The sequence below is a fragment of the Ovis canadensis genome, chromosome 13 (genome assembly GCF_042477335.2).
Source record: "Ovis canadensis isolate MfBH-ARS-UI-01 breed Bighorn chromosome 13, ARS-UI_OviCan_v2, whole genome shotgun sequence".
NCBI classification, from domain to species: domain Eukaryota; kingdom Metazoa; phylum Chordata; class Mammalia; order Artiodactyla; family Bovidae; genus Ovis; species Ovis canadensis.
Genome location: NC_091257.1, coordinates 81,646,879 through 81,717,670, shown reverse-complemented (window position 1 = coordinate 81,717,670; position 70,792 = coordinate 81,646,879). Strand labels below are relative to the sequence as shown.

Sequence of the window (70,792 nt, the reverse complement as noted above, 5' to 3'; positions counted from 1 at the left end):
TCAGTCACTCAAGTGGGGGATGATGAGCTCTGAGCAGCGGGCACTGGGGTGGAGGGAGGACTCAGCCAAGGCCCTGGGACTTGGGGACCAGTTAGGCACAGGTGACAGCTGATGGGGTCCCCAAGGCTGGAGCTGGGGCTGCCTCCCTGGAACTGGATGAACAAGAAGAGGCACTTCCCTGCATCCCAGCCAGGCAGGACTTAGACATTAGGTTGTTCAATGAGTCAGAGAACATGTACTGAGGGCCTTCCCGGGCTGGGCAGTGTTCTTGAACCTGCAGACACATCAACGAACAGACAGTCCCTGCCCCTTCCGGGGGCCTACAGCACAGTGGCAGAGAGGATGGTGTGAGAGAAAGAAAATAAACCAAGTAATGCATGGATAAGATGATAGCTGCAGGACTTGGAGAATGAGCTTATGGTTGCCCAGAGGGGAAGGACAGTTGGGGTGTTGGGGATGAGCGTGTACACACTGCCGTGTTTAAAATGGATAACCAGCAAGGACCTACAGTATAGCACATGGAACTCTGCTCGATGTTATGTGGCAGCCTGGATGGGAGGGGGCTTTGGGGAGAAGGGATACATGTGTGTGCATGGCTGAGTCCCTTTCCTGTTCACCTGAAACTATCACAACATTGTTGGTTAATTGGCTATGTGTGTGTGTTAGTCATTCAGTCGTGTCCAACTCTGTGACCTCATGGACTGTAGCTCATCAGCGGCTTCTGTCCATGGAATTCTCTAGGCAAGTACACTGGAGTGGGTTGCCATGCCCTTCTCCAGGGGATCTTCCTGACCCAGGGATCGAATCTGGGTCTTCCACATTGCAGGCAGATTCTTTACCATCTGAGCCACCAGGGAAGCTCCTAATTAGCTATACCCCAATATATATAAGTTTAAAATAAATAAAAAAATTTTAAAAGATGACAGCTGCAGTGAAGAGTGCTCTGAAGACAAAGACAGCAAAATAAGGTGAAGAGTGAAAGTGAAGTCGCTCAGTCGTGTCCGACTCTTTGTGACCCCATGGACTGTAGCCTACGAGGCTCCTCCATCCATGGGATTTTCCAGGCAAGAGTGCTGGAGTGGATTGCCATTTCCTTCTCCAGGGGATCTTCCCGACCCAGAAATCGAACCCAGGTCTCCCGCATTGGAGGCAGATGCTTTACCTTCTGAGCCACCAGGGATGCCCCAAAAGTGAAAGTGAAAGTGAAATAAGGTAAGGAAAGCTAAACTGGAGGATTCTGTGTGAGGCTCAGTCATCAGGGAGGCCTCTCTGAAGAGGAGACAATGGAGCAACGGCCTGAGAGGTGAGCGAGCACACAAATCTCAGGAGAGAGCGCTCCGGGCATGTGGAACAGCATGTGCAAAGGCCCTGGGGTGGGGCAGCACGTCTCAGTCAAGGAAAGGCAAGGGCAGGGTGGCTGGAGCAGAGGGGCAGCGGGCAGGGGCTGGGGGAGTAGGGGGTAGCGGAGCCATGCCTGCAGCAAGGCCATTCCTGTAGGTGCCAGTTGGTGCCTGGGTTTTGAAGGGGAGTGTCCCCCAGGGAGACGGACCCTAATGAGAACAGGAGCAATAAGAAGGACAAGGAGGACCTGTCAGGCCCCAGCCCTGCTGGCTCTGCCCCCTGCAGGGTTGGTTGATTAAGACTTGATTAAATCCTTAAACTTTCCCCAACAGACTCCCTTAACAGAAAAGCAACAGGAGGGGCGAGAGCAAGGTGCTTTGGAGAGACTCACAGAGACGCAGGCAAGACGCAGAAAGAAAGGAGAAGAAAGCTCAAGAAAGGCTCCAAGGGAGAGCAGGGAGGCAGAGGGAAAGCGGAAGCAGCCAGGCGAGACCCCCATGCCGCCGGGGGCTCAGGATGACGCGTGCTGCCGGCCCACGCGGCGTGAGGTGTGACGCACAGCCCACGCTCAGGCCACCGGGCACACACCGTGACGTGATAGCTCATCAAAGCCCCCAGGAGCAGGGATGCAGAGAAGGGAGAGGAGGGTGAGGGAGACACGCGAGCTGGATAGCCCAGCACTGGGGGGATCTGGGGCCAGACAGACAGACAAGGAGCCCCCAGACAGAAAGGGAAGGACACATGGACAAAACCATCCAGACAGACCCCTCCACTCATAGAGACAGGCCAGAGACACAGTGATTCTCACAATACATGGCGACACAACCAGGAAGGACTGTCCCTGAGACACACAGATGGACATCTGGCACACACGCAACGTCGCACACAGACAGGAGACACACACACACACGGAGACCAGCACACACTCCCATTCTCGGGGCAGAGACATTCAGAATTCCAGGTCAGGACACACAGACCATCAGATAAACACACAAACCCAGAGAGACAGATGTACATATACACACAAATACAGACACCAGACAGTCAAATAAATACACACACAAACGCATCCACAGACACACAGATAGGACGAGCAGATAATCACACACTCCGGTGCACGGGGACAAACAGACAGACCTCACAGGGAGAGACACACAGACCTTCAACCTGAGTCAGACGGGAACACACACACACTGACATGTGGAGAGACGGGAGGGACACCCGCAAGGGCGAGACGGAAGGACAGGGAGGTTGGTGGAGACGAGAAGATGGAGATGAGGCCAGGTGCCTGAACCGCAGCCTAACCAGGCTCCGGGGCTCCCCTCTACACCAGGGAGCCCGGCCACGGATACCCTTTTGACTCTAAGGTCTACCCCACAGCAGGGGGACTGAGGGGTGGAGGGGTCCTTTGTTTCCCTCGAGCGCCCCCCACCAACACCCCATCATGGAGCAGCAGCCATGTTTGTTGACCACATTCTCCTGCAGTCAGATGCAGGCTGGAGCACGGCAACAGGTGACAGGTGACAGGACCAGACACGGAGAAGGAGTCAGCAGGGAGGGAGGGGTAAGGTCAAGCGACGCGGTGTCCTCGGGGTTCAGAGAATGGGCTTGTCTGCACAGTCAGACCCGAGTTGGCTGGAGAGTGGGAGAGGCCACAGCAAAGCCATTTCAGGGGGTCAGGAACACAATGCTGACAACCAGGGAATGAGAGGGAGGTGCACGGAGAGAGCTCTGGGACGGGTGCTCTGTAGGATGGGGGAGACGGATCAGTGGTGGGGGGACGGATCTGGGGCTCAGCTCGGCTAGAGACCCCAATGGCAGCTAGTTGCGGAGCAAACAGAGTTTGCAAAGAGGTCTGGGGAGCTTCGAGGGGCAGGAGGTGAGGGGGTTAGGCCAGGCACACACACACACACACACACAGCGCTGGCCAGTGCTCACCCACCCTCCGAGACAGCGAGGGAAGAAAGGAGAGAGAGAGGGAGAAACAGAGCCAGGCGCACCTGGAAAATTCTAGATGGAGCCCACAGGAGTGGGAGAGGAGGAGAGAGAGGCAGAGGTGGGGGAAGCAAGCAGGAGAGAGGGGGAGGTGGTGGGCAAGCGGGACACACACAAACACACTCTCACGCACACATACACTCCTGCAGTGACGCATGGAACAGAAGCAGAATTCAATAATGACTTAGAGCGAGCGAGCGGGGAGGGAGCAGCCAGGGGAGGGAGGGAGGGAGTGGGTTAGACACACACAGCCCGTCTCAGGAGGTATTCAATAACTGTTGATCGAATGAAGGAACAAAGATGAGGGACTCTCAGAAGGAAAGCTACGCCTGAGAAAGTTCCGAAGCAGATAGACAGAATGTCACATGTATACACAGTGAGGAAAAGAAAAAATTCCCAATCGCGTTTTGGATTTAAAATAATGAGAATAAACAGTAAGAGAGTCAGAATAACCGGTTCGCTTGGCAGTTGGCGGTGATCCTGAGCGAGAAGGGGGCTGCTGGGGGCTGAGATGATTTGTTTCTTGCTCTGGGATGTGGATCCACAGGTGTAGACCCATGTAAAATACATCGAGGTTTTTCATTTAAGATTTGTACATTTATGGTATGCAAGTTATACCTCAATTTTTTCTAATGAGAGAAAGAGTTTATGGGAGAGGGAAGGAAAGATGAATGTCAGACGACAACAGAGGAACAGATGCACGTGCGCACACACGCTCGCACGCACACACACACACACACACACACACACTGTAACAATGTCCAGGTAAGAACAAACCTGACAAAGTCTGACGAGAAACGGATTAAAAAGCTAATGTGATGGAGAGAGAAAGCCCAGTGCCTAAACCCTCACATGGAAGGAGAGAGAGACCCCAGAGAGACCCAAATGGGGAGCAGGGTCCCCAGGGCAGGAAAGAAATCGCCAACTTTGGCCCTTTGAGCTGGAGGCGCCAGGGGTGGGGGCTCCCAGAGCAGGTGTCCACCACTGGCTGTGAAACGGCCTGGCCAGGATGGGTCATCGGAGGTGGGGTTGAAGCAAGCAAGTGGGGGAGAAGGAGGCGAGGAAGGTGCTGAGTCTGGGGTGGACTTGAGGGGTGCAGGGGCCAGGCTAACTCAGAGGCCGAGAGCGAGGCGTGGGCACCGAGACAGCCCAGCAGGACAAGGACCACAGTAGAGCCAGGCACGGGGGTAGGTAGGAAAGGGCCCAGAAGTAACAATCAGACAGGCAGATGGATAGAGGGACGTGCTCAGGCACGGAGCGAAAGGAAACTCTGGACAGTCTCAGAGGCGGATGGAGAAGGAGAGAGAGAGCTATAGAGCGGAGTGGGGAGAGAGACAGGTCAGCATGTGTGCAAAAAGCAAAATGGAGCCGGAGAAAAGGAGGGGGAGCAGAGAGCAAGGGGTGCAAGGGAATCTGTCACATACACTCACTCACACACACACTCACACTCACGGGAGGTGTTCAGCGTGTGCTGACCGAAAGAAAATACAAAGGAACTACCCCTCAGCGTGGGAGCAGAGGATTCAGGTAAAGTGGCCGAGGGGACACAGGGACAGACGGCTTGTCACACACAGATACACACACACACACACACACACACACACACCCTCTCTCTGCGAATCCACAAGCAGGACCAGGGCGGCTTTCAGAACCGCCTTAGAGACTGGGCAGCTACACACTCACACCCAGCAGAGTGCTGGCTGAACAGAGGGGCAGATGCTAACCGCTCAGCGAATGAGCACAGAAGCAAGGACCCGAACGGGAGGGGCCCGGGCAGGGGCGACTGGGCCCCGGTCAGTCATTCCGTGTCTCACGCACACCTGCCAGGGAAGGAGTCATCTAGGAAGAGCCTAGATGTGAAAGGAAACAAAGCCCCCTCCGACGGCAGGGACCCCCAGAGTAGAGTGAGGGAGGCGGCCGCCCACACTGGGAATTCCGCAAGAGGTTCAGGGGTCAGACGAGTTAGAGCCTGACTCGGCCACACAGACACATGCACAAGCCTGAGGGCCCTGCACACGTGTTTGGGGAAGGGTGGTGGGTAAGCGAGTGGGGGGACACGTCTTGGGACCCAGACACACAGGCACACAGACAACCATGAAGTCACATCTTGGCAGAAAAAATGAATTAACGTGGGTAACACAGAGTTAACCTAAAACTCAGAGGATGCAGGGAACGTAGAGCATGTGTGCTCGGTCACTTCAGGCGTGTCTGACTCTGCAGCCCTGTGGACTGCAGCCCAGCAGGCTCCTCTGTCCATGGATCTCCAGGCAAGAATACTGGAGTGGGTTGCCATGCGCTCCTCCAGGGTATCTTCCTGACCCAGGGATCGAACCTGTGTCTCCTGCATTGGAGGCAGATTCTTTCTCCACTGAGCCACCGGAGAAGCCCGGGTAACACGTAGAGCTAACCTAAAACTGAGAGGCAGAGACAGAGAGAGACAAAGAAAGAAGAAAGCAAACAGAAAGCCAGAGACACAGAGGCAAAGAAAGGAAAATAGAGAAAAGGAGAAAGGCACCGAGGCGGGGTGTGGATGCAGAGGCGACCGACAGACACGGACGCAAGAGGGGCCCAGATGCCATAACCAGAGGAGCGGCCCAGAGCGGGGTTGGAAAGAGAAAACGGAGATGGGGGCCAAATGGAGGAGGAGAGGAAGGTCAGCAGGAGACGGAGAGGTGCCGGGCCACCAGGGCGGCAGAAGAAGCAAAGGAATGAGTGAGAGAAAGCCGCCTGAATGGACGGGAGGGACCCTCAGCACAGCCCTGGCTGGCTTCAGGGGGCAGCCAGGGGGTCAGCAAGGGAGGCATGTGCCACACCACACACACACACACACACACATCACACCATAAAACACATCACACACCATACACACACACACACCATAAAACACATCACACACCATACACACACATACACATCACACCATAAAACACATCACACACCATACACACACACACATCACACCATAAAACACATCACACATGACACACACCATACCACACACACACACACACCATACCATAAAACACATCACACACCATACACACACACACACATCACACCATAAAACACATCACACACCATACACACACACATCACACCATAAAACACATCACAGATGACACACACCATACCACACACACCACACCACACACACACATCACACCATAAAACACACATCACACCATAAAACACACACCACACCATAAAATATATCACACATGACACACACCACACTATACACACACACACATCACACCATAAAACACATCACACATGACACACACCATACCACACACACCACACCACACACACACATCACACCATAAAACACACATCACACCCTAAAACACACACCACACCATAAAATATATCACACATGACACACACCACACTATACACACACACACATCACACCATAAAACACATCACACATGACACACACCATACCACACACACCATACCACACACACACATTGCACCATAAAACATACATCACACCATAAAACATATATCACACATGACACACACCACACCACACCCCACACACACACACATCACACATCACACACACACACAGATATACCACACCCTACAACACACATCACACATACCAAACACCACACCCCACACACCTCACAAATACTACACCATATAACACATCACATGCTGAACTACATACACAACACACGCATAGCCCATACACACCACACAGGTGTGTGAACATATGAACAATCGCAGGAAGCCCAGAGAGAAGACGAGGTTTCGAGAAGTCCCAGAGAAGCGGGAAGGAGAGAGCAGGACAGAAGCGGGGAGGGCAGGGTTCCGGGCGCCTCTCTCCCCTTCCTGGGGTCGGTCTGTAAGTCTGTCCATCTCCCTCTCACTCACTCTCAGCCCCTCCCCAGCCGCCCCCCCCCCCAGCACACAATCACACTCTCCAGAAAAGGGGCAAACCAGGGGCAGAGAAAAGAGGGGCTTGGTGACTGTCCTGCCCCCGGGAGCGCTTCCCCTTCCTGCATCTCCTCCCTGGCTTCTGCACCTGCTGCCCTGGGACCTCACTCAGCCCCCTCCTGGGGACGCGGTGCACTCTGGGCCTCTGTTCAAGCTCCGGACTCCAGCTCTACTCTCCTGGGGGCGCGGTGCACTCCGGGCCTCTGTTCTAGCTTGGGCCCCCGGCTCTACTCTTCGCGGACAGTGGGCCTTCCTGCATCTGCTCTGCTCATCTGTCCTTCTGGACACTAAGTGCCTGGTCAACAGCTGCTCCACAGCAGATTTTTGTCACCCCTGAACCCCAACCCCCAACCAGGATCAGGCACACAGTAGGTGCAAAGTGGCCACGTGTACAATGAAAGCTTACACACCTGAGTGACAGCAGAGCTGGAAGGCGTTAGGATGAATGAGGAAGGGAAAAGCCAAGGGTAAAAGACGAGGGCAGAGGGAGCGAGAGCCCTGGGTGGGGGACAGAAAGATGTGGCAGGCACATCTGGAATAATCTAAAAGGAGGTACAGGGTATGGCGGAGCCCTGGAAGCTGGCGGGCAGTGGGTGAGGGGTGAAGCACTTGGTGGGTACAGGCTAACACACGCACGCACGCACACACACACCCAGGCAGGGCAGCTGCTTCATGACAAGTGCTTTATGAAGAGCCTAAAGAGCCCAGGGAATGAAATGAAACACCCACCCCCAGCACTCAGCAAGAGGTGGGCTGCGGGGAGAGAGCCCACGCTGGAAATTCAATAAGCCTGCAGATGTGGGAGGCAGTTGGCCTGGGGGACAGACAGGGAGCTAGACCCCTGCTCCCTGGCAGACACACAGATGCCAGGGCCACGCATGTTTGTTGGGGGAAATGAATAAATGAACAGGGGACCCCAGAGCAAAAGACAAACCTGTCAAGGTGAGAGAAATGGACAGGGAGGGACAGAGACTCAGGGGGCAGGGGTGCTACACGTACCACGGGGCTTTGATGCTCTCATATGGAAGTCAGGGGCAGACCTCAGGGGGCAGGGTGGAACCCATAAGATCCAGAGAGGGTAGAAGGTGCAGAGGACATAGAGCCTGCCAGCAACAGCTTTTGCCCAGGGTCAGCACAGAGAGGGCACTCAGTACATCTACAGCCCACAATACCTTTAGGAGCCCATGAAAAATGTTTTAATTTCTTTCAAAATCAGGAGAAAAAATGAACTTTAATACAAAGAAAATGTTTTCATAGATAATGTTAACATATTCCACTTTATATCAATGTTGTAAAATACTTTTTTTTTTTTGTATCATTATGGAGGAAAGGACCCACAAAGGCAAAACTGACCAGGGCCCATGAAGTCATCATGGAGCCCTGGTTGAGTGCCCAGCCTGGGATGGGGTAACACGAGGCAAAGGCTAGGACAGACCCTACAGAAGGGAGTGCTGGAGCCAAGGGAACCCAGGGAAGGGGCAATCAGGAAGGAAGGAAAGACATGTCAGGCAATCGTGAGGGAGCTGAGGCTTCCTCCACCAGAGACAGGATTCTTCTGAGCAGGGCCAGAAGTGGGAAGAGAAAATGAGAGACCACAGCAGAGGGAGGCTGAGTGATGGCTGAGTGGGGCGCAGGATCAGGGAGGGAGCAGACGGGAGTTGAGAGTTGAGTTGAGTTTGGAGTGGAGGGTGCAGTGTCCTGGGGATGGTTGCCTGGGAAACCGTCAGGGAGGGAGGCCGTGAGATGGAGGCTGGAGGAAGCGTGGGGTTGAGTCTGGGGCCAGGATGGGGAGCAAGCAGAAAGTGACCCTCGAAACCAAGTCCTAGGAGCCCCAGAAAGGGGAAAGGGGGCAGGGGGAGGTTCATTCATACACACACACACACACACACAGAGAATGACTAGAAAGGGAAGAAGAGAAAGATATTTAATAAATCTGCAAGGAGATGGAGGTGGGAGGTAGAGAAAGAGACCCACTGGCACAGAGACCCAGCCGCAGATACACGGACACACATACACACACACGGGGACAGGACAGTCAGAGAAAGAGACACGCATTTAATGACACCTCAGCAAGGGGGAGGCAGGGCAACAAAGGCAGACACACAGACGGATGGACAGATGGGCAGAAGGCAGAGCCCTGAGTCCCCCTGGACATGCTCTGAGGGAAGCACAGGTCTGGCAGTGGGCGGTAAGAGCCCCAGTGAGAGAGGGCTGGGGAGAGTGGGATGGACAGGTGGACAGAGCTTCATCTCCCCTCCAGATCCCCCCCCACCACAGCACCCTCCACCTCCATTGCTCCATCTCTGTGTTTCTCTCCCTGCAGGTCTCTCTGCCTTCCTCTCTGCAAACCAGAGCTTTCTGAAGACCCGGAGAGAAAAATGGGAAAAGAAGACAGAGATGGGAGAAAAAGATGAGGGACCTTGTGTGTGTCTGTATATGTGTGTGTCCAACACAAGGTCTGGTTGGACTTTTAGGAGCGAGGAGATGAAAGATGAGCAAAAGGACCAACAGCAGATTGGGGGGCAGGGCGCAGCCTGGAAGGATCAGGAACACACAAGCCTCATAACACACCACATACCGCACACACCACACACACACTGCACACACTGGAAGTGCAATACATGGGAAGAAGGTCAATGAAAACATGGAGAAAAAGAGGCAGCGTGTAGCGGGTGTGTGGAGCTGAGACAGATACACAGGGGAGTGCCTGCACTCCCAAGGCTGCCTGGCAGGACTGGGCCCAGGGTCCATCTTTAATGTAAGTCTGAAAGACTTACATCTTTCATCTTTAATATGAATGTCTGAAAGAATCAAGAATCAAGCCCAAGAGCCAGTAACAACAGGTCAAAGGATGAAGAGACAGAGAGAAAGAGACAAGGAGACACTGAAGCCAGAGGGTAGAGGGCAAGCAACAGTCCCAGATGGATACACACCCGGAAACATGTTCCACCCTCTCTAGGTGGTGAGAGTGGGTACATAGCACAAATTACCGTGTTGTTTTTTTTATTCCTGCTGCAGGGCGAGCAGGATCTCATGCCCTCTGCAGCGGAAGCGCAGAGTCAACCACTGGATCACCAGGAAGCCCCAAATACCACCTCTTATTGTTCATGCTTTTCTGTATCTTTGCTACCCTGCTGTAAGGAATCTTGTTGTTGTTGTTGTTTGCAAACATCTTATTTTTCTCAAAAAGAAAAAAAAAATTCATGCAGAACAAGAAAAACCACTGAAACCTGGATGGAAAGGCGGAGGGGTGAGGAGGTCCCAGGGTTTCCAATCCCCTGGCGAGAGCTGGACACTGACGAGGGCGGCATAGGAGGAGCCGGCAGTGGGGTGGAGAGACGGCAGCCAGCAGTGAGTGTCACGAGGCTTTTCACTGTCTCTCTCTCTCGAAGGGTCGAGAAAAAGCAAATTGAACAGAAGCCTAGGGAGTCAAAACCAGAGAAGGAACCAGAGACAATAGGTGGGAGAGACAGGCTGAGCCTCTGCCTCCCTTCCCTGAACAGATGGCACCTCTGTGGGCCACATTCGGGTGCCTCAGCCAGAATTTCCCCAGCCTGTGAACCACTGTGACAACCTCTGCAAGTTCCAGGGGCGTCAAAGAGAGCTTCCAGAGGTGACCTGTGGCCTCTGAGATATGTTTTGAAGGATGAAAAGGAGTTTGCCAGGTTGCAAAGAGGCAAGAAAGGGCATTCTCAGTGGTGGAAACAGCCTGGACAGACTCACCGAGTGGCCAGAGGGCTTGGGGAAGAACCAGAGGCTTTGAGAGACTGGTTAAAAAAAAAACAAATCTGAGACAGAAACACACAGAGACTAGAGGAATAGAGACAGCCGCAAGACACAGAGAAAAAGAGAAATTAGCAACAGGGAGAGACAGACACATACAGACACACAGACAATCAGTAGCGCACAGGAACACAAAGAAAAACACCAAGAAGAGAGCGTGGTGCTGTGGGGGGAGGGTGGGGGGTTAAGGAAGGAAAAGAAGCACAGAAAACTGTCAAGACAGCCAGAGAGAAAGCTGGAGAGACACAGATAAAGAAACACAGATCACTGAATCGCATGGAGAGAATAGGGGCTGGGGCTTCTCCCGGATTCGACCCTCTGCCCAGAGCCGCGCTGCGCAGGCGCACTCCCGACCCTCATCCCGCTGAGGATGCCAAGGACAGGCGCTTTGTCCCCGCCGGGGGCTGGGGCGCATCCCGGGCTGCTCACATGTGTCCTTGCACCCCACCTTCCTCACCATGTGTGTGGGCCCTGGCCAAGCAGCTGGCATTCTGTGCACGTCCTGAGCCCACAAGCATCCATGTGAACACACACGATGCACCGTGCAGACAAGAGGAGCCCTGTCATTCAATTCGGGGTCCTGGCCCCAGGAGCCCACAGATTGAAGCAGAACCTCCTGAAGTGGTATCCATGTAGTACTCACAAATCGCACCCACATGGCTGGAAAAAAGCAGGTTCACACATTTGGGCACACAACCCCAGGAGCCCGGACTCACAAGCCACCTGGACACACGCCCACACACCAGCACAGGTGTTCATGAGCAAACAGGCGCACAGGCGTACCCATGTGAGCACAAAGACACTCTCAGACCCATGCTCCTACCTCTGCTTCCAAGACACATGCACACCCATGGAGTCTCCAGATGTCCTTTCAGATCCGGACATTGTGGTGTTTGGCATGTGAACATAACAGCAAACAGAGAAACATCCCGATTTTGAAATCTGTTTTTAATTAAACAGATTAAACAGTGTCATTAGGCCAGAGGTTACTCACATGGATAGGTGTGTGATTTGATAAAAAATACATTTCTTCCTATAGGCTGTTGCAAATGAATTTCCCAGGCTGTGTGCCCTGGTGAAGGGGACAAGGGAACAGAGGAAACTTTGGAGTTTTCTCCAGAACACCCAGGGCTTTTGCTGACCCAGTCTCACCACCCCCACCCTCCCAGGCACTCCTGGGAAACACACAGCATACACACAGCCACAGCTCCCTGTGGGGATATCCACAACTCTACAAGGGCATGACGGCCCCCCATGGGGCCCCCAGAGTGTCAACTGCCATCATCCACCCAGGGCATCTGAGTCCTCAATTGCTCACACTTGGGAGAGTCCTGGGCTTCACCCAGACACAAGCAAGGTTGCTGCCAGGCATGGTCACTCCCCAAACACAGGAACAGATGTTCACACACAGCCGCACTCCAGAGGTCTCCAATCTGATTATGTCCCTCCCTGGCCTGAAGCTGTCCAGCCACTGGTGCTGCCTGCACAAAGGCTCCTCTGACACAGCCTGTCCTCCCATCCCACCCCCTGTCACGCTCCAGCACACAATAGATACTCAAGAAACCACTGGCCAAACTCTGAGGTCTGTTTGTGTTTAATCAGACAATATGCAAAGTATTTACAACCAATTCCAAATTCCCCCCTCCCCTACCCCAGGCCTGGGCCATGGAATGCGGGACCCCCTGGCCCTACCCAGAGCCGGGGTCCCCTAGGCCTCTGCATAGTCATCTGAAAACTACAAAACACTGTTTGCTTTAAAAAAAAAAAGGACAGTATTAGGATACCTTACACAAAGGGCGCTGGGCAGTTGGAAGGGGATTTGAGAGCACGCTGGAGTGAACCCAAATTTTGACTGGGACAGACAGGAGAAGACTTGGGTAATACACATGTATGAAAGGAAAAATTGAAATTTCATAGGCAGGCACCACTTGGCCTCCTTCCCCACTGGCAGGGCCTGGCTGGCTCAAGAACCCCTGGCAGCAGGAACGTTATTGCTATGATGAGGGGCTGGGGGTGAAATGTACATGGCTGGGGGACAGAGTAGGGGACATTTTTACATGTTAAATATGGACACACATGGAGGAACATACACGTGCACACACACACATACACACACACAGGGGCCCTTGGCAGAATGCCTACAAAACTGTCAGCTGCCCCATTTAAGAAGGGCATGATGAGGCCCAGGGAGAAGCCACCACATAGCCCAAGGGCCAAAACACGGTCTCTTGATGCCACGGGCTGGACTCACCACGTGATGCCAGGCCATAGGGTCTGGACAGGAGTGCAGAGGCCATGGCCACATATGGAGGCAGACACTGAAGCCCAGAGAAGCAGCAGGGGCTGCCTGAGGTCGCACAGCCAGTCCTGGTCTGTGGCAATAGACAGTCTGTCCTCTCTCACCCCAGCCCACGCACTCCTTCCCCTACTCGTGAGTTAAGGGTGCCAACTTGGAGAGGAGAGCAGGGGACAGGCATTGAAACAACACAGGACAAACTGGGGGAAGGAGGACCTGGGGTTCCGTCCTGAGGCCAGGGTCACAACCACTTGATCTTCTACTTCTGCTTGATTGCCTCCAGAGCCTGTGAGCTCCCTTTCATGATTGGCTAGTGCCAAAGATAAAAAATCACCCACATTCTGATTAAAACCTGCTTCCCTATCCTTATACCCTTCATTTCTGGCTCAGCCCCACATCCACCTCCACTCTCTCCCCCCACCACAGCCCCACTGAGCGAGCAGTGGCAACAGGACTCTGCCTGCTATCTCTGAGCCATTCTCAGGCCCCTTGTCCCCTGGGCTGCCCCAGTCGGTCCACAATGCCTCCAAGGACAACGGCATTGGTTCCTGAGGAAGACAGAGGGAGCACCGGGTTCCAATTCCACCTCAACCCTGAAGTGCTCCGCTGCCTCGGGCAAGTCACATCCTCTTTCTGGATTCAGCGTCCCCATAGGTAATACAGGGACAAAGAACTGATGATCTCTGAGGATTCCTCAAGCCTCAGAAGGGCAGGGTTTGAGGAGGGTGTCCACCCCCACCCACGATCATCAAGTCAAGCTAGGCCTCACCAGCCTGGGAGCCACAGCAGAGAGGGCTGGACCCAGGAGCCTTCCGCAAACAGGCGATTCAGAAACGGACGGCATGGGCCAGGGCGGCAGGCAGGCCGGGGACCAGAGGCCCATCACTCCTCTTTGGAAAGGCTCTTTGGCCAGCTCTGCAGACAGACCTGGGGTGGCGTGGAAGTGGCAAGGAGCCAGTGCGTTGGGTGGGCTGAGGCTAAGAAAAGGGCACCCTCAGCCCCAGCCTTTCTTCCTAGGGCCTCCCGCTGAGACATCCAGAGCTCCAGGAGAGAACGCAGGGAGGGGGCGTGTTGGTGGGCGGAGCCAGGACGGCAGCCTTAGGCCCCGCCCCCAGGGCGGCCCCAAGCCCCGCCCCACCACGGAAGAGGGCGGGGCCTCGTCACTGGCAATTCCACGGAACGCGGGCAGGCAGAGGCAGGCAAGACCCCGCATCAGGGGCCACCCCGCCCAGGATCCAAGCCGAGAAGGCAGTCTGGCCCGGTAGCCCCGCCCTATAGGTTCTCTCCGGGCTGGTACTGGGGCTCGGTGGACGTGAAATAGTCCTCCAGGAAGGCCTGCAGGTACTCGAAGGTGGGCCGTTCCTCCGGGTCCTTCCGCCAGCACTGGCACATCAGGTCATGCAATGACTCGGGACACTCAGGCGGGCAGGGCATCCGGTAGCCCCGCTCCACCTGGTCCAGCACCTCCCGGTTCACCATCCCTGCAGGCAGAGGGAGGCGTGAGGCGCTAGGGGAGGCAAGTAGAGCAGAGGGACGTTGATGGGGACAAGCAAGAGGGGTTCCTGCTTAGGGGCAGGGTGGCTGTGACCATAGGTAAGGCCCTCCCCAAGCCTGGGAGCCCTGAACAATGACAGAACCTAGGATCAGAGGGTCACCTCTTTGTTACACAGATGGGGAAACTGAAGCCCAGGAGGGGCTTTTACGTGCCCAAGATCTCCTGAGCAGGGGCGTCACCAGGGCAGGGGCAGAAGGACTAAAGATGGGCGGCGGGGAGTTCTCTTACCAGGGTAGGGCACCCGTCCCTTTGTCGTGAGCTCCGTCAGCAGGATCCCAAAGGACCACACATCTGATTTGATGGTGAACCGGCCATAGAGGGCAGCTTCCGGAGCCGTCCACTTGATGGGGAATTTGGCACCTATAGGAACAAGAACGGTCAGGGGAACTCAGAACATCATTACCTCTCTGTCGGGCACCATTCTGGTCCCCACTTGACAGAGGAAAAAACAGGCTCAGAGAAGGGGTATGACTCCTAACAGCCACATAGCATCTGCTGGGACCCTGCCCACCTTGCCGGGCTGTGTATTCGTTGTCTTCAATGAGTCGAGCCAGCCCGAAGTCAGCCACTTTGCACACGAGGCTCTCTCCAACCAGGATGTTGGCAGCCCGGAGGTCTCGGTGGACATAGTTCATCCGTTCCACATAAGCCATGCCTGAGGCAATCTGCAGGCAGAACCAGGGAGCCTGATTCAGAGGCCCTTCCCAGATCACAGGGCACATGCCCAGGAATGGGGTCATCCCCAGGAGTGGACAGCCAACCAAATGCCCTGCCCTTCCCAGTTTTTCAGGCAATGAAACCAGTTTACAGTAAACCCTGTTGGCACAAAAAGCGGAACCAGTGCCTGGCCTAAGGAGAGAGCACAGGGCAAAGGGGAGGCACAAGACAAGATGCAACCAGGGAAGTGGGGTGACCATGAAAAAGAGACCTCAGATGCTCCCAGAGACACAGATGAGTACCAGATCCTGCCAGTTGTCCCAAGTCCCCTTTCTGAGCCTCAGTTTTCTCATCTGTCAAATGGAATAATAGCCATCCTACCTCCTCTGACTGTGATAAGCATTAAAAAGTGGCTGTTGAGCACTGCCTACAACAAGCAAGTACTAATACACGTTTGATGAGTGTATTGACACTTGACAGAGAAGAAAACTGAGGTCTGAGGTCCCATAGCATGTCAGTGACTCCTGATGCCCAGGTAAGGGCTCTTTCTTCTGCCCAGAACCACCACTCACAGCATCTGTAAGTGGTCCCAGTAATACATAGGATGAGATCAGTGAGGGAGGGGGCAATCAAGGCAAGTTTCTTGGAGGCGGCACTCAAGAAGCCAGATGTGTCAGAGCCAGGTGGGTGGGAGAGCTCAAGGCCAGATGTAGGAGGTGGGAGGGGCTGACTCACCTGTGCAGCCATGTCCACCAGCTGAGGCAGCCGCAGGTACTTGCCTGTCTCCCCCTTGAGAAAGTCCAGCAAACTCCCTGGGCAGAGAGAAAGCAGCTCTAGCTCCTGCTCTGTCCTCCCTGAGCCAGGAAGCAGTGATTCCCCGATCTTGTCCACTGGGGCAGGCCAGTCTTGCTTTAACCATACAGCAGATTTTACGTAAACCCATCTCTGAATAAAGTCTGTTTGTCACTCAAAAGGCAAGCAGGATGGGAAACAACCAAACGTTCACCTCTAGGAGAACAGAACTGTGGTACAGCCGTACTATAATGGCACAGCCATACTATAATGGAATACTACTAAGCAATACAAAGGGAAGAAACTACTGATATACACAAGAAGATAGAAAACCCTTGGATGTAAAAGATTTCATATATGAAGTTCTAGAAGAAAGAAATCTATGAAGACAGAAAGCACATCAGTGGCTGTATGGGTTTGGGACTGTAGCGTATTATCTGCAAAGGAATACAAAGGTGTTTTCTGGGGTGATGGAAATGTTTATCTCGACTATGCTAAGAGATACACAGCATATCCATTCATTAAAGCTCACTGAACTGTACATTTTAAATGGGTGGTTTTTTTTCCAAAGATTTTTTTTAATGTGGACTATTTTTAAAATCTTTACTGAATTTATTACAATATTGCTTCTGTTTTATGTTTTGGTTTTTTGGCCATGAGGCATGTGGGATTTTAGCTTCCCAACAAGGGATCGAACCCACATCCTCTGCACTGGAAGGCAAAGTCTTAACCACTGAACCACCAGGGAAGTCCCCTAAAATGGGTGTATTTTATCATATGTCAGTTATACCTCCAAAAGTGGAATTTTGAAAAATAATTATTTTCAAAACTAAAAGTCAAGCCAGGAATTTGGCCCAGATGTGGCTCAGCTTGGAGGATTCAGGGAATTTTCCTTCCGGCCCTAGAAATGGCAAACAGCTTTACAAAAGCAGCAGACAGGGAGACACTGGTGCACTGTGGGACATCACTAAAAACAAAATGAACTGAGAAAGGCAACCTGCGGTTTAAGGTTCCATGGACATGGGAAGCTGATTCTTTTCATGCATTTCACCTTTAAAGGCATGCACTCTAATTCACTGGGGGAAAGGGACAGCTAGGGACTTTGGGAAGGACATGTACACACTGCAATATTTTAGATGGATAACCAACAAAGACCTATTGGATAGAACAGGGTACTCTGCTCAATGTTATGTGCAGGCCTGGAACCAGGTGGATGGGAGGCCTGGGGCAGAAGGGATGCATGCATATGTATGGCTGAATCTCTTTGCCTTTCACCTGAAACTGTCACAACACTGCTCATTGGCTATACCCCAACACAAAATGTTTTTGGTGTTAAAAATAAATAAATAAAACTTTTAAAAAATAAAGGCACACACTCATTCTAGATGTGGTGGGAAGTGAAGCGCATCCCACCTGCCCTGTTGCAAGGACCCCCACCAGGGCCCTCCTGGTTTCCCTCACCCTTGCTCATGTACTCCGTGACAATGTAGATGGGCTCTTCGGACACCACGGCGTACAGCTGCACGAGTTTCTCATGCCTCAGTTTCTTCATGACCTGGGCCTCCTGCAGGAAGGCCTCCGGAGACATCGTACCAGGCTTCAGGGTTTTGATGGCAACCCTGGTGGTGCCGTTCCAGGTACCTGTGTGGAGAGGTGTGCAGGTTGCCTCAGGGGAGGACCCCCATTCCCATCTCACAGGGATGCAGGATCTGCCTGTCTGGGTACCAATGTCAGCTCTGACCTCCCAGGCCAGGTGAGAAGCCCAGCCAAGGCCCAGCCTCTTTCGGAGCCTCAGTGTCACCATCTGCAAAATGGGCAGGATGCTCCTCACAGGGCACGCTCAAGAAACAGAAGCTGTTCTTAGGACGCTTATGATTAAAAATGTCCCCAAAAGCAGCACATTCGTCAATTCAACTGCCCTCCTTGGGGTGGTCATGTTCCTTCTAGGTAACACACCAAAAGGTGGCCTAGGTGTCCACAGATGGTGCGTGTGCACTGGTGGGGGCTGGGGGTGAGACAGAGCTGGCCTCAGAACAAGAAGCTGTCTCAAGCTACACTCGCCAAGAAGTAATTAAGGCCTCACACCAAATACAAAGACTCAGAGGTCAGACTGGCAGGAGTTTGGCTCCCACCTCTGCCCACTGTCAGCAGTGAGACCACAAGTGAGTCAGTGCCCCTCTAAACCTCAATTTTCTCATCTGGAAAATGGGGATGCTATAATATCCATCTATGGGGCTGCTAGGGCTGCTAAGCCCACTGTGAGCACACAGTTAACAGCTGCAGCTGTCATTTTATTATTATCTGGTTTTTCAAACTGCGATGCCTCAGGGAAAGCTATGTTTTAAACCAGTGTGTTTAACCCCAGTTTGGTCCCAGCCAGGCTTGAGGCTCCTTTGATGAGTGGCCTTGGCCCATGCCGCACCATCTCTGGGCCTCCATCTGTGGGTTGGGGCTCAGGCCCATGTCCGCGGTCCTCCAGCACAGGCCCTCTGGAGATATGTACCAGGCTCTTCTCTTCGTAAGTCTGCCTGGATCATCCAGGGAGGAGCAAGAGCCTCCTCCACTGATTTCACCACACAGGCAAGCCAGGAATGAGTTTTGCAGCCACCGGAATGGCTGATGCTGTCTCCGTTTTGCTCAGATTCTCTCTTTTTTAAATATTGATTTATGCATTTGGCTGCGCTAAATCTTAGTTGTGGCACATGGGATCTTTGTTGAAGCATGTGAACTCTTAGTTGTGGCTTGTGGGATCTAGTTCCCTGACTAAGGATTGAACCTGGGCCCCTGCATTGGGAGCATGGAATCACAGCCACTGGACTGCCAGGGAAGTCCCATCAGGTCCTCTGTGCCTGTGCGTTGCATCTCTATCCCCTCTCCCCAGCTCAAAGCCAGCAGCTCCCCTTTCCTGACCTGGCCTGACCTCCAGCCTGTAGGCCTCTGTCCCTGCAATGAGCCTCCCAGGAAGCCCCTCTGCTCTGCTCCATCATCTCTTCCTCTGAAGGGAAGGAAGTGGAGGCAGTGATACACCAGAGCTCAGATGGAACCACCTTGAAAACCGCACACGGTCATCTCCCCACTGGACACGCAGGCTCACAACGACCAGGCCTCCCTCACCATGACCTCTGCAACCCATGTCCGCAGAGACCAGTCAGCAGAAGGGGGCCTGGGTTTGGTCACGGCTGCACGGCGTTTGTTTTCAAAGACGGTTTGGCCATTTCTCCAGAGTGAAACAGGAGATCATTAACAGGCCAGGAGCGCTCTAGACTCTGCACCTCCCAGAGCTCCATCTAGGAGCTGAGGTTTCTCTTCCCACAGCTGAAGTTAACATGGGGACACATGTGGGGCCAGCATTCTCTCAATCCCCCAGGGGGTCCTATTACCCCCAGCCCCATTTTACAGGTGGGAAGATCAAGACTCAGAGGGAAGCCACCCGGCCCAGACCACAGGGCATGTCACTGGGGAATCACAATGCCCAGCCCCAAGCAGTTCTTGGAAAACGGGTACCACAGCAGCCGGAGGCATGGCTTGCTGGGGCCCTAGCTTGCTGCTGCCCACCACTGGAGGAGTTCCACGTTGAGAGTAGGACCCATAGTTCACAGAGGTGATGAGATTGTGGAAGCAAGTTTGGGGGATTCGTGGGGCCTGGAGCAGCCACATGGGACAGACATCTGCCTGGTTCTCAAGTGGGGACAAAGCAGGGGCGGGAGTGCCGGGGGCATGGCCTTACCCATCCACACCTCTCCGAAGCAGCCCTGGCCCAGCTTGACCTCCAGCCGCAGTGACTCCCGGGGGATCTCCCAGGCGTCCTTGGCCAGGCCTTGAGTCTGCGGCTTAGACGTGGGGCACACAGTGGTGAGGCGGTGGCAGAGGCCGTCAGCGTGTTCTGAAGACAGAGATAGGGTGGTGGAGTTCAGGCCTGGCATCCGCGCAGGGTTGCCGTGTCCCACGGTGTGTGTGTGTGTGTAGACTCACACACTGCATGCACACAGGCTTTGGGGCCACACAGGACACCCTCGAGGCCAGGCGTCCATACCTGTGTATGCACTGCCTCCAACACGGGCCTACACTGCCTCATGCATCTGTTCCCCAAGTCATTCATTCATTCATCTGACTTTAGGTGGGTGCCAGGGAGCCAGTGGAAGCCTGCCCCCATGGAGCTCCCAGTCCAGGGGGGCACCCAACTTTCCCATATCACCTCCCAGGACCACGAGTGTGACAGAGGAGAGCTGTACATGCAATAGCAGGTGGGTTGGGTGGAATCCTGGGAGGCTTCCTGGAAGAGGTGGCACCTGGGCTTATATCTGCAGGAGGGTGAGTGGTCAACTAGGGAACAGCCCTCTGGGCAGAGCGCACACTGCCTCATGCATGTGCCAAGGCCCTGAGGGAGGAACAAGCCAGTGGGTTAGAGGAGCCGAAAGGAGGCCGAGGCGGGTGGGGAGGGCTGCCACGGAGTGAGTAGGGGAAGGAGGGCCCCAGGTAAGGCGTGGAGGCCAGTTGGGTTTAGACCACCCAAAACCTGAGGCCACATGGGGGTCTTTCTTCTAAAATTCTAAGGTAACCCCTGGAGTGTTTTGACCTGGGGGAACCGGGTTCAGAATAAATACAGCGGTGGCTAAAGGGATGGAGGTGGACAGTGGCAGATCCTTGAGGGGGTCAGGAGGCTCAGCTGACAGAGAAGGAGGTGGTGCTCTCAGGAAAGGCCACACGTGAAAGGCTGTGGCCACATGCCAGATACCCAGGTACCCACAGGACTGTCCACATGGGAGCACACAGGCCATGACACCACTGGGGTCCACCCAGGCAGCCCTGGACATCCAGATGGACTGGCCACAGCCTTGCACACACGGCCTAACCCGCGCCCACAACCTGCGCCTGTGAGCTCCCCGCCTGCCACTCCCTCGCCCCCTCTCTGCTGTGATCGATCTAGCCGCCCCCTCCTTGTCTCCCAGTAACCGGTTCCAACCGGTCCTAAGGCTGCAGGGCCAAATGACACCAGTCTATGCCCCCCTCCTTCCTGGCTCAATTCTCCAGGCAGCCCCCTCCTCATCAGGCAGCTTCGGAGGAGGCGAAATAGGATGGAGGGGTGGGAGGGGGTGGGGTGGGCAGAGGGAAAGCAGGCAGGAGGGCACAGGAGGAGGGGAATGCGAGGAGGGAGAAAAGGGGAAAGGAAGAAAGGGGAGGGGAACAGGAGTCCTGGACCTGGTTGGCTCCAAAGCCCCCAGCTCCGGGTCTGCAGTATGGATGGAGACCGCCACCCCCAGCCCCTCCAGGGGCCTCCCCTCCCCTGCGCCTAGCTGGCACTCACTAGAGTAGTAGGCCACCAGCTGCTGCAGGCTGTTGAACTGGGTGCGGGAGGTGATGTAGAAGCCGCCGCTGTCCAGCTTGCGGATCTTATAGTGCTTTACGTTGAGGCCCTTGGCATTGTCGAAGTCGGACACCGAGAGGCAGTAGGCGCCTGCAGGACAGGCCGGAGAGGGGCCGTGACCACTACGCCCACTAACCCACGGCCGCGGCGCTGAGCACATCCGACACGGGACGGAAGGCAGGCACGGACGGAGCCAGGTCTGGTCCAGCCTGTCTCTGAGCACCCAGCCCCTGGGTGGCGGCTGGGGCAGAGTCAAGTGACAAAGGGCACCTGACTCAAGAGTCTTTCCATGCACCTTTGACCTGTGAAGCCCAGATGTGCATCCCAGCTCTGTGACCTAAGCAAGTGACTTGCCCTCTCTGGGCCTCAGTGTCCTCCTCTGCACAAGCAGGCTACTCCCCAGGCAGCTGGGCAGACTCAGTGAGACCACATATAAGAAGGCCGGGTACACAATAGGTGCTCAGTAAATGTTTGTGGGGAGCCTCATAGGAACAGCTCCAGGTAGCTGTGTGTCCCTGGCCTAACTGCCTCTCCTCTCTGGGTCTGCCCACTGGAGTGGTGTCCAGGCCCCGCCCCTCCCTGAAGACTCCAGGCTTAGGCAGGAGCCAGTGGTTGGCTAAGGCAGGGCTGCCCTGCGCAGGAGACTACATACTAGGCGCCAAGGCTCAGCTGGGCCAGTCTGGGTGGCCCCTCCCTGTTGCCCTGGAGCCTAGAAAAGCTTTGGGCTCAAAAAGTTTCCTTCTGACCAACAGGCCTGTTAACCTGAGCCCAAGAGATGCTTGGGGTGGCATCAGGGGAAAAGGCTGAGCCCCAGAGGTGAGGGAGAAGGCTTCAGTGGCCAGAGAAAGCCCTTCTAAGTAAACAGCATACAGGCATCATTCTAGAAGCCCAGGCCCCTCAGCCCCCACAACCTCTGGATAACCCTCAGGTGGGGTTTACAATATCCAGTGTCAAAAAGGGAAAATGTACCTCCCTGCCATTGATCCTGGCTTTTCTCCAGCTGGAGGATTCTTCCCATCCCACTCCATATACCAAACTCCTATTCATTCCTCAATACCCAGCTCAAATAACCCACAAAATGTTCAGTTCCCAGTAGAAGCACTCATACCTTTCGTGGTCTCGCTTTCTCGCACTAGGAAGGTCCCTCTTGGGTTCTCTGCATTGAGCAGTAACCGCTCTGACTCCCGTCTGGTGATCTTGCCAAAGTACCACCTGGGGTGGGAGGGAGGGGGATGGTGCTGGTGGTCCGGGATTCCCCCCACCCACCATGCCTCTTCCTGGGACGTGGCTGGGGCAGCCAGACCCCCCACTCTAGCCCAGGAGAGAAGCTCTGAACCAGCAGCGATGATGGTGAGCAAGCAGGAGGCCAGAGTCAATACTCACTCTTCAGCCTGGATGGAGTCAGAGGGCGCCACATAGTTGCTGGGGATGTAGCCCGTCTGTCCTGTGCTGAGCGAGTGGGCCAGCCACCAGTCTCCCTCTCTGAGCAGGGGGAGAGGGAGGGAGTAAAGGAGAAGGAAACCATCAGCAATGGGCCCCGGGGCATGCAGTCTTCAGAGGTGCTGTGCTGGGGGCTCGCGAGGCTGAGTGAGGTGCAGGGAACACGGAGATCAGGCCACTCACCCCTTGCCAAGCTAAGCTGGCCTGGGACTCCTCCCCTCCCTATCCCAGAAGCCTCCTGGCCAAAGCTGACTCAGACGATGAGGCCCAAACTCACAGGGGCAGAGTCCTGAGACAGGAAGTGATCGGCTGCCCTGCAGATACCCCAAGCTGTCTCAAGATGCCAAGAGCCCGCCTTGCGATTTAGGGAGGGAGCTCCCTGTCTCTGGGGAGCAAGCAAGTTGTAACAGGAGAAGCTTCCTGCCTGAGATGGATGGCGAATCAGACCTTCAAAACCTCCCCAAGCCCTGAGATTTGGAAGCCCAAGCTTGGGAACTGGCGAGACCTGAGTGGAGGCAAAGGGTGGTCCTTTGGGGGCTTGGTGACAATCCAGGCGCTCTCTGCAGAGCTGCCACTGCAGCTGGAGCAATGCCTGCCTTTCTCACAAATCACGGGTCACACCCACCAGGCTCCTTGATTGAAAACTACAGGCCTCCTCCTGCAGCCTACCCAGCTATGGGGAAACTGAGGCCAGAGGGGGCTGGGACTTGCCCAAAGTCACACAGCGAGTCATGTCAGAGGGAGCTGAAGTGGCAGAGCCCCAGTGCCCAGGGCCCTTCTACACTGATTTCCCCATGAGGCAGGGAGTGTGATGGGGACAGGGTGAAGGGGCAGGAGAAGCCCCCAGCAGGGTGGGTCCCCTGGGTGTGGGGGGGGAGCGGGGAAGGGGCAGAAGTACCTTTGCAGCCATCTGAATGTGAACCAGGTCTGGCTGGAGCGGGGGTCCAGAGACACAGAGGAGGGAGGAGAAAGCGAGAGCCCAACAGGAAAGAAGAGGCAGAGATGGGGGTGGTGAGAGAGAGAGAGAGGCAGAAAGAGCAAGGGAGAGAGCAGAGTGCCAGGCAGTGCTGGGGATGGGGGAGGGGGGACAAGGCGGCAGCCACAGGGGCCTTGCATCCAAAGCAATCAGTGGAGGCAGGGAGAGGGTGGATGGGGAGGGAGGGGAAGCCGATGGGAAGGGCTGCCTGGGAAATAGGGCCCAGCCCCCTCCAATTCCCACTGTATAGATGGGAAGACTGAGGCTAGAGACGCAAGGGCCTCTGCTCACGGTCACACAGCCAGGCCCAGGTTCCTAACTCCCAGATGAGGAGGAATCCTTCCCTATGGGGAGCTATAGAGCTTGACACCTTGCTGAGCTTCTCACCCCAAGGCTGCCTTTGACCTCATCACAGCCCTGGAAAGACACACAGCCAATGGATGTGCTCCCTGCTGCCCATGATCGGGATCCAAAGAGAAAAAGCCCCTTGCCCACAGCCACAGTCTGAACTTGAACCTGAATCCCTGGCTCCAGGTTCTTCTGAGCTGCCCCTCCTATGCTCTTCAGCCCATTTTGAAGATGGAGAAGTTGAGGCCAGGAGAGAGTGGAGCTGGGGGAGCTCTCTGAGAACAGATGAGTACAGGTGAGCATCCCAAAGTCAGCCAGGTGAGTCCAGGCTCGACCAGAGCGTTTGAGTCCCTTCTGGATGGAGTGAGATTGGCGCTGTGTGGGCTGACTCAGCTATACAATCATTGCACGTGTGCACACTTAGGCAGGGGCACAGGCTCACACGGGAATCTTGGCAGGAGACGGAGGGCCCCAGAGTAAGGTGGCGATGCCCCCCTCAAGGCAAGAAGCCTGGAGGTGCCCAGGACCTCCATCTACCTCTCTGTGTGTATCCACAATGGATGGGGGCGCCCACATTGTCTGTCCTATTTGACCCTCAAAACCACCCTGCAAAAAAGGCAGGCCTCAGCCCCTAGATGAAGAAAAGGTGGCTCAGAGATGTCTAGGGGCCAGCCCAAGGACACACAACACCCAGGATGGAATAACCCAGCACTTTCTTTGTAGAGTTGGTGAAAATGAGGCACAGAATGGGGTAGAGACTTCCCCAAAGCTAGCAGAGATCTTCTAGCCTGAAGCCTTCATTTCACCAAGGGGGAAACTAAGGCACAGAGAAGGGCGATGATTTGCCCAAAGACACACAGCGAATCAACAGCAGAGCAAGGGTGAGAACCAGGGTCCCTGTGTACCCACAGCCAGTCTTGGCCGGCCCCCTGGACCCCTGTGCCCTCCCCAGGCCCCTCAGACTTAGAGACCCTCAGGGAAACCAGGGGAAGATGGAGGAGGAGGCAGCAGGGCTGGGGGCAGGGGACCGAGTCAAGGTCTAGGTCAGAGGACTACCAAATGCGGCAGATGACACAGCAGAGTTTGCAAGCTGGCTGGCCTTGGGAAAGGCCCCAGCCACCTACTCACAATGGAAGGCTGGCAGTGGCATGTGCCCAGAGGCTGGCCAAGCATGGCCCCAGAAGCCCCCGAAGCAGGGGTTCAGCTCTGCTGACATTACCCAGACTGGGCCAGCTGAGCCTCCAGCTCCCCGACACCAGCCCATGTGTGAGTTTGGGCTCACAGTCCAATTTGGGGGGTTTTATTTCACAAGGACAGGGATGGAGGTGTGCTGAAAGCTCACTAAGGATCCAAGGTCCAGCTTCAGCCTGGCCCTGGCTTGAGAGGTTTCGAAGAGCCTGAGCGCCAGAGTCCAAGCATCCCGGCGCCAGCCCAGCTCAGCACTTGCAGGCACGACCTTGGCCCTACCTCGATTTCCTCATCTGCAGGATGGGGAAACTCAGGCCTCCCTCCGAGGATGTAAAATCCCAGCACTATGCCTGGCACACAGTAGGTGCTCACTGTGCATGAGCTGATAGTATCCTGATTTGGCTAAAAAAAGAAAAAGAATGAAATCCGCATCTCTATGGTACCCCTCCCCACTCTCAACACGGCTTTAAAAACCAGCACGCAGCTCAGTTCCAGTCTCCGATAAGGATTTGCTGTGTGACTTTGGGCAGGTTCCTTACCCTCTCAGCACCTCTTTAAGAAGGAGATAATAGTCACAGAATCTCCCTTGCAGGCAAAGTGTGTACATCAGCTGGCATCAAGCCAAGAAGTGGATTACTGTGATTATCATCTGAGCCTCAGTGTGCCCACCTGTGAAATAGAAATATCAAGCCCCATCTTCCGCTGCCAATGGTCTGGAAGGTTCAAACCTGCCTCAGGTGGCTGTGAGCTGGCTCTGTGGAGCGCCAGGGACTGCCCTCACAATGAGGGGCCCCATAGCTTCCCAGATCAGTCCGGTCTGGTGGGGACTCTGATCTGAGCTCAGAAGTGATGGTGGTGTGAACCTAACATGCTGAGCACATTTACTGCACCTCACACCTTTCCTGGGGCCTGGGGCCCATTAGCTAGGCAGGAAAAAGGGAAGGAAGGGAATCGCACATTCCCTGCCTGACCCCTCACCTTCGCTCACGTGGCCAGAGAAGAAAGTACTGGACCAGGAGTCCCCAAACTACGATTTTACACCCCAAGTGCTGTCACTAGCTGTGTGACTTCAGGCTACTGACCTCACCTCTCTGAGCCTCAGGATCCTCTTTTTAAGAGCCTAATCCTTGTGGCTAATTCAAGCAGGCATGTGGATTGCGAGGGTGGCAGCTTTGGAACCTGGGGAATTAGGGCAGCTTGCATCGTTCTATTTAACCCATTTGGGCTGTTAGGACTGACCAGAGAAGCGATTTGGAGCTTGCAGGCGAGCCAGGGCAGCTGGGCACAGCTCAGACAGTCAAGTTTCCGAGCCCTGAGGCCTGGACCCCTGCTTGGTTCTTGGGGAGAGAGCAGGGTGAGGCCGAGGCAGATCATGTGAGGAGGGCAGGAAGGGGTCCCTCGCCCCATGGTGGGGAGCGGAACCGAAGAGCCCAGGGAAAGGGGGCAGAGGTCAATGCTTGCTGGAGAAGCTGCTGGAATAATCTGGGTGGGAGCAAACGGCAGTTTGGGAAGCACCCCAAAGTCAGACCAGAGGGGCTCTGGCTCCTAGAGGACCGGGACAGAGGCTTAGGGCGGTCACCCCCGGATGGGCTTCCTCCGACCCAAGGCCACACAGCACCCAGAGCTCTAGGTCCAGGACCACGTGGCATGGAGATCCAGGGAGCAGGGTCTCCAGGCAGCTACCGTGAGGACTCCAGGCCAGCCAGCCCTGGCCCGGCCCCAACAGGCTCGGCCTTAAGCTCTCCCTCCCCAACTCCCAGCCCAGCCACAGGCCAGACTCAGAAAGTCCGTCACTCTTGCAGGGTGCGCGGTGGGTGCAGGGGGCTTACAATAACGGAGCTTAAGCAATAATGGTAGAGGGACAAGCAGGGTGGGCCCGGGGTGAGGTATGAAACCCCACGCTTGGGTAGCCTACGTTCCACTAAGGGAAGCAGGACAAGGATACTCCCCTGCCCCATCCCTGACCCTGTTACCCCTTCTCTTCCTCTAATGCCAGCTCCCCCCAACTCCACCATCACCTGACTTCTAAGGCAGAGGAGCAGCTGAATACTGTGATATGAGGAAGGGCTCCCGATCCACCCCCACCTTCCAATTGGGGCACCTCACTGCCCCTCATGGGCTTCCCATGGACAGGTCTCCATCACTTCTGGCCCTCCTGGCAACCCCCAGCCCATCCTGGAAGACAGGAAGAAGGAAAGGAAGGGGCTGGCAAAGGACGAGTGAAAGAGGCAGGATCAAAGTTTCCAGAACTCTCCTCTGGCCACACCTTTGCTCAAGCTGTGAGCCCCCTGAGAAGCCCTTCCCATCGTTGCCAGTTGAGAGCTCCCCAGCACTTCAAAGTCTCCTCCAGCCTGAGGTACCATCCCGCCCAGCTCGGGTCCCTCCCTCCTCCCAGCTCCTCTGCACCTGCAGAGCACCCCCTCCAAGGGCTCAGGGTCATGCCTACCCCACCACGGCCCCTTACCCAGCTCTGCCACTACTAGCTGTGTGACCTTGAGAAAGTCATTTCACCCCTCTGGGCCTCAGTTTCCTCATCTGTAAAATGGAGCCAATAAACATTTCTACTTCCCGGGACTATGGTGCCTTTTAAATAAAACAGGGCAACTGAAGTGGTCAGTGTGAGCACAGGCCCACAAGCAGGTCACAAGAAATGGCGTGCCAGTACCACCTGGGTACCCCCAGTGGGGTGAGGAACATGGGGTGATGGGGGCCCCAAAATGGGGCAGGCACAAGAGCAGCCCTCAACGAGTTTTCAGTTTAGGGGTAGGCAGATGGAAACAGCTGGAACCAGAAGAGAACTAGAGTGGCATTGGGACTCAGACAGCAGGGGTTTGGGGGAGCTGGGAAAGCCCCCTCCCCTTGGGAGAGCAGCTTAAAGAAGAGAGAGTGCTGCTGCCCAAGTTCCAATCCTGGCTTTGCTACTTGGTAGCTGTGTGACCTTGGGCAAGGGCCTTTACATCTCTGAGCCTCAGTTTCCTCATTCAGTGCCTCAGTTTCCTCATTCCATATGAGGAATCAATATGGCGATGGTCCCTCCCCCATCACTACAGCCCTGGTGGGATGGCAGCAGAGTAAAGGACGTGGGTAAAAATGCCTACCCCTCTTTTCCCCTTTGCCTCACAAGGAAGGCACTTCTGAGCTGGATCTTGAGGGATGAGTAGGAGTTTGCCAGACCGATGGGAGAAGGGGCCTTTCACACAGAGGGAACAACATGCATAACAGCAGGCAGGCACGAACAAGCAAGAAATGCCTAGAGACAGTGGGGATGTCCAACCTCCTTAGCCAGGCCTTCCAGGATGCTCCAGGATCAACCCCACTCTACCCTCTAGAACCTTCTCACCCTTCCATAGCCCTGAAGGCATGTAGCCCCCTCCAGCACTGCACCCTCCCAGGAGCTGCCCTTCTGAGGGGGGCTGCCATCCATCACCTCCCTCCAGCAGCTCGGCTTCACTGTGCTTCCTTCAAGGTCCTGCCTGAGCCTCCCAGCCCCTGGTCACGACCAGAGGTGGGCACACAGCACAGCCCCCTAAAGCCCAAGCTGATCCCAGCCATGCCCTGCACAGGCCACGGGGCCCGGGCTAGGGCCAGTTCCGCTATACTCTGGCCCCAGGAGGACGTGGCCTTCTCCACCCAGGCCTCCCTGGGCCCAGCGCTGGCCCTGCATGCAGCTGGCACTTGGGGGGAGCTGAGCGAGCAGGAGGTGGATGGGGAGGAGGTGTGATGGGGAGTGACAGGGGTGATGAGAGGGCCCTCCCCATTCTCAGCCTGGGGGTGCAGGTCAGGATCTGGTCCAACTCTAGGGTGTGAGGACAGAAGCTGGGGAAGCCGGAGGGGGTGCAGCCAAGGGGGTGCAGGTGGAAGCGCATGCAGCCCCACCCCCACCAGTGAAGCACCCCCACCCAGCCCGCCGCCCTGGGAGCACGTACACACCTGACATCCACCTTCCTCCTAGGGCCAGCGAGAGAGAAGCAGAGAGGGAGAAGCTGAGAGAGAGCTGGAGGGAGCAAGCACGGGCCAGGAGTGGGGCAGGGCATCCCCGAGGCTGCGGGGGAGGGATGGGAGGTGGCAGAGACGGGAGAGCAGGCCGTCCAAGGGCAGGAAGGCAGCTGGTGTGGAGCTGTGCCCCGCCCTCTGTCGGCAGCTCCACCCCCACTGTGATCACCCCAGGGCATGGCACCCAAAGCCTGCACTCCCCACCCCCCATGACAGATGCTGCACCCCACTTCCCACTGCACTCTGGGCAGGCGGAAAGGAGAGGAGGAGGGAGGAGAGGAAGGCCCCCACCCCCTGACTGAAGCCCCACCCCCCTCATCAGTTCATCACTCACAGGGGCCCCAGAGTCTGGCAGGGTCCCCTGCTCCCCCGTTCATCAGCTTGGCCCTAGGATGCCCCATGACAAGGCTGGAGTCCCTGGAGGGGGACATGGATGCCACCCTAGGGTGCCCTGCCTTCCACATCCTATGCCCCATCCTCCCCATGCCCTATCCTGACCCCTCTCATGTTGGGTCCCTAATATGGGTCCCCCAACCCTGCCAATGCAGGGCCCTCCCTCTACAGCTGAAGACTCACTTTCTGGGCTGCCCCAGGCGCTCCAGCACCTCTTGGGGCACAGCCTTCAAGTACAAAGGCCCTGCTGTTTGTAGCCCCGGGTCCTGGGCCCAGTCCTACTCTGACCACACGCCCCTCTGCGGGTGCTAGGATCTGGAGCACCGTGCTCTGTGGATCAGTTACCGAACCCAGATCCCTGTCCCTGGAGCCCTCCCAAAGCCACACCCACCTCATCGGGGTGCCCGCCTGATCACCCCCACAGACCCCAGGATGCCCAGGATGGGTTCCCTGGGCCTCGGCTGCCTTGACGTCCAGCCCCGCCCACTGCCCATCAAGCTGGCTCTGGGATGGTCAGAAGTGGCTCCAGCCCAAGACCAGATCGGGGTCCCCAGGGGGCACTCACGTGTTGTTGACAATCTGAAGCCGCTCCCCTTTCTTGAAAGACAGGTCAGTCTCTGTCCGCGACTCATAGTCATAGAGGGCCACGAAGGTGGTCACTCCGCCTGCTCAGAAGACGGGCGTGTCAGAAGGCCTGGTCCTGGCTGGCGGAGGAGAGCCCTGCACTCTGGGGGTGGGGGAGGGTCCCCCACTGCCAGCCCGGGGGCCTGCTTTCATTTACAGAGACGGTGGGCTTCTGTGCATGTCCCCTGTGTCTATGTGTCTGGCACACCTGTGAGGGCACGGAGGAGGCACGTGGGTCTCTCACGTGTGTCTGAGCGGGTTCACATGATGAGCCCAGCGGGCTCCAGGTGATGCTGGGTGTTGGCTTCTGTTTGGTATCTGTCTTCCCCCCAAGAACCCGAAGCCCCCAGTAACAGGCATCTTTATTTTGTTCCTAGAGTCTGGCGCATCGCAGGTGTTCAAGAAACAACCATGGGGTGAGTGAAGCAGTGAATGAAGGGAAACTGCCCCTGGGGAAGCGGCTCTGTGACTCTGTGTGACTCTGGGTGCTTCGGGCCATCAGGGACGATCCTGGCTGCGGGTGACTGTCCCTCCTGAAGCCCTCTCTGTGCCCATTTTAAGTTGCAACCTCCACCCACACATCCCCCAGCGCCCCTCCCTGTCCTCCGTGTTCTTTCAGAGCAGTTACCACCCACAAACGCACGGCACAGTTTACGCAACTCGCTCTTCACCTTTCTTGCCCAGGAGGGTTTTGTCTGTTTTACACACTGCTTGTCTTCCTGACACCAGAAGAGACCTGGCACACAGGAGGGGCGCCACAACTGTCTCCTGAACAAATGAATGGCTGTGTTTGTGGGTCCGTCTGTCTCGCTTGGGTGCGTGTCTGTGTGTTCTCACTGCACGTGTGTGCATCTGCGTGTCCGTGGGTGCTACCTGAGCATGTGTGCGCTTCTGAAGGGCTCCGACTGCACGTGTCTGTGTCTCCATCTGGGAGTAGGAGGCGCTTCTGCGTATGTGCTTTTGCATTTGTGTGCATCTGCGTTGGGTGTGTGTCTGTGCCTGGAGGGTGCCCATTCCTGTGTCCCTGAGTGTGTCTCTGTGTCCATGGTGTGTCTGTGTTTACGCTGGCATCTTCAGCCTAACATGTGCACGTGTCCTATTTGGGTGTCTCTGAATGAGTTGCCGACTGTGTGTGTGTGTCTGTCTGAAGGTGTCCCGGTAGAAATGCCCGTGTTTGTGTGAGGGCCTTACCTCTCCAGAACCGCATCTACTTCTCTTACTAAGCATCACTCGCCAGGAGCGGCTATACCCCCTCAATACCAGCAGAGGGCGCAGGGGCGCATCTCGTAGGTCCAGCCTCTGAAGACCCGAGCGCTCTCTCTCCTTCTAAAACCTGCCCCGCCCCCTTGGCCACTCACCGCCTCCAGTCCTGATCCATCTCCAGGCTAACCAGAGCGAAAAGCAAAGCCTCAGACCTGGTCCTCGGGCCTCCCCAAGAAGCCCCCGGCTCTCTGGGCCTCAGTTTCCACCTGCAGCCCTTTATCGCTAGGGCCCTTTATACTGCACATCAGAATTCAGCCCTAAAGGCAATGGCGTGTGCACCACTCTTTCCAGTTTATAAAACCTCCAAAAAACTCCCAATAGCCCCTAAGACCAAATAACCCCTAGACTCCTCCCCGTCATTAAGAGAAAGAAACAGCAGCCCAGAACGCGGGCATCGCTGCCCCCCAGGGCACACAGCCCAGGGGGCCAGGGCCACCCGGCACTCACTCCCAGGCACACTGACCAGCCAGGGGCCCCGCCCTCTGCGGGGAGGTGACTGTGTCAGAGGAGTTGAAGCCTCCGAACAGCTTGGGCTCAGCAGCTGCAGGGGCGAAGGCCGTGTTGGGGCCGCGGTGGCCATCAGAGGAGGCTGGCTTGCTGGGGGTCTGTGAGGAGGGGAAGGCACCTCCACCGCCACCTCCACCGCCACCGCCTCCGTGGGTGTTCTCGGCAGGCTCCAGGCTGCGGCGCCGCTGGCTGGCATCCTTGGGCTTGCTCTTGTTGCTGCCCATGGTCCTGGAGAGTAGAGAGGACCCTGAGGTGAAGGACTCTGGGAGCAGACAGGGCTACCTGGGCCCCTTAGCCCGCACTTCCACCCATTCTACAGATGGGAAAACTGAGGCCCAAAGAGATATCTTTGGGTAAGCTACCTTTCAGAACCTTAGTTACTCCATCTATAAAATGGGAATAGTGATGGCATGCATAAAGGGCTTCCTTGGTATAGGGTCAAGCACAGAAGAAATGCCTCATAATCAGCAGCCCTAATTGCACCCTCCCTTCCCCTGAGACACTGTGTCCGTCCCTCCTGGACAGGGACAGTATCTGAGGCATGTGTGTGTTCCAGGCACCCAGGAGAGGGCTGAAGTTTTGTTGAGTGAATACATGGTTGGCTGAAATTGTCCTACACCAAGGAAAGAGGTGCTAAAAGTTGCAACCAGGGCAGGGATATAGTAGGCAGCTAGAAGAAGGAGAGATGGCTGGCTGATAGCTCATTCCAGCCCCAGGGCCTTTGCACATGCTATTCCTTCTGCCTGAATGCTTTTCCTTGACTATTTCAGCAGAGTAACTCATGTGTCGTTCAGTTCTCACCCCAAAGGCAGCATGTGGGGAGTGGGAGGGAAACGTTTAGGGGTGATGGATTATCTTGACTATGTGGATGGTTTCATGAGTGCACCCATGTGTCAAAATCTATCAAACTGCAGACCTTAAACATGTGCAGTTTACTGTACGTCAATTATACTTCAATTATGCTCTTAAGGAAAAAAAATTCGCCTCCTTTGGATGTGCTCCCAAACTACTTTCATTGGTTTAAGTTCCCTTCCTTTTGTGCTTCTTCTTGATAACATGAGGCTTCCCTGGTGGCTCAGACAGTAAAGAATCTGCCTAAAATGCAGGAGACCCATGTTATGTCCTTGGGTTGGGAAGATTCCCCTGGAGAAGGGAATGGCTACCCACTCTAGTATTCTTGCCTAGAGAATTCCATGGACAGAGGAGCCTGACGGGCTACAGTCCGTGGGGTCACGTGACCCTGTGTGTGTGTGTCTGTGTGTGTGTGTGTGATCATATGATTATTTCTATGGGCTTTTGTCCATCTAGACACATTGCTGCACTCCTAGTACCTAGAAGTGGCACATAGTAGGTGCTCAATAAACAGCTGAATGAATGCGTGAATGTGTGACTACTGAAGAGTTAGGAGATGTCTAAGCCAGGAATTTGGGTGGGCTAGAGATCAGGAAACACAAAGAAACTCAAGCTGCAAACTCCCCAGTGATGACCATCACTCCACCACCCCCTTTTGCTCCCTATGTCCCCATCCACAGGTGCTGACTCCCACCAAGCCTGGCCGGGGTCTCCCCACCCAATATGGCCACCCCTCGCAGCTCCCTCATCTTGGCAGCCCCAACGGGTCATCACCTCACCTGGTGGAAGGCAGGGGCTATCTCAGAGGACCTGGGAAGCAGCCTGAGGTCACAGCACGAACACCAGGTATGGAGTCAGGGGTCGTGGACTAGAGGCCCTGCTCCACCTCTGCCTGCTGTGTGACCCTAGGCAAGTCACTTCCCCTCTCTGGGCCTCAGTGTCCTCATCTGAAAAGTAGGGATAAAGCAGACTTCTCAGGACTGTTGAGGGGAAATGATTAGAGAAATCAGGAACTTCCCTGGTGATCAGTGGCTAAGACTGTGCTCCCAATGCAGGGGGCCTGGGTTCGATCCCTGGTCAGGGATCTGACCCCAGGTTCAGAGCCTATGTGCCACAACTAAGAACTAGCACAGCCAAATAAATAAAGATTTTAGAAAGAGAAATTGCCAAGGCTCTGACACTTGGGTCACGATTTATCTGGCTCTGACTCTGACAGGCCCAGTGCTAAGTGCTCCCCAGACCTGAAAGATCCTTCATTCTTCTCAAAGCAAGAGAGAGAGTGAGGCTGGGTATAGCATGGTGGGCTCTGAAGCCAGACTCCCCACTCTTGGATCCCAGCTCTGCCCCTAACTGGCTGTGTGACCTCAGGAAAATGACTTAACCTCTCTGTGTGCCCCATTTCTTCATCAGGAAATGACTGTGACAACTGAAGGCAAAGCAGAGTGCTGGGAACACAGTAGATCACCCTGCCACACCAGCTATTACTGACACTGTGATTCTGGACACACTGGCGACGTGAGCTCCAATTACTCCCTTGGGGAAGCTGCAGGTCCTGGAATCAGTCCAGAATTCCTCTCGGAATCCATGAATGGGGAAAAGTCCCCATGACTGGCTGGGGCCTCGGGCAAGACTGTTGGCCCTAAGCACTAAGCCCAGCTATGCGATGCTCCTCCCTAGGTGAATGTTAGCCAGTGCCTCTAGCCCTCTGGGACTCAGGCTGCCTATCCACACAATAGGGGTGTGGTCTGCATGCTCCCTGGGGGCCAACCAGCTCAGAGAATATGGGGCTGGGAAGGCCCTGGGGAGACCTGCTCAAAAGATCACCAGGGGAGCAACATGCCAATGGGCCTGGGAAAGCTGATTTCTATGGCAACTCAATCCCTTGAGGTCATGATGCCCAGCAGTGCTCATATGGTTGCCATCCTGTGGGACCTACTGACCCAGTTGCCCACAGCCCCAGGCTTGACGGAAGCTGAGCCCCAATCACCATACCTCCCACTCACCTGCTCCCTGGAACAGTATTCACAGCACCAACTATGCAGCAAGCCCTCTGCCCGTTACCACAGGGGGACACAGAGATGGACTGGCCAGGTCCTGTCTCAGGGGGTGCATGGTCTAACAGTGGACTTGTTTGCAGGACTTTGAGAGGAAATAAAAATATAAAAGTACTTTTTTAATTTTAATGAAGAACTTTCTAAAAGCCCAAATTTTCTTTAGAAGGAACTAAATGATAAAGAATGAGCCCGCTGTCACTAGAAGTAATCAAGGACAAGAAAAAGGGTCCTTTGACTGACATGCCATGGAGGGCGAGGGACAGCCAGGGCTGCACCTCAGAGGCCCTTCCGGCACCAAGAGGATGCATGTGCCCTCTTGGGAAGGAGCAAGAAAAAAAGCTCCTGGCCTCTAAGTTCTTACACTGACCAAGAGGACCACTCCCCATTGAGGCATTCAGAAAAAGCATAAGAGGGCCTTCAGGACTAAGGTGGCCTGGGGCCTCTAACTGCACTGTTTGTTGGTTGGTGGGGTTTGGGTTTTTGTTATGCAATGATTATACAAGTGCCATGTGTTTGGAGAGAGGTGGGCGGGTTGAGGTCAAGGGCAAGAACACTGGAGAAGATCTGTGTGAATTCCAGCCCTACAAGCCCAGTGTAGGACCCTGTGCCTCAGTTTTCTCCTCTGCCAACTGAGGATAACACCAGTAAGTACCATGTCATAGGGCCACTGGGAGGATCCATAAGGAAGTACACAGAAGATGCTGGGGACACTGTGGCCCACTGGCAACATGCTGCCAAAGGGCCAACCCCTGGGCATGGCGGTGGACTTCCTTCCAGTGTCATAGAAACATAAGACTGAATCCAAGGACCCAGCTAGCGTGCTTGACTCCAAGCTCCCTCCAGGCAGGACCAGGTCAGATCTATGTCCTTATCCCCACTAGGTATTCTGAAATATTTGTGGAAGAGATAAAAGACTAAATGCAAAGACTAAACACTTTGCATCCTGCTTTGTTCCTGCAATGCCACACTGTTGAGACCGTGTATCTGAGATATTCAAACTCTCCGGGAGCCTGGACCTTGTACTGGGCCCTGCTCTAAGCATTTTGCAAATATCGACTCATCAAATCCCCATGATAATCTGGGAGGTAGACATTAATAGTGTCCCTATATTATTGATGTGGAAGCAGAAGCACAGAAAGGTTGAAGCACCTGCCTGAGGTCACACAGCGAGGGGGAGACTGAAAAGAAGTGGGGACATGAAGCCACATTGGGCAGGTAGGAATCAGGGGTTGCTCATGGGGTCCACCTCCTGCCTTCCGGACCTCTCCTTCATAAGGCCAGATAGATGCCCATGGCAGATGGGGCATGACTGGATAAAGCAGCCTAGCCCCGTTCCTCCAGAAAGACCAAGATTTCAAATTTTTTAAAAATATATTTTATTTATTTATTTGGCTGCATCGTGGCTCTCAGTTGTGGCACGTGGGATCTAGTTCCCTGACTAGGGATCGAACCCAGGTCCCCTGCACTGGGAGCGTGAAGTCTTAGCCACTGGACCACCAGGGAAGACCCACGATATCAAGCTCTGACACAGCAGAGTGTGCTAGAAGGACAGCACATTTAGGGAGAGGTCCAGTCCCTGCTAGGCTGTGTCACCTTGGGGCCGACCCTCCTTCTGGACCATGGTCTCCTTTCTCGAAACAGGACTCTGTCTCAGGGCCCAAACGCTAAGTCACCATGAGCTGCCCATTTGAGAAGGGCTAGCTCCACACATCTCTTCTGCCACTTGCTCACTCCCAGGCAGAGATAGATCCCTGGGGTTCAAGAGGAAGTGGGGAGAGCTCCATACTGGGGATGTGTGAGGCTCCCAGAGGAAGGCTGTCCCTTTCCTCCGGGGACCTGCTCCTGACCACAGGCTCAGGACAGAGGATCTGCGCTATCAATACCGCGACAGGCCCCAGGATGCCCTACAGCAGTGGTCCCCAACCTTTTGGGCACCAGGGAACAGTTTCATGGAAGACAGCTTTTCCATGGACCACAGTGGGGAGTCGAAGATGGTTTTGGGATGATTCAAGCCCATTACATTTACTGTGCACTTTACTTCTAATATTATTACATTATCTCCATCTCAGATCATCAGGTATTAGATCTGGGAGGTTGGAGACCCCTCCCCTACAGCACTTCCCCATCAGTGTCCCCAGGGCTTCATGCTCAGTAGGCCCCAAACTGACTTAGCATCCTCCTCTAAGACTGCCCCACACTCCACGTTTCCATCTCAGGGCTGGTTCATACATCCTTCCTTCCAGTTTTCCTCATACACATCCCTCCCTTCATCCTGTCTCTATTCCCTCGAGGCCAGGCCCTTGTCATCCTGACCTGGGTCAGCAGTGGGGACCCCTCCTCCAAAAGCCAGTGGCATCTCTGTAATCCACACAAACAAATGGGGCTTTTGTACAACACTGTCCACGGAAAACCAGAAATGACCTAAGTGTTTATCAGATGGGGGCTGGATAAATAAGGGACGGTCCATTCACCGAGTGCACAGCTGTGCAGCTAAATAAACGGAATGAGTGCTCCGTGTGGCCTGGGAAGATGCGCATGACACACACTATTAAGTGAAAAGAGGAAGACGGCAGTGTAGAAGGTCCTCTGGGCCATCAGGGGCCTCAGTTTCCTCATCTGGAAAATGGGGACAATACTGCTACCTAGGTCAGAGGGTTGATGGAAGGATTAAAGACACAGTGCAGGCAAGGGCTTAGCGGGTGCCTGGCGTATAGTACACAGAAACTCCAATCATTTCTGTAAAGAAAATTCACATGTGAATGTGTATGTGCGGATACACACACACGTGCTATAGAGCTTTAGAGAAAGTTTTGGAAGAAGTCCAAGTTCTTCACAATATTTCATCCAAAGGGTGTGAAAAAGGGAGAGGAAAATCCCTTCTTTATGTTAAGTGTTGTATCACTTGGCTTCCCTGAGGGCTCAGTCAGTAAAGAATCTGCCTGCAATGCGGGAGGCCTGGGCACGATCCCTGGGCTGGGAAGATCTCCTCGAGAAGGGAATGGCAACCCACTCCAGTATTCTTGCCTGGAGCATCCCCAAGGGCAGAGAAGCCTGGCGGGCTACAGTCCCATGGGGCTGCAGAAGAGCTGCGCACGACTTAGCAACTAAACAACAAAAAGAATAAAAGTAAAACAGACATTTTCGGACAATTAAATACCAACATGGGCTTCACCGGTGGCTCAGATAGTAAAGAATCTGCCTGCAATGCAGGAGACCTGGGTTTGATCCCTGGACTGGGAAGATCCTGTGGAGAAGGGAATGGCAACCCACTCCAGTATTCTTGCCTGGCGCATCCCATGGGCAGAGGAGCCTGACGGGCTACAGTCCATGGGGTCGCAAAGAGTCAGACATGACATTTAGACATTACTCTCTCATCATTTTTTTTTCAATGAGTCTTAAAAAAACATATAAGCGCTTCCCATCATCCTCTCTGGATGAGGCCTAAACCCTTCACCTGAGTCCTCGCGGCCCCTTGAAGGGGGGCTGCGGCCCCGCCCCCCCAGCCCCCACAGGAGGGCACCACACTCTCTCACCTCCTGGCCTTTGCGTAAGCTGTGCCCCTCTGCCACGTACACAGACACAACATCCAGAAGAGTCCAAAACAGACTGCAATTCAGTCAGGACATACTCACTGCTTCCTTCCTGACTGAAGAATGTCACCTCCACCTCCTCCAAGGGTGGAAGGAAGGCCAGGAGCTTAGGAATTGAGAGTGAGGACCCCAGTCAGACCTGGATTCAAATCCCAATGGAGCCAGCTCCACTATCTACTAGCTAAATCTTCTCGGGCAAGTCACTTCACCTCTGTTTCCTCATCTTTAAAAGGGAGGTAGGACTTCCCTGGTGCTCCAGTGCTTCAGAATCCATCTTCCAACGCAGGGGACATGGATTCAGTCCCTGGTCCAGGAACTAAAATCCCACATGTCATGGGGCAACTAAGCCCACGTGCCACAATGACTGAATCCACACGCCACAGCTAGAGAAGCCCGTGCGCCACAACAAAGACAACACAGCAAAAATAAAATAAATAAATGAGCATCGTCAAAAAATAAAGTGGGGTAGTAATAAACTTAACATCTGGAATTAAGTGAGAGAGTCCATGTGCCAGGCGGAGAATAAGTGCTCAATAAGTCGCTCAGTCGTGTCCGACTCTCTGCAACCCCATGAACTGTAGCCCCCCAAGGATCTGTCCGTGGAATTCTCCAGGCCAGAGTACTGGAGTGGGTAGCTGTTTCCTTCTCCAGGGGAATCTTCTCAACCCAGGGATCGAACCCAGGTCTCTTACATTGCAGGCAGATTTCTTTACCATCTGAGCCACCAGGGCGGCATGGCGAGTCTGGACATAAATACTTTTCAAAAAATAAAATAAAATGGGGGTAGTAATAAAGTTAATATCTGAGAATTAAGTGAGAGAGTCCATATGCCAGGCAGAGACTAAGTGCTCAGTAAACAGCACTCACTGTCGTTTGCTCTTATTACCATTACAAGTGACGAGAGGACGAAGAGCAAGATGAAGCAAGAGTAGACGGCAGGGCCCTGAAAGCCAAGCACAGAACTGAGAATTCTGCTTGCAGTCCGTACTCAATTGTCCCCGCAGGACAGTGAAGAGGGGACTGTAACTACGCCTTCTTTACAGATGGGCTCAAAGCTCAGAGAAGCCGGAACTTTGCCTGAGGCCACACAGCAAGCGAGTGCAGCTGAGTCGGGATGCTCAGGTTCAGGGAAGTGCAGTCAGAAGAGAAGGTACCTCTGGGGCCTCATGGATGCTCTGACTACCCCAGGCGCACCCACCACTCCATCATCTCCACCTCCTTAACACAGAGGCAACTCGGGTCAGAGGTCAACCCCTGACATCACCATCCATATCTCTGGATCCTCCAGGGAAGAAGAAGCATTATGGAAGGCCTGGAGCCAGAACGCCAGATTCAGAAGCCAACTTGCCACTTTCTAGTCGCACAGCCTCCAGGGGGCCTCAGTTTACTCCTCATCAAAAATGGGAATCTATAATTGCACCCACATGATTAAGCCTGAGAAGAAATCATGAGGTCATACTCATACAGTGCCTGGAACACAGGAAGTGCTTCCTAAATACTTGCCATTAGTATCATTACTATGGAAGATTTCTTTTCATATCCTTGCTCTCTTTTCTAACCACTCTTATAATTAGGCAACGGCTTCCAAAATTCCTACTATGTGCCAAGCCCTGTGCATGACCCTGGACAGAGCATCTGGCAGAACTGATTGGAGCCAAGGCTTACAGAAGCCACTTCATAGGGAAAGAGTCCAGAAAAGACAAGCATGTCTACAAGTTAACTTTGCTCTACAACGCTTGCCAGTGCAATGAGCTAAGAAAAAGAAACGGAAGGAATAAAGAGAATTGGAAAACAGAAGACGAGTTTCATCATTGGCAGATGTTATCAATGTATATCTGAGAAATCCAAGAGAATCTGCTATAAAACTATTGAAGAAAAAGTAAATTGAGTAAAAAGGAAGGAAATTAAATGTAAACATCCCGAAGTCAATAATATAGCTACACATCAACAGCAATCAGGAGATAAAATGAAAGAAAGCTTAGCATTAAAAAAATATCAATTCTTCCTAAGTAAATCTAAACATTGAATGTGATCTCAATGAAAATCCCAGCAGGATTTTTTTTCTAATTAGGCAGGTCAGTTTTCAAGTTTATGAGTAAAGGTATAAGAATAGCCAGAAAATCATAAAAAGAAGAGTAGCGAAGAGCAAATAGCTCAACCAGAGAGTACAACTTACTGAAAAGTTACATACGGAAAACTGTGTGATATTACCACAGAAAGAGACAAATTAATGGAGCAGAACAGAGGGGCCAAAAATTGTCCCCAGACACATGGGAATTTAATATATTACGAAGGTGGCATTTCATAACAGTGAGAAAAAGGTAGGCTATTTTTAAGACGGAGTTGGAACCCACGATCTCCCTTCAGGAAACAATATTGGAACTCGATCTCACTCCACATGCCTATAAGTTCCAGATCAATCACATTTAAACTACTCAAAAATGGCATCCAGATTGACAAGGAAGTAAAACTATTCATAGATGTCAGAATTTTGTATATAAAAATTCCTAAGTACACTAAAAAGGTTAGGAGACCTAAATTAACAAGTTCAGCAAGTTGCAAAGTACAAAATTAATGTATAAAATAAAAATGTATACACTAGCACAATAAACAATCCAAAAATTAAATTAAGAAAATAAATTATAATATCAAAAGAAGGCTTAGAAATAAAATTAACAACAACAAAAAAAAAGAAATAAAATTAACAAAAGAAATGCACAACTTATACGCTGAAAAACACAAAAATTGTTGAAAGAAATTAAAGAACTAAATAAACAGGATGAGAGCCCACTTTCGTGGATCAGAAGACTATGCATTTTAAGATGGTAATAGTCCTCAAACTAGTCTATAGAGTCAACACAACCCTTAAAAAAAAAAAAATCCTAGCTAGCTTCTTTGCAAAAACAGACAAACTGATCCTAAAATTCATGCGGACGGCCAAGGGACCTAGAAAAACCAAAACAATCTTGAAAAAGAAAAACAAAGTTGAGGGCCCACACATCTCAGTTTCAAAACTTGCTGCAAAGCGCTGGTAATTAAGACAGTCTGGTTCTGGTATGAGGACAGATTTAGAAATCAATGGGAGCGAATTAAGAGTCCAGAAATAAGCACTCACATTTATGGTCAATTGATTTTTGACAAGGCTGCCAATATAATTCAATGGAGAAAGAAGACTTTTTTCAGTTAAGACTTCGGGAACAACTGGATACACTCAGGCTGAGCACCTTCCTCAAAACCCTACACAAAAATTAACTCAAAATGGATCACAAATCTAAATGTACAGGGTAAAACTTTAAAAAATCTTATAAGAAAATACAGGCATAAGTTTCAACACCTTGGATCATGATGGTTTCTTAGACATGACACAAGCAACCAAAAAAAAACCACAGATAAGACTGGATTTCATCAAAATTAAAAATTTTTGTGTGTCAAAGGGCACCATCAACCATAGGTATACTATGGCTGCTCATGGTGATGTTTGGCAGAAACAAACACAATATTGTAAAGCAATTATCCTCCAATTAAAATAAATAAATTTAATTATTTTTAAAAAGGCGGGGGTGGGCACCAGCCAGAAAGATGGAAAGATGGGAATTCCCTGGCGGTCCGGTCGGTAGGACTCCATGTTCTCACTGTTGAGGGCCTGGGTTCGATCCCTGGTCAGGGATCCCAAAGCTGCATGGCATGACCAAAAAATTTTTAAAAAGAGAAAACAGAGAAACAGACTTATGGACACTGTTGGGGAAGGAGGGGAAGGGATGAATTGAGAGAGTAGCATTGAAATAAATATATTACTATGTGTAAGACAGATAGCTAGTGGAAAGCTGCTGTACAGCACAGGGAACTCAGCCTGGTGCTCTGTGACAACCTAGAGGGGTGGGATGGAGTGGGAAGTGGAAGGGAGATTCAAGAGGGAGGGGACATGTGTATACCTATGACTGATTCACGTTGATGGATGGTAGAAACCAACAAAAAAACGCTGTAAAGCAATTACCCTTCAATTAAAAATAAATTAATTTTAAAAGAGAGAGAGAGAAAGTAAAAAGAATCCACCAAATGGGAGAAAATATTTGCAAATCATGTATCCAATAAGGGACTTGTGTCTAGAACATGTAAATAAGATTTACAACTCAACAAACAAAAAAGAGAAATGACCCAATTTTAAAACGGGCAAAGGAGTCAAATAGACATTCCTCCAAAGAAAATATACAAACGGTCGATACCTGCATGAAAAGATACGCAACGTCATTAGTCACCAGGAAAACGCAAATCAAAACCACAATGAGATATAGCTTCACACCCACCATGGCTATAATTAAAGACAGAAAACAAGTGGTTGGAGAGGGTGTAGAGAAATTGGAAACTTCATACATTGCTGGTGGGAATATGAAATGGTGTCACTGTTTCGGAAAATACTCTGGCAGTTCCTCAAAAGGTTGAACAGAGTTGCTTTATAATCCAGAAGTCCCACTCCTAGGAATATACCCAAAAGAAAACATATATCCACATAAAAACTTGAAGGTGTCCATAACAGCATTGTTCATAATAGCCAAAAAGTGGAAACAATCATATGTCCATCAATTGATGAATGGATAAATAAAATGTGGTATATCCAGATAACAGAATATTATCTGGCAAGAAAAAGAAATGACGTACTGATACATGCTACAACTTGGACGAATCTTCAGAACACGCCAAATGAAAAGAAGTCAGACCCAAAAGCCCACCTATTACATAATTTCATGGAAGATTCAGAATAAACAAATCTATAGAAACATAAAGTAGATTGGTTATTGCCTAGGGTTGGGGGAGACAGGTTTGAGGGAGAGTGGGAACTGACTAAATGGGTTACACAGTCTCTTTCTTGGGGGGAGGGGTAATGAAACTGTTCTAAAATTGATTGCAGTGATGGTTGTAATTGTACACTTCCGGCCGGGGAAAAATTGCAAATTGGGACTGACATACACACACGACTATATATAAAATAGATTACTAATAAGGACCTGCTGTGTAGCACAGGGCACCCTATCCAATCCTCTGTAATGACCTATACAAGGAAAGAAGCTAAAACAAAGAGTTGATATATGTACAACTGATTCACTTTGCTGTTTAACAGAAACTAACACAACCTCGCAAATCAACTCTACGCCAATAAAAATTTAAATAAAGACACAAACTATACACTTTAAATAAGTGAATTGTCTGGCATGTGAATTCTATACCAATAGAGAGAAGTGACGGAGAAGACAATGGCACCCCACTCCAGTACTGCTGCCTGGAAAATCCCATGGACGGAGGAGCCTGGTGGGCTGCAGTCCATGGGGTTGCTAAGAGTTGGATACAACTGAGCGACTTCACTTTCACTTTTTACTTTCATGCATTGGAGAAGGAAATGGCAACCCACTCCAGTGTTCTTGCCTGGAGAATCCCAGGGACAGGGGAGCCTGGTGGGCTGCCATCTATGGGGTTGCACAGAGTCAGACAGGACTGAAGCAACGCAGAAGCAGCAGCAGCAGAAGTGAAAGTCGCTCAGTCCAGTCCGACTCTTTGTGACCCCATGGACTATATAGTCCATGGAATTCTCCAGGCCAGAATACTGGAGTGGGTAGCCTTTTCCTTCTCCAGGGGCTCTTCCCAACCCAGGGATCGAACCCAGGTCTCCTGTATTGCAGGCGGATTCTTTACCAGCTGAGCCACCAGGGAAGTCCAATAGAGGTGTGATATTAAAAAAACAAAACACTACACCAGAGGCCATCTATTAAGTTTCATCTGTTAGATTGGCAGGTTCCCAAATTCTAGAGCAACCTGTGTTGGTGACAGCTAGGGGAAGCAGAGGGTGGTGGGGTGCGAAGGGCCATCTGGCCACATCTACCAAAATTACAACTGCATACATTCTCAGACCCTGCGATTGGGACTATCTGTGCTCCTCACACAGGGCCACTAAGTGTACAATGGAAGGTATGCATCACAGAATGATCTGAAATAAGCAAAGCAATCCTCACAAATTAAATAAAGCAGTCTCCATCCACACAATGTACACTATGTAACCAGGGAAAAGAAAGCAGTAGCAGAAAATGATCTCCAAGGCACACTGTCAAGAGCAGTCAGGTGTAGACTAGAGGATACACCATGGGTGATCGTTTGTGGAACATACATGCTTCCGTATACGCCCTGGAAGGACATACTGGAAACGCCTCCCCATGGCTGCCTCTGGCAAGGAGATCTGAGTGCCAAAGAGGCTTCGCTTTTCCCTGCCTTCCTCTATACTGCTTGAATTATTTTTTACTGTGTGTGTCAATGCTTTTTCTTTCCTTTTTAAGAAAAAAGACAGGCTTACCTGGTTTCAGATCCTGGTGTCGCTCTCTCTCATAGCTGGGCAAGTCACTTCTCTGAACCTCTGGATTCTGCAAAGGGAGGGCTAATAATAGTCTCCACCTTGCAAGGTTGTGGTGAAGGATTAAATAAGACAAGGCCCCACAGGCATGCACAGGGGCCCCACTGTTTCTGTGTCTGGCGCCTAGTGGTAGATGTGTGGTCCACGTTGGTTATTAATATGTCACTACGGACACCAAGGTGGATTGTAACAGGTGCCACCAGAGAGCCTCAGACCAAGTGTTCAGAGCATCAGCAATCCCCTCCACCTGGGAGAAACCGGAAGGGCTTCCTGGGAGAGGCAGCATGTGAAAAGGACTTCAAAGTCGAAAAGGAGGTCCACAAGCAGACATGATTGGGAATGGAGCATCCGGCAGAGAGTCGCGCAGGCCGAGGCCTGGAAGTAAGAAAGCCCTGGGTGTTTGCGCAATCGTGCGTTCACTGAGTCCTTCAGCAAGCTCAGCTGAATCCTGGCTATGCACCAGGCATTGTCATGGGACAGACACACAAAGCCAAGTAGCTGGACCAGCCGAGGGAGGAATTAGAGAGTGTGCGGAGACACGGGCCGGGGCAGAGCCACACCCAGGTCCAAGTGCTCAGAGAGCAGACCAGGAAAAAGAGGCTCAGAGAGGGACAGAGGCCACCTAAGATCACACAGCACCTTCTCCACTTCCGGAAAGGGCCTCTCCCAGCTCCACCCTCCCTGTGCCTCTGGAGAAGAGGAAGCTCACAGGGGCCATCCCATGGTGTGCTCAGCAAAAGGTAGATACAGATGCCATCACAAAGAGGAGGGACAACTGGTTCTCAGATGATAACAGCACCTGGCTGATGGGTAGAGAGACTCCTGTGTGCCAGGCACCAGGCTGAGAAGTACATACAGCCCACAAGCCCAAGTGAACCTTCTGCAGCCCTACATGGTCACTCCCATTTTGCAGATGAGGAAACCGAGACCCAAGAGGTCAAGTGACTAGCCTAAGGTCATACAGCTCAAAAGAGACCGCATCAGCAGGCAGATCATCTGGGCTCTGTAATCTCATGTCCCAGGGCCTATCCCCCGAGGGAGCCTGTACTGCCAGGGCCTGTATCAGCAGTCACACTCCTTCTGAAAAGGACCCAGGGTATAAGCTGTTCTCAGCCAGTCCAGGAATGTGTCCTGATAACAGGACCAGGGGTGGGAGGGGTGGATGGTGGAGGTTGTGCGGAGAAAGTGGGGGTAGAGGAGGGGGAAGGCGGAGGAGGTGGGGGAGGGACACAGCCCATCTCAGTTGTGCCTCTGGAGGGAAGGGAGCAAAAAAAGCTCCATCGGGTACCTGCCGGAGCCAGCTGGGTGGGGTGCAACATCCTTGTGAAGACGGATCCTGCCACGACCCATGGGAGGGCTCCGAGCAAGTCAACCAAAGCCTCCTTCAGTACCATTGCTATTGTTCAGCTGCTCAGCCATGTCCGACTCTTTGCAACCCCATGACTGCCCCACGCCAGGCCTCCCTGTCCTTCACCGACTCCCGGAGCTTGCTCAAACTCATGTCCATCGAGTCGGTGATGCCATCCATCCACCTCATCCTCTGTTGTCCCCTTCCCCTCCTGCCTTCAATCTTTCCCGGCATCAGGGTCTTTTCTAACGAGTTGGCTCTTCAGTACCATGGAGACACCCAGAGGATCCCGGGACAGTTATGAAGGCACAGGAGCTACCCGCGTGTGCCCCGGGTACACAGGCCACGCTGGATAAACGGGGCTCCAACCATCACAGCTACCGTACAGTTTCGATTGCTACCGTCGAGCTCTCCAGTTCTCACCAGGACCCTGCTTCACGGGGAAGATCAGCCCAGCCCCCGAGACGAGGCAACAGAGAGAGGCTCAGAAAAGCCAAGCCAGGCACCAGGCCACCATCCAAGACAGCAGAGGACCAGCTGGGGACCCTGGCTCTCCTGGCCCCGGGCCACTGTGGACCCCCTCCCCAAGGGCACCGTCCCAGCTGGGCTCTCGCAGGAAGTTATTACACCAGGGACTTAAGCAGGGCCCTCAGCCAGTCCATTTCCAACTAGAGGAATGGAGGCCAAGACATGGGGAATGGGCCTGTCCACACAGCCCAAGAAGAACCCTTATTTTGGAATGAAACTCTCAGCCCTCTGAACCTCCAAGGCTGGGTCCCCAGCTGATGCCCCCTGCCTCCTCACAACAGCCCTAGGCGGGACAGACACCACCAGCACTGGCCGTGTCCACAGGGGAGGAAGTTGAGTCTGGGGGAGCCTGGGAGAGGGGCCAGCCCTCATGCCCATCTCACAGATGGGGGCTGCCACCCCTGCCTTCCTCCCCAGAGACCTCCCACATGTGGCGAAAATCTTCTCATTCTCTTTTTCCCTTCAGCCTTTCAAAAGAATGACCTGCTCACCTGAGGTGTTTTTGAACAAGCAGATTCGGAATATAGAAAAAAGTCGTGTTTCAGAGAGGGAATATGAATAATGACACTGATAAGATAACAGCAGAAGCAATAGCTAATACGTATTTAGTGCCTACTGTGTCCTATGCTTTTCAACCCATTTTACAGATGAGGAAGTGGAGGCAGAGAAAGGTTAAATAATGTGATTAAAATCCCACCTCTTATTAAAAGAAAAACAAAGAGGGAGGGAGGAACTTCCTTGGTGGTCCAGTGGCTAGGACTCTGCACTCCCAATGCAGGCGCCTGGGTTCCATCTCTGGTCAGGGAACTAGATCCCATATGCTGCAATTAAGAGTTCGCATGCTGCAACTAATGATCCCTACGTGCCACAACTGACCTGGTGCAGCCAAATGAATAAATATATATTTCTTAAAATCCCACCTCTTGGGACTTCTCTAGCAGTCCAGAGGTTAAGATGCTGCACTTCCAAAGCAAGGGGCACAGGTTCAATCCTTGATCAGAGAACCAGGATCCCACCTGCCTTGCAGCGCAGTCAAATAAGTAATTTTTAAAAATATCCTGCCATCAGCTGTTCCAGTGCGGGCTGGTGGGGTGGGACGAGGCGTGCTGATGGTGATGTGGAGACCTACACCGGGGGTTCATGTCCTCCCACTTGGGGTTCATGTCCTCCCACTTGGGGTTTACAGTACTCCTTCCATACTCCCAACAGCCTTGGAACCACTTTACATGTCACTCACTTTACATGTCACTCACTTTACATGTCAGCACATGGGGGGCTCCAGGAAGCTGCCCCAGCCAGGAAGGGGAGAACCAGGGTGCCAAGCCAGGCCCAAGGATACCAAAGCCCTCCCTCTCTCCACTGCACCTGCAAGGAGGCATGGGAAGGGCCGTGCAGGAGGCAGACACAGCGCAAGCAAAGGCCCTGAGCCAGGAGGGTCAGATGTGCAGAGGGTTATTGAGTGAGAGGTCTGGACTGAGTGGGTTCCAGCCTAACTGGGTCACTGCAGGCTTTTGGCCCAGGCACGAGGAGGTCTCAGGGAGGCCCCGAGAGGGACACGTCCAGCAATTTAGGTCATAAAGACCTGAAAAATTGAGAGGGAAGCCCATGAAGGTTTTCTCAGGCCCTGGAGCACGCTGAGTGGGATGGGGGCTGATTATTGAGACTTCATCCTACAGCGATCCTGTCAGAGCACAGGGGTCTCCAGCTCCAGAGGAGGCACCTAAACCACGGTGGACTTCCAGGAGGAGTGGACATCTTACTTGAGGTCCAAAAGTAAGCAGTTTATGAAAAGAGGAAGGGGAAGCATGATCCAGGCAGAAGCAATTGCTTGGCCAAAGGCCCAGAGGTGGGACCACTGAAAGAAAGGCAAAGGGCCAGGTCAGTTTAAGTCATGTGGCCTCCGTTTCTCCAGGAACAAAATGGGGGGAAAGAAGGGCACACAGTGGGTGCCTCCATCTCCCCCACCCCCACATCCTACCACCTCCCTTCTCCAAGGCCACTGCCCGAGAAGAAGGGCACTGGCAGCTGGTCCTCCTGCCATGGGGGCATCTTTGAGGCTGGCAGGATTGAGAGGCTTCACTGACCGCCCCCTACCCTTCTACCCTACAGGTCAGGCCAGGCTGCCCAGCAAGCGGATGGGGAGGGCAGCTGAGGGGCCAGGAGATCACAGTCCCAATCTCAGAGAGCTTTGTAAGAGATCTTCATTCACAGATGTGGAAGCAGAGGCTCAGAGAGGGGCACACTCAGCCTCAGGCCACACAGCACGGTAGAGGTGGGGGTTCGAAAGAGGGTGTGGGACGGGGCTTGGACTGAAGATTCTTGGCACGCCAGGCCTAAGGGCACTGGGGTGAGGAGGAGCTGGAAGAGAGATGCTGGGCCCCCAGGACCACGCATCAGGCTGGTCACAGGGACCCAGCCAGGTACCGCCTGGCCTGGCCACTAGGCTAAGCAGAAAGCCTCCCTCCAAATCTCCATGTGATCTCCGCAAATCACACCCACTCATGGGCCTTAGCATCTGCACCTGGGCAGAGGCCCTGGCATGCCGAGGATTCTTTAACAGACGCCCCCCACCCAGCATCAGAGTGACCCCAGGGAACACTGAGGTGACGAGTTTTGCTCTGTCCCAGCTTCGCCAAGGTCATGCCTCCCAGGCACCCCCAGCCCCGCTGGTTGATGGCTGACAGGCTCCCGGGGAGACAGCTGCCAGCCGGCCCCTGCCCACGGTGCCCGCTACTCCTGCCAGCAGCTCTGGCTGCGTCCCTGCTCTGGGGACACAGTTTCCCTTCCTCCCCACCCCCGCCCCAGCCCCCGCAGGGACGCGGGTGGGCAGGAGCAGCTGGCGGCCAGGCCCCTCCACACGGCTGGCCCTGAACTCAGCCCTCCACACTGGAGCCCGCAGGTGCCACCCAGGACATGTAACCTCCAGAAGGTCCAGGCTTCTCTTTACTCACCCATGAAACGGGGACCTCTGGGAGGTCTCTGAGGGAGAGGGCATCCGAGCCTGTGGCCAAGGACAGAGGTAGCAAGATGGCCGAAACCCTTAAAGCTCCTACGATTTGTTCATGGGATCAAGGCCAAGAATGGGGTGGGGGGTGGCTGCTGCAAGCTCCCTCCTCCCTACCCCTCCTCCCTACCCCTTGGCCCTCCCTGAACTCAGAATTACGCTCCAGCCTCCAGACCTTTGCACCCTGCTGTTTCCTCCTGAAGCATCACATCCCTGGCCCCAGCCAACTCCAGGAACTCCGGTGCCCTCTTTGAGCCTGACCACAGGCCATGCCCTGCCCTCAACTGAGAGAGGTACCCTCTTTTTCTGGGCTCACAAGCCTCCATCACATAGAGGTTAAGAGTTGGACTGCCTGGGTTCAAAACCCAGCTCTGACCCTTCCTGGCTGTGTGGCCTTGGAAAAGTCACTCTACCTCTCTGTGCCTCCGTTGCCTCACTTAAAAAATAGATATTAAAAATAATCATTGTCGGGACTTCCCTGGTGGTCCAGTAGTTAAGAATGTGTCTCGCAATGCAGGGTACATGGGCTCGATCCCTGGTCAGGGATCTAAGATCCCACATGCTGTGCGGCACGGCCGAAAGAAAAAAGGAAGACGAAAGAAAAGAATACAAGACAATGTCTGAGCCCCTACCCCTTGCCATGAACCGCCCCCAGGCGAGGCCAGCCACTGTCACACTCTCCACTCACCAGACCAATGCAGCAGTCTTCTCTCTGGTCTGGGGGCTCCATCCTCAGTCCCACAGTCTGCTTCCCACACGGCAACCAGATGCCCTCAGAAAGCCTCCTGGAGCCCCATTTCACTGGGAGTAAGAGTCAACGTCAAAAGGATCCGGAGGCCCTCCCTGACCTCCATCTCTCTGTCCTTTCCTCCTGCCATTCTCCCCCTTGCTCACTCTGTTCCGCTGGCCTCCATGGTGTTTCTCCAACACTCCAGTGCACCCCTACCTTATGGTCTTTGCACTGTCTGTTCCCTCTACCTGGATTCTCTTGCCTCAGGGAGCGACCTGTCTCCTCCCTCCCCTCCGGGGATGTGAGCTTCTGGGAGAAGTCTTCCCCACATGTTCCCATCCCTCACCATCCTATGTAATCAGCTAATCACAATCCATTCTCTATCCCAGCCAGTCTTCCTAGCTTTATGTTTGACCCATGACATGCTGGGAAAGATTGAAAGCAGGAGGAGAAGTGGACGACAGAGGACGAGATGGTTGGATGGCATCAGCGACTCAATGGACGTGAGTTTGAGCAAACTCCGGGAGATGGTGAAGGACAGGGAAGGCTGGTGTGCTGCAGTCCCTGGGGTCACAGAGAGTCAGACACAGCTGAGCTTATCAAGTTCTTACAGACCATGTGCGTATTTTCCTTATTTGCTCTGCCTTTATCTCCCCAACTAGAATGTCAGCTTTGTGAGACCACACATTTTTGCCTTGTTGCTTCTTTGCTGAATCTCCAACCTCTAGAACATTGTTTGGCACAGAGTGTGTGTTAGTCACTCAGTCGTGTCCCCATGGACAGTTTGTGACCCCATGGACTGTAGCCTGCCAGGCTCCTCTGTCCATAGGATTCTCCAGGCAAGAATACTGGAGTGGGCTGCCATTTCCTCCTCCAGGGGAATCTTCCCGACCCAGGGGTCAAACCTGTGTCTCCTACGCTGCAAGCAGATTCTTTACCATCTGAGCCGCCAGGGAAGCCCCCCGGCACCCAGCAGTGCTCAGTAAATATTTGTGGGAGGGAGGGGTAGATGGAGGGAGGGAGGGAAGGAGGGAGAGATAGAAAGAGGGACGGAGGGAGGAAAAGAGGGAGGGACGGATGAATGGGTCCTATCCAGGGCCCCCTAAGATAAAGAGATACAGGCCTCCGTCCCAGGTCTGCCCAGCCCTACAACCTATGCCCCAACTACAGCACTCTCCTGCCTGGCCTGTCCCCAGGGCCGAGCCTCTGACCTCCCTGGTTACACAGGACAGTGTGCAAGGGTGAGACAGCTCTAAGCCCCGAGCCCCGCCCTGCACGGCTCAGGCACGGACTGGGTACCAGGGATGCTTGCTGCATGAGCCGGGGTAACTGAAGCGTGAGCCAGGGGCCATCCACGGGCCAGCGCAGCCAGGACATGTCTGGTCCTGTGTTCCCGGCGCAAGCACACGTACAGCTGTCAGACCTCAAACCGGCTCCGCCAGTGCGGCCGGGGCGGGGTGGGCACTGCAGGCTCAGGCTGGCACAGCGGGCAGATGGAGGGGCGCTGCCTGAGCCGGGACACACCGCCCCGGGAGGATGATGGTTCAGCAAGCGGATCTTGCTGCTCCCACTAACCCCGGCCCCGTGGAGATGGAACTGTTCCAGTCCAGGAGGCTTTTAGGTTTCTTTCTGGACAGGAAGGAGACCCCCTTTCCAGACCCTAGGCCCTGACCTGATCTGTAAAGGGCGGGGTCCGTTCCTGAATCACCAACAGCCCAAGAGTAAGGACGATTCTTCCTGTGCCCCATGAAACCCAGTTCTAAGCCCTAGGACCTGTCCGAAACAGAGAAGGAGGCGATGTCAGAGCTCGACGAGGCAGCAGGCAACCTGGTTAAAGCCCCGCTCCGCAACCAGGTGCAATACGGCCCTTGGCCAATCCAGGTGGGTCCAGACCATTTCCCCAGGGGAAAAGCAGCGCTAGGCATGGGTTCCAGGGACTTTCTTCCATCCCAACCTACGGAGTTATCTACAAGAGGCCACCTTGGAGACTCCAGCCCTCCCCCAGAGCCCACCCCTGGGGTGGGCATGGCCAGAGCCTAGACTTGCACACACGTCCTTACTCCTCACAGAAGCAACAATAACAGACCCGCTAGTTACTGAACACTTTACTCTGTGCCTGCCACGCCGGCTCTACAGGCACTGTTTCGCCTGGTCCTCCCACCAACACTGTGAGGTAGCGACCGTTACTGTGCCCATTTCCCAGCAGAGGAAACTGAGGCCCAGATCACATGGCAAGCTGGAGTCCAGGTCCCCACCCCCACCCCTGAGGTCACACGGGCAGCCTCTCTCTCCCCAAGACAGGTCAAAGTAGGGAAGAAATCTCAGGTACCCCCTGAAATCTATAGCTGGAATTGGAGGAGGTGGGCAGGGTCCGTATTTCCGAAATCCATAGGCCTTCCTGAGTCCTGAGAGGCCAAACCCTAACCCTGCCCCTATTGTGTAACCCAGGTCATGGGTGTACCACTCTGAGCCTCAGTTTTCACATCTATAAAATGGGTAGGATCCTGCCAGGTTAGCCTAAGGAATACCACTGCTTAAAGCCACAGAAGGGAGGAACTTTCCTGGAGGTCTAATGGTTAAGACTTCAGACTTCCACTGCAGCTGGCATGGGTTTGATCCCTGGTCTGGGAACTAAGATGCTGCATGGTACAGCCAAAATATTTTCAAAACTAAAATAAAATTTTAAATAAATAAATTTCCTCTTCTAATAAATAAAAAATAAAAAAGCTTCAAGAAGCCAGTGGTGTAGACTCAGCCCCGCATCACCAGCAGCCCAAGAGAGGAAGGATGATGCTTCCTGTGCTTCACGAAACCCACTTCCAAGCCCTGTCACTCCCACCTCCAAACACAGCCTGACTCCACCTCCTTCTCTCCCACCAGAGTCACCCCTCAGGTCAACCCCCCAGGCTGGCCAGTTGCCTGCAGAGTGTGTCTCTGAAACGTCCATCTGAACCCATCCTTCCTGCTTAACGCCCCTCACAGCCCACACTCCAAGACGAAAGACAAAGTCCTCACGGCGGCCTCCAAGGTCCCCCAGTGGACACTACCCGCCCCACGCCCCTCCCCTCCTCCTGTTCCGCCCACACTGGCCACTTCCCCTTCCCTAAGAACCTGGTACACACTCGCCTCGGAGCCTTGGCACTTGCTGTTCCCCCCACCAGCGCCTACTTCCTTCGGGGGCTTTACTCAGACGTCTCCTGCTCAGAGGCCAGTCCTGACCACCGGTTTAAACAGCAACACACTCAGCCAATTCTGCTCTCTCTTTGAGTCTCATTTCAAAAGCCACCTCCTCACAGGAGGCCTCTCTGACCTCCCCCAAGTGAGAACCTTCAACTTCTCCTTCCTAGCGGGGACCATAGCTGTGATGACATAACACACTGGATGAGTATGTCTGAGGAGGAGGACCGGGGCCACTTCTGTCTCACTCCCAGCCAAATACTCTGCAGTGGGTGTAACACACTCACAGCCGGGATGCTTGGGGCCATCCGGTCAGAATGGACACTGGCCAAAGTATAGGGCCTAGCATGGAGTTGGTACTTGGTAATTACTGGATGAATGAACAAATGGATGGATGGATGGAGGGATGGTGGATGGATGGAGGGATGGTGGATGGATGGAGGGATAATGGATGATGATGCCTAGATGGATGGATGGGTGGATGGATGGATGGATGATGGCTAGATGGATGGATGGATGAATAAGTGAACACACTGTGGGCCTGGGACTTACCAGAGATGCCAGGGCTCTGAGAAGGTGGCCCAGAGAAGGGAAGGGTCCGCCCTAGCTCACCAGCCAGGGTCTGCAGCTGGAGTCTCTGCTCCTGCACAGCCCGACTTTCATTTCCCATCCTCTCGGTCTAAGGAAGCTCCTTCCCCCCCACCCCGGGGAATGAGTGAGGAGGAGGGGCAGATGGGCCCCTGGTTCCCAAAGAGGGGGGCACTCCCAGGCTCCATCTGTCCCACCACAAAGGGGCTTTGTCCTCAGTGCTGAGAGCCCGGGGCAGACCGGAAGCTGCCCCTCAGCCACCCAGCAGGTCCCAGCACCCCCGGTCAGCTGAGCTAACAGCTCCAAAGCCGGATCCCAGGGGCTGGCATGGTACTGGGCACAGCCTTCTAAAATCTCATTAATCCTCCCTGGGAGCCCTAGGAGGGAGGTTCTAGGATGACCCCCATTTTTTTATATGGGGAAAGTGAGGCGAAGTCACTTAGCCAAGGTCTCCCAGCCAGCAAAGAGCAAAGCCAGGATTCAGACCCAAGCCCACCTGGCACTAGCATCTTCAGCCCCTGCTCGCAACTTGCCCTGTCTCTGGGTTCAGAAGGGTGGGGGTGCCTTTTTGGAGGCACAAGTGGGCAACCATACCTGGTCCTCCACCCTTAGCAGAAGATCGCTGTCTTTTGGAGGTTTACCCAACAAGGGAAGGGGGGTCGGGCTCTGAACTCAGAGCCTTTGCTCCATGCCCAGCCCATGCCCCAGGTGTCTTCGCAATCTGCTGGCCAGGCCCCAACATGTTTCCACCACTTCCTGCCAGGCAGGCGTCCACAGGGAAAGGCTGGGCGGGCAGACAGACCAGGGGGTAGACTTCCCCCACCCCTCACCCGCCGCTCCCCTGTCAATCACAGACCTGCTATCTGCCTCCCTGGCACCCACCTTCTCTCCAGCCGCATCTGCTCTCAAGGCAGTCAGCAGGGCCACTTCACCAAGGCCACAGTGTCAACGGGACACCTACCCTCAGTGGGCACTAACCACAGGGCCAGGCAAATCAGTCCTGTCCATCACCATCACCACCCCTGCCTCTGTGGCTTCTCCTTGCTGCCCAAGGGTAGTGTGTAGACTCCCCAGGGAGGGACTCCCAGGCCTCCATTGATTGGCACCAGCCACCTGCCAGGAGAAAACTCTGCGGTTCCTCTGAACTCCAACAAGAGTAGAGCTACTCACACTGCACCTTCAGGCCTTTCACAAGTTCTACCTGCTCCCGGAGAACCGTTCCATTGTCCCAAGGACGTCACATGTATCACTTCCTCCAGGAAGTCTTCCCTGACTCACTTCTCCAAGACCCCAGACCAGCCCCTCCCTTCTGTTCCAGCTAAGGGCTCTTGATCACTATCTTGAACCCCAGCCTCTGTGGGATGCCTTCATTTGGCAACAGTAACTGAGCACCTGAGCCCAGCCTGATCCTTCTCTCCGCCCTCCCTTCTCACCTTCAGCAAGAGGCCAGCCCTGTGCCCAGAAGTCGCAGTCCGAAGCCTTGCCTGACCAACCTCATCACGGTCTAACTGCCCTGGATCTGACCTCCCCACTTCCCCAGAGCTTTGCTCACCCTGTCTGTTCTTGCTGGCAGGCCCTCACCCTTCTCTTTCCCTCATGAGCTCCTGCTCACCCTTTAAGCTTCAAGCCAGGTATCACCTCCTCTGTAAAGCCCTTCTGGCATCATAACAGCTGCCCCAGTTCATATGGTATCTACCTGGTGCTGGGGCCATGATCAGGGTCTGTGTCTGGCTCCCCTGGGGTGTAGGCTGCTCCCAGAGTGCCTCTTTGGGGTCCCCAGCACCCAGAACAAGGCCCAGATCTCACCGGCAGATAGTCCAAAGGCCAGCTGCCAATCCCCTGCCTGGAGAACCCACTAACAGAAGCCAGGAGCAACTCCCAGAGGCAGGACTGACTCCTATTTTGCCCACACTGCCCACAGAGCTAAGGTAGGGGTGGAGTGGGGGAGGGGGGCTTTCCACCAACGGCCAACTGGTAACCAAACCCACATCGTTTCTAAAACTAGGGCACAGGAGAGAAATGGGAGCAGCAGAATTGTCCCCAAATAGAACGGTGGCTCATCTGGTTCCAGGGCCTCCGGGAACACCTGGCGGGGATGGGGGTGGGGAGGGCAGGTGGCTGCTCCCAAGGCTGTGAAGGGAGATCTGAAGTTTGGAGAACGGGGAGGCCAACACCACTGCAGCCGGAGATGGTGGTGTAGACACCCCGCCCACCTCCCTCAGGGTTAGTCCCAATCCAATCCCACTTGCCCCCACCTACCAACCGGGTGCTCCCTAAACTGTCCCACCTCCCAGCCTTTGCTCACTTGCATCCTCTGCCCAGAATGCTGTCGCCCTGGCTGTTGGTCAGAATCCTGCCCCTCCTTGGCACTGTGGCCACAGACTGGGCACTTGGTATAAGCCTGACACTGGTGGGCACCTGGGGGGAATGAGCTTATCGAATCTTCCCAACAGTCATATGAAGAAAAGACTCCTGCCCCCATCTCACAGATAAGAAAACTGAGGCTCAAAAAGAGAAGCCATTGGCTCAGGACACAGAGCAGAGGAGGCAGGTGGACCAGATGGAAGGTGGTGGGACCTGGGTGGTGGCAGCCAGAGGACCACCCAGGAGGCCTGACAGGGCCTGGTTCACCTTTCTGTGTCAGCCCAGCCTTGGGGACTTGGCATAGCTCACGGCCAGAGGACCTCACTGGCCCAGATAGAACAAGAGCCCCTACATCCTTCTGACCTTCCCCTTAGAGTGGCTGAGGACTGAGAAGCCACCCTGGGGCAATGTGATACAACTGTCTCCCCTCAAATATGCACAGACCCACCACACAGATGAGAAAACTGAGTCAAGTTTTCCCCTTTTTACAAGGGGACAGTTTCCCCATCTGGGGAGTGCTATGTGCCCCAGGAACTCTCTGGCTGTGATATTCCTCTATGGATTGACCTGGTGGATACTATTTCCTTTCTCTGAGTCTCAGATTTCCTATCTGGAAACGGGAGCTGTGATTCCTCCCCATGTATGCTAAGTTGCTTCAGGCATGTCCGACTCTTTGCAACCCTATGGGCCATAGCCTGCCAAGCTCCTCTATCCAAGGGATTTTCCAAGCAAGCATACTGAAGTGGGTTCCCTTGCCTTCCTCCAGGGGATCTTCCTGACCCAGGGATCAAATCCGCATTTCTTATGTCTCCTGCATTGATAGGCAGATTCTTCATCACTTTTCCAGGACTACCTGGAGAGCCTTGATACAAATTATAATAAAGTAACAGCCAACACATATTGAATGTTTCCTACATGCTTCCATTGCTCAGAGCATCACATAATGCCTCACTTGATCCTTAGAACAAGTCTATGATGCAGACATTACCATCAGGCCTGTTTTTCAAATGGGGAACTGAGGCACGGAGAGGTGAGCTGACTCACAAAGTCACACAGCAAGCATGGAGGCAGAGGAGAAGGCTGTGGGACTGGAGACAGCAGGGGGTGGGGGGGCTTCCCAGGGGAGTCTCCTGCCCTTCATGCTGCCCCAGAGGAACAGTGGGGAGGGGGCTGGAGGAGAGGTCAGGGGTCAGGCAGGAGGAACACAGGACAGGGCAGGGCAGGCCTGCAGTATTCAGGAGGCCCTGGGTCCGCATCCAAGCCACTGTCCTTTTGCTCCTCTGAGCCTCTATTTGGTAAAATGGGGCCAGAACTGCTATCTCGCAGAGACACTGTGGGGACGGGACACAGACATTCGTCTGCCACTGAACAAGAGCTCAACTGTGTGCTCAGGAAAGAAGCCTCAGTGCTGGGCCGACAGCTCACTGCTCCTCCAGGATCTGGGTGGTATCTGTTTCTCTGCTCTGCAGGGGCAGGAAGGCGGCGGGGTACAGCCTACCTCTTCCCTAGTGGGAACCCTCCGAGCTCTGCCAGCTTTCCAGGCTGTGTGACCTCGGACAAATGACTTCACCTCTCTGAACTTCTGGCTCCTCCTTTTGCTACTAAATCAAGGCTTTCACAGGGCCCTGAGGAGGAGGTCCTCCTGGAAGGACTGAGAGCATATGCGGGGAAGGTGGCTCAGTTCAGCCTGCCTATGCGGAGAGAGCAGTGCCTGGCATGATGCTGCCTTGAGACCTCCATGTCTTCATCCTGCCAAATGAAGTCTGCTGGGTTTTTTATTTTGGCTGCGAGGCTTATAGGATCTTAATTTCCTGACCAGAGATTGAACCCCTGCAATGGAAAGACAGAGTCCCAACCACTGGATCACCAGGGAATTCCCCAAATGAAGATTATTAGATGGTCTGTCTCCCTTCCAGCCCTGCTGGGATGATCAAAGGCGATGGTGAAAAGTGCTTGGTAAACTGCAAAGCGTGGCACCCTTGAGAGTGATGACGATCACTGTACTCCCTTAGAGGCAAGAAGAATCCTGTGACTTGCCATCTAAGGTAGAATGTGCTAGAGCCATGAGGGAAGGCAGAGAATGGGGGTTGGGGGACACAGGAGCTTGGAAAGTGTAGACGTGGGTTGGGGCAGAGGGTGGTCAGCCAGAACTTTCCAGAGGCAGAGACATCTCAGTCACATGGAGATGGTGGGAGAGGGCAGGAACGCCTGGCAGTGGGACCCGCAGAGTCAAAGCATGGACGCTAGACTGCCCGGGGCCGGCAGGAAGGCAGCCGATGATTCAGAAAGGTTAACAGGTCACCTGAGTGAAAGGGGAAAGTGGAAGGCGACAGGGTGGAGTGGAGTGGAGGGAAGAGCGTGGTCCAGACCACCACCACGTCCAGGAGCCCTTGCTGTGGGCCCTCGGCTCCTCCAGCCTCTCTCAGCTTCAGCTGTGCCTCCCCCAAAACACACGAGCAGTGACAGTCCCTGACTCCAGGCCCAGCAGGCAGAGATGCAAAGCACGCAGTGCTCAAACAGCAGCCACTTTTGGAGAAATGGACCCATTCAGTAAGGGAGTCCTTGAATGCCAGGGCTCGGGACACTCAAAGGCCTTCACAAGCCACAGGAGGGCAGGCGCTGAGGCGGGAGGTGGGCTCAGGGAGGCTGGAGGGAGCTGGCAGCTTGCAATTGGTCTGGCCACCAAACCTGTCTGTCTATAGTTAACCTCCCCGCCCCCATCCCCGCCCCAGTGGACAAGCCTGGACACGGGCGTCCAGTCTTAGGCCTCAGGGTTCCTGGATTCACTGGCCTGCAGAGACCCAGAATTCCCACCTCATCAGGGAATTACCTTCATAATTACAGGCACTCAGAAATCCTAAGCATGGACTGCGTGGGGGCCCTGCGCCAGAGCAGACACATTCTCTCGCCTGACCCTCAGGCCACCTGGCCAAAGCCGCACTGGCTCTGCCATCCTCACTTCAGAGACGGGGAGACTCATGCTCAGAGGCACCATTTCCCGCAATCACACACAGCAAACAAGGGCACAGCCAGGACTTGAACCCGGAACCCATTCACTCCAAAAATTTGAGTGGAAGTAGTGTCCGTGGAGCACCCATGTTATGCTGATCCTGGGAGCTGGGAGATCCCTGCAAGGCCCAGGACTCCAGATCTGAGTGGAGATCCACCAGCCAGAGCCGGAAGCCCAGGGAGGCAGGATCGCCTGTCAGCCCAGCCACACACCCATGCTATTTCGGGCAAGACCTCAGCTAAGCTGAGCTCTCACTCAGTGGGACTCAGATGCTACACATCAACCAGAAGCCAGAAATCTGGGCTCACACTCTGATGGGTGATTGTGGCTCCAGCTCTTAGCCCCTCTGAGCCTCAGTTTCCTCTTCTGTGTAATAAAAACAAAAATTCCTCCCACCCCCAGATAACACAAAGGATGGAATGAGTCACCTTGCTGTGACCCGGACATTGACATCAGATAGAGTAAAAGTCAAGACCGAGAATTTGGATAAAACAGCCAGAAAGAGGAGCTCCCCAGGTGGTTCAGTGGTAAACAATCTGCTGCCAGTGCAGGAGACCTGGGTTCGACCCCTGGGTCAGGAAGATCCCCCAGAGAAGGAAATGGCCACCCACTCCAGAAGAATTCCACGGACAGAGGAGCCTGGCGGGCTACAGTCCGTAGGGTCACAAAGAGTCGGACACAACAGCAGATCTTGACAGAGCAGACCAAGCTTCCGGACGGCACTCCAACCCCGACTTCCATCCCATTGCCGCAGGAGTCCACCTGCACCAGCCTCACAGCCCAGCAGGTCTGAGGACCCCAAAGACCCATCCCCACAGTCTCTCAACAGCCCCCAGCCCCACTGACATCCCCAGGCCCACCCAGCATCAACAAGGACACGGCCGGAGCCAGGCCCTGGAGACCCCCTGCTAGGATCCCTGTCTCAGAACCTCAGGAGGGAAGAGCCCTCACCAGACAGTTGAGGAACACAAGGAACAGAGCACAAAGAGGCCTGGACAAGATCACTGGACTACTTCTCCTCTCTGGCTTCTCATTTTGTTCTGGAACTTTGCTGGACAGTTTCAAGAGGAGGAGAGGAACTCAGGCCCAGGTTGCAGGGGAAGTCACTTGCTCAAGGTCTTGCAGCAAGGAGCGGGGAAATTGGGGTTCTGACTTCCAGCTCTGGGATCTTCCCCAAGCATCTACTCCTTGACTCAGCCTCCCCGACCCCTGCATTGTACTGTGGGGCTGTATTGCGAACAAGCTGGCTGGGTGGGGAGAGCCCTGGATGAGAAGATAGGAGATGTGCATTTTTCACCCTGCTTGAATACTATGTCCTGCGTCTTTCTGGCCTCAATTCCCCCATCTGTAAAAAGAGAAGCTCAGAATAGATCAGGAAAGACAAACTCATGGCACATACACAGTGATATCTAACATTATTAATCTATCACAGCACCCTTTCCCGTGAAGCCTCAGACTGGGCCGCAGCATGTTTTTTAACAGAGCAGTCCAGGTCTGGGGGATCTGAGTCCCAGGGCCATCCCTAGATTGGGCAACATATGAGTCCTCCCCAAGGGAGGGGAGGGTTTCCCAGGTGGCGCTAGTGGTAAAGAACCCAACTGCCAGTGCAGGAGACACAAGAGACATGGGTTCGATCCCTGGATCAGGAAGATCCCCTGGATGAGGGCATGGCAACCCACTCCAGTATTCTTGCCTGGAGAATCCCACGGACAGAGGAGCCTGGCAGGCTACATCCATAGGGTTGCAAAGACTCAGACATGACTAAAGTGACTTAGCATGTGCGCAAGGGAGGAGAAGGGAGAAAGAAAGACGTAACATTTACTGGACATCCAGTAGTTTCAAGTGCTGAGAGACATTTGTTGATTTAATCCTAAGGAGGGAGGTGACGTTCAGAGAGGCTGAGTGATCTGCCTTTGGACAGACAGCTGGGAACCCGGCCTTGAACACAGGGGAGGTACCTCTGGGGTCACCCCCCCCCCAGGAATAGTGATGCAGAGCCAGCCACCAGGTGAGAGCCTAGGTTATGGCCTCACCTCGTCCTCCTTTTGGACCTACTAAGTGCAAGCCCCATGCCCATTTTACAGCATTAGAAACTGAGTCACAGGAAGGGGGTGTCAGCTGCCAGAAAACGATGGACTTGACCATGTATCTAGCTGTTCCCACCATTCATCCAGCTAATGTAAACGCTTTATTTCAGTCCCCTTGGGACACCCCAGGAGCCATGACTCATACCATCCCACTTCATAGATGAGGAAATTGAAGTGCCCCCAAAGGAAGCGGTCCCCAACCCTCTAGGGGCTCAAGTGGAGACCAGAGTGGTTTACCATGGAGATAAGTGGGGAGGAGCAGCGGAGGGGAAGTAAAGGGCTGGGGGAACCCAGGAGAGATAGAGGCTGGGTGGCCACACAGCTAAGGCAGGAAGTGAGGCTCTGGTCAAAAGGCCCAGGGCAGGGGGCGGAGGCCTCTGAAGGGTCTCTTAGGACTAGGAGCCCAGAGCCCCAAGCCTAGGTTCAGCTCTGTCACTTGGCAACTGGGAGACCCTACCAAGTGTCTTCCCCCTCCGGGTCTCAGTATTCACAGGTAGAAAAATGGCTAATATCACTGAAGGCAAGGTTTCCAAAAGTTGGGACAAGCTGGACCCATAGAGCTCTCCCCAACTCAGCCTCCTCACACACAGGGCAAAGCAGGACTCCGGTCACCCAGTAAATGGACGGCCTTGGCCACCAACATCCTTTCTGAGGCCAGCACCTTCAGAATTAGTGAGCCCATTCCCTTGAAGCCTTCATGGGACAGCTGCAGAGGGGTCAACTCATCGAGGCAACTAACCCTCCCAGTGTTCACACTGCACAGGGCAGGGCCCACTTCCCTGAGGACCTGCTGGTTCCAAGCATTAGGCTTACAGCCCTCCTTGAACCCTCACCCCATAGGGAGATATTTACTGTTCCCATTTTCAAGACAAGGAAGCTAAGTCTCAGAAAGACAGGATGAACGAGCCAAGGACACCTGGCAAGCAGGCATGGTCAGAACTTGAATGCAGGCCTGTCTGACTCCTGAGCCCTTACTGTACCTTAGTCTCCAGCTCCCCAGCCAACTGCTTCCTGCTCCCAGCCTCCATCCAGCCACTCTGCATGGCACTGCCCCTACCCTGGCTCTTACCCTCTCCTGCTTTCCTGCTACAGAACTCCTACTCTACTTTCAAAGCCCAGCCTCCAGTGCCTCCTCCTCTTGACACCTGATCTACGCCCCCACAGAATATGTGGAGTCCAGCCCACAGATTTACTTCTCCCAGGTGACTTGGTCAGCTCAGACCTCCCTGGTCCCCAAATTGGAGCTGTTCACACAGGCGACACCAATTGGCGCCTTGTGCGAAGATGGAAGCCAGACTCCTTCCCAAGGCCCATGTGGCCCCACATGGCTCAGCCCTGCTGATAACATCCCCTCGTTTCACCTCTCATCTGCTCGTCTTAATTTTCTGTGCTCCAGACTCACAAGCTCTCCCATTGTTTCTCCAGAACAGCACACACTCCCCACCTCAGGGCCTTTGCACATGAGTTCCCTCTGCCTGGTAAGCCCTATCCCCAGCTCCACGCCTGGCGGACTCCTCTATGCTTCTTTCATGACTTTTCTGCACCCCACACCTCTCTCTCAACCCTTATCACATCTGTGATTATATATTCATTTACTTGGTAACTTGTTTGCTATTATACTTGGCTCACCCTCTAGACTTACATTTCTGGGCAGCCAGGACTGTTCACAATTCCCCAGCAAGGACCCACCCAAACTGACCACTCCCACACACGTCCCAGAGCCTCCCCCAGGGGCCCTGGGACATGTCTGAGCTGAAAGGAAGAAAAGAGTACTGTGTCCCCTTCTTTGTTGAGGAAAATGTTGCTCCCCGCCCCCCGCCCCTGTCACCACCTCCTGGAAGCCTCCCAAGGTCTCCTACAGCTCCCACTGCTAACCCATCACACACTGCTCACCTCAAGATCAAAGCCCGTAGAACATCATAGGTACTCAACACAGGGCCATGGATGCTTGTATCTCGGCAGGTTTGGGAAAATGGGGTCAGTTGAGGTTCAGGGAATGGGTGGTTGGTCACAGGCCACTGAGCCGTCTCCTTCCTGGCTCCTGGGGTTTGAGGGAGCCAGACAACCTCCCCCCACCCACCACCCCACCACTCCCAGGTCAGGTCACAATCAGGGTAGAAGCCAAAGCAGGAACTGGCTATGCACTGGGGATACTTCACGCCTGGGAAGAGGCTAGGGGAGAGGAGGAGAAAGCTGGGAGGCCTTCCTGGAAGAGGTGGGCCTTAAACGAAGCCTTAAAGAGCAAAAGCAGACAAGCAGCTCTTAGAGGAGAGGGCACTCCCGGCAGGGAAACCCTCAGGAGCAAAGGCCCTGGAGTCACACAGGAGGGCCTAGGCAGGCAGTCAGCTGAGAGGTGACACACTGTAAATCATTTCCTTGGGTGGAAAGACCACATCACCACAGCACACCACCTCACCCAAAGGGCCTCGTGGCATCCACACAATCACTCATCCGAGTCTCTTCCAACACTGTCGTGTGCCTGGTCCCATACTGAGAAACACCCATTCCTCCATCACGGGAAGGGAACAAGGACAGCCCGACCGGGCACTCTGAGCTCTAGGCTCTCATTCCAGCTTCAAACTATGTGGCTCGGTCAAGTCACTTCCGCTCTCAGAGCCTCAGTTTCTTCCCCAGCAAAAAGGGGATACACAAAAGTCCCTACCTCCTAGGAGGTACTCGATAGATGTTAGCAGCTATCATTCTCACAAGCCCATTTTATACTGAACAAACCTGAGGCCAGAAGGAGAAGCGAGTTGTCTCAAGTGCTGGGCGGCAAGACTGCACTGAGGCTGGTTCCTCCTCAAGGGGTTAGGAGGTGGCTTTGGGGACACCGATCCACCCTCTTCTGGAATAAGCCCCACAAGAGCCAGCCATCTCATCTCATGCCCATCTTTTTCAGGCCATTCATCCAGTGCCATGCTCATTTATTGAACACCTACTACATGCCAAGGCCCTACCTGCAGAAGTGCCTACAGGTTTCCCCTGGGGATCCCCACCGCACACAAGCAGACTCAGAGGGGCGGTCCTTTGGCCCAGGTAGCCCAGTGTGACCAGAAGCGGAGGTCTTGTCTCTCCAGCCAGAAAGCCAAGATGAGGGTCAGCAACAGCGTCAGCCTGCTCCATTCTTAAAATCAAGTCTGATCTCAGCTGACTGAAGCCAGGCCTGGAGTCACCCCAGGTGATCCAGAGACCAATGCCCCAACTGGACAGAGTCCCTGAAGCCGGGGACACCTCACCCAGGGCCCCACAGGCTCTGCCGACTCTCAAGTCCGCCTGAAGTCCCCAGAGGTTGAACTGCTACCCCACAGGTGAGCCCCTTCTGTTCACCCAGTCCTTCCACCAGCCCAGTAGGCTCAGCCAGGCCCACAGCTGGACCTGACAAGGGCCCCCAGCTCAGAGAGGGCAGGCAGTTGTTCAAGGAAGCACAGCAGGGCAGGAAAGCGGAGCCCCCACTGGGACTCAAACCCACCACCAACCCCAGCCCAGGCAGGCAGATGGACCCGGCCTGGGGGCCAAATCTTAAACTTTTGCCAACTTCTGAGCAGACAGGAGGTAGGGCCTGCCCAGAGAGGAGGCTGGGGGCTGTGGGCAGCTGGGACCAACCACAGTTTGGCCCAGTCCTTTCCAGGCCGGCAGCACCAGGCCCTACCCAAGGCCCCACGAGGACAAGGAGATCCTGGTGTTCTGGCCCGGCACCCCCTGCCCGGCGCCCCCCCAGGCCCACCCTGCCGGCCCTTCTCCACCTCCCATCCCGGGCTGGGGGCGCCAGGCTGGGTAGCGGCGGCCAGAGGCGGCGCCGACTGGTTCAGATTTCAGATTTGGCCTAGACCTGGCCTGGGGGCTCGGGACCGGCTCGCTGCTCTCAGGGGGCCCGCAGAGGGAGCGTGAGCGGGAGGGGGGGGTCCTCGCGAGGACAAGACCCCTACGCCCCCCACCAAACCCCTCCCCCCCCCGCGGCATCACAACAAAAGGCCGCGCCAGACAAGTCCCTGTGCGCCCGCCCTGCGCCCCGGGATCGCCGCTTGGCTCGAGGGGTGAGGTTTGGAGGTGGGCAGGAGCCCCCGCGGCCCAGCGATCGGACGCCAGGGTGGTCCCCGGGCGGGGGGCTCCCTCACGCGGGCCGGGAGCCGGGGCCGGCGGAGGGGCGGGGGGCGCTCACCTGGACCGGCAGGCAGACGGACGCACCGGGCAGACAGACGCACTGGAGGACGGACCGCCGGACGGCCAGGGGTTCGGGCACACGGCGGCCTGGCCGCTCCGGCTCCCGGGCCGGAATGGATTCCGGGCCGGGAGAGACAGATCGAGAGAGAAAGGGAGGCGGAGGAGGAGGAGGAGGCGGCGGCCCGGGGAGGGGAAGAGGAGGGAGGGAGCGCGCGAGCAGGGAGGAGGGGCCCGGCAGGCCGCCGGGAGGGGGAGGAAGAAGGAAGCGTGCCGGGACGGGTCCCCGCCGGTGACCTGGGAGAGTCCCGCGCGCGGCCTCCCCACGCCCGGGGTCCCGGCGGCCAGGGAATGGAAGGGCGGGGGCTCCGGCCACGGAAGCCCCGCCCCCTACCCCGCCCTGAGAGTGCTCCCTTCCCATGGGGCACCCACCCATCAGCTCTCAAGCCAAAATACCCTCCCCAACTCCTCCCAACCCACCCACCCAACTGACCCCAAGTCTACCTCTCATGAAATTATTACTGATAATCAGTAACAGCAGCACTGATGGAGAACTCATTCCTTACCCGGTGCCATGCTAAGCTGTTCAGGTCAACTTTAGGATCTATTCCTACCAACCAAGTGGGCTGGGCAGGCCAATGATCACCCCCATTTTACAGATGAAGAAACTGAGGCACAGAGAAGGGACTCACCTGACAAAAGCCAGGTCTTGGACCCTGGCCTTGACCTGAATTTCCCAAACTGGGGACTGAGACAGGCAGGACAGTGTGGTAAGGAGCAGCATTTTTATCTTAATAGCTATGCGTTCGTTTTAAAGTGCATCAGAAGAAAAAAAAAAAAAGTAACTAAGAAGCCAATAAGTTCCAGATAAGGAACTTATAAAGGGCTTCCAGTAAGCCCCTTGCTGCTGCTGCTGCTAGGTTGCTTCAGTCGTGTCCGACTCTGTGCGACCCCACAGACGGCAGCCCACCAGGCTCCACCACCGTCACTGGGACTCTCCAGGCGAGAACACTGGAGTGGGTTGCCATTTCCTTCTCCAATGCATGAAAGGGAAAAGTGAAAGTGAAGTCACTCAGTCGTGTCCGACTCTTAGCGACCCCTTGGGCTGCAGCCTACCAGGCTCCTCCGCCCATGGGATTTTCCAGGCAAGAGTACTGGAGTGGGGTGCCATTGCCTTCTCCAAGTAAGCCCCTTAGGAGGGGCCAAAGCAGGTATTCAGTGGCAATTATACTCAGTGGTAAAGAACCTGCCTGCCAGGGCAGGAGACGTGGGTTCGATCCCTGGCTCGGGAAGATCCCCTAGAGAAGGGAATGGCAACCCACTCCAGTATTCTTGCCTGGAAAATTCCACGAACAGAGGAGCCTGGTGGCAGGTTTCAGTTCATGGGATTGCAAAGAGTCAAACGCAACTGAGCACATGTGCTAGTCCTGCCTTTGGCTTTTCACAGGTCCTCCTGGGATTACTGCACAGGGGAAGGTGGGCCTGAATCCAGCTTTAAATGCCACCATCTGCCTCTGTTTTCCTTCTCTGAAAGTTTTCCCATTTCACAGATGGGAAAGTAAAGCCCAGTCCAGGTCAAATGGTAGAAGCCTGGACTTCTCCTGAGAGGAGCAGGGAGGGAAACTCAAGACTGTGGGAGGCAAGGGCCTCAGGGTACAGTACAGTACCTGGGAGACCAGGAATGAGCAAGGCCTTAAGCTGGACTGATCTGGGTTCAAATCTAGACTGGTTGCCCAGCTGCTGTACCTTCTACGAGTCCATCACCTTCCCCAGCCCAGGTCCCCTCGCCTATGAAACGGGAGTAAACATGTCCACAGACAACTTCCGGGAAGGTTAGAACTGACAAGAGTGAGGGTGGCGAGGTTGTGCTCAACAAAGGTAAAGCGCTTATGGTTGGTAAACTGAGGCCAGAAGGGGAAGGGGCTGCTTGAAGTCCCACAGCAAGTCAGCAAGAGAGCCAGCACCAGAAGCCAACCCCGGCTGGTGAAATGGCTGCAGGTATTTGCAAGGCTGGCTTAAAGATTAACCCCAGCTTCCTAGGATATGCTGGGCGGGGCCCTACCTGGAGGAGCAGGTTTCTCAGCCGTCATTCACTCCTCAGACAGGCCTGCAGGCCTTTACTGGGGGGCCTGGGCTCAGGGCGGGGTGTTCATCCAGTGGTGTGCTGAAGCTGGCTCTTCTCTCGTGCAGGAGCAGATTGGGTTCATCTCTTCCCAACTCCACATTCAGTGATATCATCCTGGTAGCTTGACGTCAGCAGAAGTGGAACTTTTAACACCGCAGAAACCAGCAGACATGACAAATCAAAGCTTTTTTTTTTTTTTTAATTCCAGAGAGCTGGTTGTTAAATATTTACCAGCCCATCACTAAATTCATCCCCAGGAGTTCAGTCGAAAGTTCTGGGCTTCTTCTAAAGCTTGGATAACAAGAGTGCTTAAAAGCATAGACTTCAGACCCACAGACCTCAGTTCAAGTCCCGTCTCTGCCACTCCATGGTTACCTCTCCTTGAGGGGAGCAGAGTTTCTCTGAGCCTCACTATGCCAACCTGCAAAAGGAGCTAAAGAGAGTGCTCCCCTCAGAAGACTCACGTGAACGTGAAATGAAGCGATGTCCCCTCAGTGTGTCTCAGCCCTTTTCACACCCTACCACTGTCTTGGAGGAGAGGGGGCAGCTGGGACCCCTCTTGGCTCTGTGAGCGCATATGTGGCCTTCCACCTGGAGCCACCAGTGGCTTGGCTCAGCCACTGAGGTTCTCAGGAGGTCTTTTGGGAGGATGTGGCTAGCACGGTGGTTTCATGATTGAGCGTTGGAAGAGTTCGTTATTTTCAACCACCCCTCTGGGTCTTCACTCAGGCTGTAACCCCCACCAGGAATGCTCGCCCCACCTCTCTAGCTTCCCGACCCTCGCTGTCCATCATGGTCCTAAGTAAGTGTGGCCTCCTCCAGGATAAGTTTCCTGACAATCCTCTGCTGGAGGCACACCCCGAGCCATTTGGGAGTGTCTGTCCCCACCCAGAGGGCAGGGACTCTGGCCTGTCCCCTGGCACAGAGTAGGCACTGCCAAGCGACACTCTCTGGCCAAGAGAGCGCTGGGATTAGGGATATACATACAAGAGTTCTAACTCTTCCATTCATTGACTATGTGATCCTGCCCTCTCTGAGCCTCAGTTTACTCATCAATAAATTGGGAGCAATACCCTTACCAGGATTATGCAGGTGCAAGAGCTGCTTGCTGGTCTGGCCTGGGGAACTGGTGACTGACTCTTTGTATATTATTTTGCTTAAAAGATTGTTAGTAAAACAGCAGCTCATTGCTTCATACCTGCCAATCATTCATCTTTGTCCATGAACGGCAAACACTGGTCACCGATAATATACCCAGCCCCGTGCCAGGCCTGGAACACCAAGAGGGATAATCTCCCAACCCCAAGCACCCAGCAGATGACAGATGTTATTGATGTCAACACCGTGGAGATGGTGAGCACCAGCTGTATACAGTTCTCTGTCTCTGGAAACCTCCTCTCTTTTCCTCCCCCCAACTTGGGTCAAAGCCACAACTGAGGGCAGGATGAAGCATATGGAGTGAGGCCTGTCTCCTCACAGCTGGCAGCAGACCTGTGGCAAGAGTTTTCCCATGCGATGGGAACAGGGCACTGCCTGCACCTCCCCCAGGCTATTCGCCTCACCCACCCTGAGCCCAGCACATCCTTGGAAAGCCACTGGGAAGCTGACCCATCCCAGGCGCTGGGTGGGAAATTCCAGACCCGCCCTCTCATTCCCTAGATAGTCTGCTGCAATTCGAAGAACCAGGCTCAGGGCTACAGGACAAGGTAGAAAAGAAGACAGACTCTGGCCTGAGGCTGTGAAATGGGTTTGGCACCTCTCCTGGCGCTACAATTTACAGTTTACACAGAGATGTCCAGTGCATCAGCCTCGCTAACTGCTCGGGCCTTTCTTGGGAAGCCTCAATCAGTTCAGTTCAGTTCAGTCGCTCAGTCGCGTCTGACTCTTTGTGACCCCATGGACTGCAGCACACCAGGCTTCCCTGTCCATTGCCAACTCCCGGAGTTTGCTCAAACTCATGTCCATTGAGTCGCTGATGCCATCGAACCATCTCATCCTCTGTCATCCCCTTCTCCTGCCTTCAATCTTTCCCAGCTTCAGGGTCTTTCCCCATGAGTCAGTTCTTTGCATCACGTGGCCAAAATACTGGAGTTTCAGCTTCAGCATCAGTCCTGCCAATGAATATTCAGGACTGATTTCCTTTAGGATGGACTGGTTGGATCTCCTTGCTGTCCAAGGGACTCTCAAGAGTCTCCTCCAACACCACAGTTCAAAAGCATCAATTCTTCGGCACTCAGCTTTTTTTAGAGTCTTAACTCTCACATCCATACATGACTACTGGAAAAACCGTAGCCTTGACTATGGGAAGCATGACTTTGA

General features: G+C 54.1%; 1 protein-coding gene across 7 annotated transcripts; it reads right to left on the bottom strand.

Moving 5' to 3' along the window:
- Positions 1-12,645: 12,645 nt before the first annotated feature.
- On the bottom strand, positions 12,646-66,694 carry SRC (SRC proto-oncogene, non-receptor tyrosine kinase). Of its 7 annotated transcripts, none has more exons than XM_069546943.1 (14): positions 66,350-66,690; positions 45,298-45,364; positions 34,096-34,263; positions 32,421-32,692; positions 30,636-30,735; positions 23,116-23,214; positions 22,841-22,944; positions 21,673-21,822; positions 20,095-20,250; positions 17,829-18,008; positions 16,311-16,387; positions 15,430-15,583; positions 15,147-15,278; positions 12,646-14,844 (listed from the first exon to the last, which is right to left on the bottom strand). In XM_069546943.1, the coding sequence occupies exons 4-14, from the start codon at positions 32,686-32,688 to the stop codon at positions 14,636-14,638; spliced, it is 1,629 nt and encodes a 542-aa protein (XP_069403044.1). In that variant the 5' UTR covers positions 32,689-32,692; positions 34,096-34,263; positions 45,298-45,364; positions 66,350-66,690; the 3' UTR covers positions 12,646-14,635. The 7 variants fall into 7 exon arrangements, with proteins under 7 accessions (XP_069403044.1, XP_069403046.1, XP_069403045.1 ...); XM_069546945.1 differs by lacking the exon at positions 66,350-66,690 and adding an exon at positions 50,923-50,988; XM_069546944.1 differs by lacking the exon at positions 34,096-34,263.
- Between the last annotated feature and the right edge of the window lie 4,098 nt (positions 66,695-70,792).

Bases quoted from the DNA above. Each gene is read 5' to 3' on its own strand.
- SRC (XM_069546950.1), bottom strand. From the start codon at position 32,688: ATGGGCAGCAACAAGAGCAAGCCCAAGGATGCCAGCCAGCGGCGCCGC. The intron at 21,823-22,840 runs GTATGAGTGCTT...CCTGTCCTGCAG, and splicing joins AGAAAGCGAGACCACGAAAG to GCGCCTACTGCCTCTCGGTG. The intron at 15,279-15,429 runs GTGGGCAGGGTC...TTGTTCCTATAG, and splicing joins CGAATACACAGCCCGGCAAG to GTGCCAAATTCCCCATCAAG.